At 27.5% G+C, this 64,748-nt stretch overlaps 1 protein-coding gene across 1 annotated transcript; it reads right to left on the bottom strand.

The window, feature by feature from the left end:
* Positions 1-6,102: 6,102 nt before the first annotated feature.
* LOC113370588 (rhombotin-1-like) lies at positions 6,103-63,084 on the bottom strand. The gene is made up of 5 exons (XM_026611277.1): positions 63,020-63,084; positions 30,297-30,385; positions 25,110-25,247; positions 24,755-24,880; positions 6,103-6,209 (listed from the first exon to the last, which is right to left on the bottom strand). Exons 2-5 carry the CDS (start codon positions 30,383-30,385, stop codon positions 6,137-6,139), a joined length of 426 nt encoding a protein of 141 aa, XP_026467062.1. The 5' UTR covers positions 63,020-63,084; the 3' UTR covers positions 6,103-6,136.
* Between the last annotated feature and the right edge of the window lie 1,664 nt (positions 63,085-64,748).

The following is a 64,748-nucleotide window of genomic DNA, read 5'->3' as shown; positions in this document are numbered from 1 at the left end:
TCCGATTTTTTGCGATTACTATAACTTAGCATACTAGAAGTTAAAAATGTACAAGAGAAATGATGAAGAAAGTAAATCAAATCATAAAATCAGTGTTACAATAAGATGTTGACGCATTCGATGTTTTTTGTTTGTTTTATTATTCAAATAAATTAAATATCAGCTAAATACAAATTTACAGCAATAGCCAGTTATACATTCCGCGCCAATAAATTTGTGTAAATATTGTTAGCTTCGATATTCGAAAAAAAATATTTGTGGAAATTAAAACAGGAATAACAATAATTTGAAATAAAAACAAATATTTGTTAAACATTAAAAACAAAACTAATCATCACTTGTCCCCATCATTTCGAATTGTATGTTTTTTTCGGATCATTTAAATCGGATGCTGCGTTCTCTCGAAAACCTTATTTCTATTTTCTGCACTCTTTGCGCCGTGTCTCCGAAGCGGCTTGACCTGACTTTGTCAAAAACTAATAAGCCCATCTCCCATTCAAATCGGTTGATCAGTGCGTACAAAAACGTGTACAGAAAAATGTATACATATACACTTACACACATCCATTTTTTCTAAGGTATGCCAAAATGTTCACAAACCTTCAAGCCCTGAAGATATGCAAAAAACTTTAATTTTGATTTTTGGATGATTACAATAACTTACCCTACGGAAAGTTAAAAAAACAGCATTTACATTTTTATTTTCAGATTTTATTTAACTGTTTTTTAATCTTTGTAGGTCCACCTTAACCCCATGAAAAATAGTATTTCTAGTCAAATTTGAGAAAAGTTGTGTTTAAATCCATGAAAAATAGAATTACTTGGCAAATTTATGAAGTTTTGTGTCGGCTTTCAAACTTTGTACAAGTTTATAATCTTACACATGCTGCATTGCGCTTGATCTGGTTAACAAACGTTCCTACAAGATGTACATTGTTGGTTTCGTTAAGTTTATCTTGATAAATTACATATGGGATTTTGGGAATAAAAGAATTGATTTAGGCATTTCCTTAAGAAATTGCCTGCATAATATTCAATCCAGAAAAGTGCGTGCAGAAGTCAACTTTTTAATGTCGAGATGGAAAAAATAAAAAGGAAAATTGCTGGAACTTTCTGCACCAGTATTAAATATTCGAGGGAAAAAATTCAGTAATAAAGAAATTTTGATCAATGATTAATAAAAATTGTTTTAAACATTTTCAAATAGATAATTATAATCACTATATATATTATCGTTCATAAAATATGCAGTGACTATCTTATCGCTTAAAACACTTAAGAATGTTTACATTAACAAGAGATGTCGAATATGAATCCATCTGAAGATAGATTTCTTACGATGAGTATAACGCATTTGTAATATATACATTTTTTAACTGAATTGTAAATTTTAAATTCATATTTGAAGTATAAAACTTTGTATATTTTTGAAAATTTTGAAAAAGAAATTTCTGTAAATGTTGAAATTTGCTTAAACCGTATAAGTAAACTTTAAAAATTAACAATATTGGTACGGAACTCAACAGAATTTCAATAAAAATAGTACTTTTAGTAAAATTAGTACTCATTTTTAAATACTATCAAATAATTGATAATTTAATGGGCATGTCTAATGATCATTTTTGACGGCCAAATTTCTATTTTTTTACTTTTTCCTCTGCATCTCAGAAATCGCCAGAACTGTCTTAGCAAAAATTTTATCAATACCTCATCTAGTCATTCGTTTCGTCAAAATAATTAAATTGTTTTTTGAATCATTCAAATCGGGTACTCCGCTCTCATAAAAACTGAATTACCGTTTTTGGCACTTTTTGGCACTTCACCAAAAACTAATAAGCACATCTTCAATAGGAATCTTTTTTGAATTACTCAAATCGGTTGATTCATGCGCCTAAAAACGTGGACGAAACATTGTATCCAAACATACATATATACACACACACACACAAACATCCATTTTTTATCTAAATTTTCATTTTTGATTTTTTTGCGATTACTGTACTTACCCTACGGGAGGTTGAAAAAATGTGATTTGAGTAAAAAATATTTATTATTTAATTTGTATTAAAAATTTGTATTAATTTGAAGTATTAATTTAATTAAATTTTAAATAAAATTTTCTTCAAACGTTGCTTAATTGAATTAAAATTAATTTTCATTGTTACAAATATTTCTGAAAATCTCTAAATTTTGTTGACTTCAAAATTTTCTATTACCTAATATAAAATTTTATTATTATTTATAATTAAGTTTAAATATGTATGTTATTAAAGCTGCTTGTTAACCGATACTGTATCAATCTCTGAAAATGTAAAAAAATCCTGAAAATAGAATTAAATAAATAAAATAGCAATTTAAATTTTTATTTATAATTTATTTTCGCATCTTTTTTTGGTCTATAATGATTTGGTATTAGTTTTACAGTTTTTCCTAAGTATTTCTCGATATATATTGTGGTATTACTGGATTTACTGAAATTTTGATTAAATTTGAATTATACATCAGCTATAACAGATACAATAAAAAAATCACAGCGTATTACAAGTGAACTATTGAAATGGAAAATATAGAATTTAGAATAATCATAGGTTCTAGACATAATTTTGATTATATGATTTTATTATAGAATTTTGAGTATTACTTGATTCAATTTGTATAATTAATATTTATTACATTAGGGAAAATCACAAACTGTTAGTTATGTACTATATAGCAGTCCGACAAGCTAAACACTAATTTAACAAAAGAGAGAAATATGTACAGGTTCATTTATAATCGAATCAACATCTAAATAACTATACAGATAAAATTTGTCGCATATGGTCGAAAAAATGTTGCATCGTTTTGATAATACAAATTGTCGTTAATTTTTTATGAACATATAATTAATTTCTGATAAGTATCTGATTAAATGTATGAACTTTTATATCATAAAATTATTATTATAATTTGGAACGATGCACTATTTTTTTCGACGCATTTGCTTATATTTTACATACAACAATAAAGTTTGAGATCTTACTCGCACAGTCACTGAAATATTCAGTAGATTTCTATATAATTTAAATATATCTACATAAATAATATATAGTTCAACAAACTATCATGTTTTGTCACTAACTGTTTCGTTTTATTGCACTTGTATAAAACTTTTAATTTGTCACCACTATTTGAGTGTCACTAAAGCACCACATCAATGAGGTATAATTTTATAGTCACTCGAGTGTGTATTCAAGTCCAGTATTTTTTGGTGAAATAAAACTTTTTATTGAATCTTTCAATTAGATTTTCACGTCACCTGAGCAGTTCATTGATAAATTCAGAATGACAAACTTAACAAACTAGCAATTTCTGAATAATTTTTGTGTCGTCGTTCACCTCCATTTTCATCATAACGTTATCACAAAAAAATTTCACACCACATTAACTTTTACTCCAACTTTTCCCTTAAGAACTCCTACTTCTTTTCCACTAAGAACATTATTTCAAGGAGATGGTTTCTTTAACTCGTTGCGCCCAAAGACATGACTTGTCCATTGGTTTTGGCAGCATAATTTCCTTGACTGGTCGCCAAACCATTATTGTTAGGGTCACCTCCAGGATTGCTTGACCCTCTTGGTGGGCAAGTCGTCATTTGTTGAGACTGTTGGTGATTTTGGGACTGAGGTTGTTGATTCATCATTTGATGAGGATGGGGATGAAGACCGTTTGTCATCTGGAATTAAAAAATATTTTTTTCATTAATTTAAGCGTAATTGGTAATGGAAAACGAACATTATGCATAGATGACACTAATGGAAAGATAATACAACGATTGCTTAAAGCTGCAGATTCCATCTGTGGGGCGTTCCCATTAAGAGCAGTACAGCTGTTTCCAAAATACTATTTTCGAAAATAAACCAAAACTTTTGAAATGGTATGAGAAATAAACGAAAAAATAATTATTTTTATGCATATTTTCATATAATATTGCATATAATTTTACATAATATTGCAGTGGAGTAATTATGAAATAAAATTGTCGAAATTAAGGGAGCGCGAGAATTTTTTATATTAGAGAGGAGGCGCGCGGCGAGGAAAAGGTTGGAAGCCACTGGCTTAAAGATTTTTGTGGTGCAGACATTTTCTCTGTTAGAAATCAATCTCTTTCCTAAATTAGTGTCTTCAAAAAACTGTTCATAATCTAAAAATCATTTTTTAAAATAGGGTAACTTTGCATATGACCTAAATTAATTATTCTATTGGGAAATATTTGTTAATATTTTAATACTTCAAAAAAATTTGTAAAGATATTGGAAAATTCTTAGTTAAATCAAACAATTTCATTTTATTTACCGATAACAACTACCGATAAAAAATTCAAGCACGTTAATGCTTTAAAAATAATTTATAATGATATTAGCGAATTATTAGTTAAATCAAACAATTTAATTTTCTTTGCTGCTAACAAAATATTGAATATTCAAGCACGTTAAAGTTTTAAAAATAATTTATAAGGATATTGTCGAATTCTTAGTTAAATCAAACAATTTAATTTTATTTACCGATAACAAAATATTCAAAATTCAAGCACATTAATATTTTAAAAATAATTTATAATGATAATAAATTTTCCAAAATTCTTACAATTAGTTAAATCAAACAATTTAATTTTATTTACCGATAACAAAATATTTGTTGAAATTTAAGCACTACAATCAAAAATTTTTCTATTTTAGATATCGATGAAGATCAATTTGAAAATATGTAATTGAAAAACGTAGAATATGCAATTAAAATTACTAATGAGGTCTGTAATATTATCTATATTATTAAAATATGTTTAAACGTTCTGATAATTCAAAAAGAAGGTTAATCATTAATTATTTTTCTTTTGCTTTGTATTGCTAATACTAATAATAATAATATTCACTTGTAACTTTATGACAGTGGTTTCCAAACTTGTCGTTCCTCCCTCAATTTTTTTAATAATTTTTTTTTTGAATACTCAACTGATATTAAGAGACTACAAATGAATATGCAATATTATGTAAAAATTTGCTTAATAAAAACTAATTATTTTTTTGTTTATTTTTTATTATTATTTCAAAACCTTTGAGTTATTTTCGAAAATAGTATTCTGGGAACAGATGTACGCGCCTCCTTTAAAATACCCTAGATCCCCTAGCGCCCCACAGGTTGGAAACCATGGCTTTCTGATGTAATTTAGCATCACTTATGATAACACAAATATGAAGTCGAACTAAAGTTATATTCTGACATTTGTGCCATTTGGGAGTAACATTTCAGAAAGTGGTAGTGTAACCCCTCGCTTGTACGGTTACGATTGTTCTAAAGTTTTTAGATAATTCGAGACTACCAAATCATGCGACTTCTCAACATAATATTCCGGTAATATAACATAGCTATTTTTTTATTCAAGAACTGGACCGTTAGTATGGCCAAACTTTTACTAAAAACGATAACCCATTTTCGATAATTAAGGGGAAAAATATAGTGCCTGGTATGGTAAAAATGAGTAAAACCAAAAACCAAAACAAAACCGAAATTTTAATAAAATCGATAGCCATCAATCACGAAAATTCGTTTTATATCTCAAGAATTGTTCTGGTATAACAAATATAACAAATATCTAAAGCCACTTCTATGAATTAACATTGTAATATGATTTTTGTAATTTTTTTCATAATTTATTTAATTTGTATTATCAATAATGTTTCAAATGATTATTTAATAATGAAGAGTTGTATTATTATCATAAGATAAATTTACAAAATCCTAGTTACTCACATTTCCTTTGTGTAATGTGTTATTGAATAAATAAATCCTTCCAAACAAAAAACCGACTAAAATCTATATCCTTCTCTAGTGAATACAGTCAATGACTCATTTTTAATATTTAGTGGAAAAAATATAGTGCCTGGTATGGTGAAAATTAGTAAATACAGAACATATATATTATCCAATATATTATATCTTCAAACTATTCTATACACTTTAAATCCCCCTGATAATCTAACTAAAGCACATACATCTTAGTATGCGGTCTCAGGAGCTCACCTGCGCAGGTAGACCTCCGGCGGCACCCGACGCCGCCTGTCTCTTCAATATCGGTGATGCGCCATCGACGCGAACACTAAGCGTTCCTCGTAGTCGTACTCGCACAGGATTTTGTTTTCGCACAGGTAGAATCTATCGCCACACAAAACCTGAAACAAAAGAATAGTTATGTAATTATAATGTTTTTAATAACAAAAAAACGAAAGTACTTAAGGATAAACTTATACTATAACCAAATATTTAGAGGCCAATTCTCCGATAAAATAGAAATATTACAGTAAAGCTATGTTGCGCCCCTTTGGGGGCGTCCATTAACGAGACTATTTCCCGTAACTTGAGGTTTTTAGGAGGAGAGGAGGTTTGACAAGAAAACACGAAATATCACTGGGGAGAGGAAGGGGTATAGAAAGATATCACGTGTATTATTTTTTACCAGATTTTTTTTAAAATCCAAACAATTTAAAAAAAACTCAAATTTATAATTTTTTTTTCGTAACTAAAAATACACGTAATATTTGGCGAAGGAGGGGAGAGTGGTCAAAAAATCCTTAAAAAATCGATCACGTGACGAATGGACGCTTCCTTTCTGTATATAAATTGGTAGCAAGAATTGTCAACATGCTATGTATTTGCTGTGCGATCAAGCGTTTTACACATAAAAGCTGACTTTACGTATATGTTATCAATGACAAATCAAAAAGATGTAGTTATGATAACATTCTTTTTTTACTTTTGTGTTTTCTAGGTAAGGTTTTATATCTAACGCCTAACTACACAGTAAATACATAGCATTTTGACTATTTTACTACCAATTTATATGAAGTAAAGACCGTAACATTTGGTTGCCATAACAACAACACTATGTTAAGTTACCATTTTTTCTGAGTATTCGCCTCTTATATATTATATTCTATAACTTATTATCCCATTGGTTGGATTATAAAGAAGCTTAAAATATCATTTTTAATTATTGGTTTTATGAACTGACATTTTAAAATATTTGTTTATGTATTTTACGTAATCAAAAGATACATGTTGTATAAATTCTCATTCTCAAATTAACTTCTGTACATTTAGGTGTTACTCATGTACTTCAAAAGCAAAGTTATTTGCTTAATTCGTCAATGAGAAGCATAAACTAATGGGGGCGCATGGCATCGTGTCTTAAGGCAAATTGCTGGAACTTCTCGTACTAAAAATTATTATTTTTCTAAAAGATTAACATTTTTGAAAGAATTTACTCTGAAAAATTAGATTTTTGAGAAACTATAAATTTTTGACAAAAATTTACTTTTTTTGAAAAAAAGACTTTTTGAAGAAAAGTGTATTTTGAAATATTTTGGAAATTCTGAACTTCTTTTCAAAGCAATCGTACTGCATTAACTTATTAGAGACGAAATATCGAAGCGCGTAAGCGCCGCGCCGCCGTCTAACGGATAAACATTGGTACGTAACCCATAGGAATGTAAACAAAATTTATTACGGAACGGCTAGACCTGCCTTCGCCAAAAACTAATCAGCACGTCTTCTTATCAATGCGAATCGAATGTTTTTTGAATTATTCAAATCGCTTAATCCGTGTTCCCGAAATCGACGACAAAAATTTGTATCCGCACACACACACACACACACATACACACATACATCCATTTTTTTAAGGTATGCCAAAATTTTCAGAAACCTTTGAAACGTAAAGATATATAAAAATTTTCATTTTCGATTTTTTTGCGATTACTATAACTTACCCTACGGGAAGTTAATAAGCAAAAAACTATCTTTCTTTTAAACCGATAAAATATTGGCTGATGCATTTATTCATCTGTTATATTGTTAAATATTAAAGAAAGTCCAAAGAGTAAAACAATGACTAATGACAAAATATTAATGACTAATACATCAATTATAAGATCAGAAAGTCTCCTTTTAGCTCATATGATATTACACGATTTTTAATTTAAAGATGCCCAAAAATGTTCTAAATTAAGAATGTCAAAAACTATCCTGCCATATCATCATAAATAGAGTCAGTATATCACTGAATAAATAAATGTTACGGAGCACTAAATAGAAAAATTTTGGAGTATGTGAAATTTGTAAAAAAAGTACAGCATTCAAATTTCTATTAACCAAACGAATTCAGTATTACGATCAAAGTTGAAAACGGCAAAAAGTTCACAGCGAGATTTTTCTCTGGTCTATGTCAACTAACCCATTGTCAAATGTTACCAATACGATTTTAAAACTTTTCTTCTATTTTCATAAAGATTTTTTCATATTTGTATTTCTTTTTATTGCCAGTAGATATAAAGGTGCGATAGACACATTTCAAATATTTTATATTCGTACTATAGGGCTTTAGTGCTGCTGCGATTGACAAGCAATTTTCTAAAGTCCGTTCTGTCAAATATATGGATATATCCATACAATATATCAAATCCTTTATGAATTACATCAGTCGCAAAATTAACAAAAATAGACCGGTGATATATGTTCAAAATCAGGCATTGTCAATCGTAGCAACTATGTTTGAAATAAGCAATATCTTTCTACATTTTAATAACATTCATAGTAAAAATGAAATTTATAGACTACATAATAAGTAGACAAGAATTTTGTTTCTTCAATTTTTTGCTAAAGATAGAACACAATATGAAAAGAGCATAAGCAAAATGTAAATAAGCAAATGTAAGTGTTATACGAGTATATGAATTTAATATTATTTTGCTAAAAAAATTAATATATGCAGTTTAATAAATGACAACTATAAGAGAATATATTTTCAAAATTAAACTATAAAATTTTATTTTATTTCACATTTAAGACATTTAAAATTTCAATCAAATTGAAATATTCAAAAAAATATTTTAATACACTATAGACGGGGTTAAATGGGACAGTCAGGGAACAAACAGGTCCAATGTCTTACTTTTAATTTTAAAGAAATTTTACGAAATAATAATCACATTTATTTACCAATAAAATAATACGGACACATTTGTTACATAGATAATGCTGTATATAACCTTGATCTGTAATCAAGGTCAGAAATATTCATCAGAGAGAGTTAGATTAACTATTAATTTAATTCATGTCTTGTAAAATAGTTTTATTAACTTAAGTGACTTTTTTATTAATTATTTTTTATTGTTTACACTTTTTCCAGGATAAAAGTCCTTTTTAACCCACCAACTTGTAAGCTTTTATTCAGGTTATATAAACATCTTTAGAATATATTTCAAAAATAACATTCATATTATAAAGCATTAAATAACGAACACTTAAAAATGATATTCAGGTGTCTTAAATTAAACAACAGTGCTCACAACCAAAAAACCTAAAAACGAAAGAAAATACTCTTGTTATGGGTGTTTAAGCATTACTGTTTATCTCTTGAAAGGGACGTAGCTTGATTCAAAGTGGTTACACATCTTTGCCCTCTACTTTCAAATATTGTTGTTAAAAATTTCATATCTTCACTAGTATTTGAAATGTGGACCTTTTTACTCGCGGGTCTTTAAGCCGTGCTCTGCCCTATATGGAATGTTAGAAAATCGCTAGCAATAAGTTTCTGAAAATAATCGGCATGTGATATAATTGAATAGAAGATTAAATAAAAGATAAACTATTTAAGGAGCTTTGAGTTAAAACGTATTATGTAATTGCAAATAATAGGCAAAATTACTAAATGTAAGCTTAATATTAGTCAAGATACGTATTGCAAAAATGTGACTTGCTGACGCTACGTTTTACAGAATTTTCAAAATTATTATTTAAAAATATCAAAATTCATTTTTTTAGTAAAACACAGCGATTAAGTGCACTTATACCAGTGTATAGATATTTCGGCATTAAATCCTCTGAATGTAATTAACCGTTTTAGTGTCGCAATACATATATGCAAAAAAATGCTAAACGTAATTAATTACCCTCTGAAATTGGAGTAAGGAAAATAATATGTAACTTTTGTAAAAATGTTTCAATTTTTGAATTTTTTCAACATCATTTTCTAGTTGGTTTATGCTATGAAAATATAGGCCAATTATCAAAATTTGTGTAAAAAATCAACCAATTTATTACAGAATCAAACTCACTGACGCGTAAGTCGCTACAGCGCTTCTGGCTACAGCACTTTTAGATATAACGGTTAAAATTCGTTTTCAATCCGACTTCCGATCTTTTCATATTTGCAGAACCTTTTGAGAATCTCAATCCTCCCCGTAGCCCATGACAGATGTAAACGTTTCGTTTGTTTCGCGACAAACAAACAATTTTCCATTAATTATTTAATAACGCGCGGGTCCGCGTGTGTCCATTGAAATCATTGCATTGTATCGCACGACGCGCGACATATATTCCCGTTCGGATCTCCCATGCGAACCTACATACTACTATGCCAAACCAAACCAAAGCGATTGTATGCGCCAGATGGATTACCAGCAGCCGGATTAATTAATCCGCTGGAATTATGCGGTAAAGAATATAATTGCCGGCGGACAATGAAATGACATAGGTGTAACGGGAGCATATGCGATTGTAAATTTAACCATCCACGATTTTGATTTAATATGAGTTCAATTCAAAGTGGCATATATCATATTAAGGAAATTTGAGCAACTTAACATTTTATTAAAAAAAAAATAGTAGTGCATGGCATCGTGCCTTGAGACAAATTGATAGAACTTCCCGTACCATAGTATAAAATTAAAAAAAAAAATAGATTTGTTTGAAATTTTAAAACTTGTTGAAAATTTTGTATATTTTTTTTTAAACTTCCAATATTTTTTGAAAGTTTTGAAATTTATTCGAAATTTTGAAATTTATTCGAAATTTTGAAATTCTTCGAAATTTTTGTATTTTTTTGAAAATTTTGAATATTTTTTGAAAAACTTGGAACCCATTGAAGTCGATTAGTCCATACTGTCAAAAATATCAAAGACATTTCTTCGAACTATATAAACATTTGAAAGTTATAAATTTTAATACGGAACCCAAAGAAATTCAAACAAAATTTGTACTTATTATTGAAATATCTGATAATTTGATGCGCATTATGTGTGATGATCATTTTTGAAGGGCAAATAGCGTTTTTTTTACTTTATCTCTTGACCTCCGAAACCGCTGGGGCTGCCTTCCACAAAACACAAGTAAAATGTTTTTTGATTCGTTGAAATCGATCGCTTCGTTCTCTAAAAAAAACTGAATTGCTCATTTTTGCTCCGTATCTCCAAAACTGTCACTTATTGTTTCAATTCCACTTTATTGTTTTTCTAGTATTATTTTATTATTCAGAAATTGTATTTATTTTAATTATTAATTTTATTATTTGCTTTTATTTTATATTAAATCATCATACTACGGATATCATTTTAATGTAAACTCTATCCTTTGTACTCTTTTTTTTATTTCAATTTATGTTATTGTTTATAATTATTACTAGATGTTAAATTATTTAACAGTTGTAATAAATATTGAAATTAAAAAAAAACTCCTATACGGCTGGACCTAGATTTGCCAAAAACTAATCTGAATGTCTCCCCATTAATAGGAATCGAATGCATTTTGAATCACTCAAATTTGCATCCAAGCATACTACACATAATACATATACACACATACATCCATTTGTGCTCAAGTATGCTAAAATGTTCAGAAGACCTTGAAACTTGAAGATATCCAAATCTTTCATTTTCGATTTTTTGCAATTACTATAACTTACCCTATTGCATATATATTTTATATTTTGTTATATATATATTATTATTTTTTATATTTAGTCAGTTTTAGTTTATTTATTAGTTAGTATTTTTTATGTAAACGTTTGCTTTAGTAATAATTTCATGGGTCTAGTTAAATCAATAATTTATTATTCAGATTTTTAATTAAAAACCACTTTTTGAACTGCTATTTTTTTCTTATTTAAACACAAATATTTTGTTTCGTTTATTTTAAAAAATAGCTTATAGGATCAAACTGTATCTTCAATATTATTGAAGGAAATAAAAAAATATTTTACGTGTGAACTTTTTAAAGTCCTTGAGAAAATTCGAAAGTTCAATTTAGTTCAAATATCTTTTGAACATATTTCAACGGTCTATTTAAAATGACGATTTAATGTCTATATTAATGTTTTTTAATCGTCATTGACTACTTGTTTTAATTTTAGTGTATAAATTGAAATATTAATTTAATATATGAAAATATGTTGTTTTGTTTGTTGCGAAAATATAATACAATCAAACATTCGGTATACATTTTTATGAAAGAAATTGTACCGAAATATATTTTATATTCTCAAGCGGTCTTTCAAATAACCCATTTAGACGATGATCTTAACACATTCAATTAATACGTCTTAACTTTCAACAGCAATGCATTTTTCCTGACAAACTGAAAAAAATCATATAAAATTACAACATGTAACCAAATATTACCTACTAACATGTGAATCTGTGACCATATTCAGCAAATTTATGAAATACACAGCCGCCAAACACTATAAACGCGACGGATACAAAACGCTCTCCGAACACAATGCGAAAACGTTTTAATTGGCGCGCTAAATCATCATTCATTCACGCAGGTTTAAAACAAATACTCACTCACACAGACGAGGAAAACGCACACGATGATATAATTATAAGTAATACATAGAAATATCGTGTATGGGTGCACTAATACGTGGGCAAAGGCGCATTAAAACATACCCCGTACTCTCTATAAATACCGAACCGCATATTGTACTCAAACTGGCGAATATTAATACGAGGCGAACAGGGGCAGAATAGAAATGATACATGGAAATGATATGTTTAGAATTTTCAGATTATTTTATGAGGATTATTGTTCTTTAATCCAAGTATATTTTTACTTGTTTTCTTCTAAACTATATAGTTGCCAATTCAAAGGCGAATCATTGGGTTCTAAAAGACATTGTAAAATTGACTTTTAATGAATAGAATTCTATATCCTCCCCCCATGGAGTATTAGTTTAACTGAACGGCGGTTTCCATGGAGAAAAGAAGCTAGAGAAAAACGCACTATTTAGTTGGTATTATTTATAATGATAAGCATCATAGTCAGACAAAAAGATCTAATAATAAGTCTAATTAATACAATGTGTATAATTATTCTATCTTGTATCTATCATTAAAGTAGATATATTAATTATATGGAGTATATTCAAATATATTTAATTATTAATTAATTATCTCTTATTTATTGAGATAAATACGGTAATAAATTATCTGTACAAAATGTTTATAGTAAAATAAACCAACAAAATCTTTTTTAAGTCTGTTGTTACAATATTACCTCTATAGCTCACACTTTATAAATAAAACAAAAATTATAAAGACAAAATGTTATTTGTTTTCCAATATTTAAAACCGCAAAGTATGTTTTTATTAACAGAATTACAAAGATTTTGTATTAGATCCATTCTCAGCTTTAAAGTTTCTATAAAAAGATAAAAGTAAAATAAGCTTAAAGAAATCGTTCACATATACGCTATTATAGTATTATATTCATAGTCATAATATCAAACTAGTAGTACATGGCATCGTGCCATAAGGCAAGTTATTGAAACATTCTGTATTTGGTATTAAATTTTTAAATTTTATTGAAAACAGAAAAAATAGATTCATGCGAATTTTGAAATATTCGTAGAAAATTTACTATTTTTACAAAATTTGACTTTTTTACTTTTTCTATTAGATCTCCGAAACTGCTGGACCAGACTCCCTAAAAATTTAATCAGTTCTTCATTTCGTCAATACAAATGAAATGCTTTTTGTATCATTCAAATCGACACTCCGTAATCTCAAAATCTAAATTACCATTTTTGGCACATTTTGCCCCATATCACCTAAGCGTTCAGACCTGCCTTTGCGAAAAACTAATCAGCACGTCTCCCCATCAATACGAATCTAATATTTTTAGAATGATTCAAATCGGTTGATCCTTGTTCACGAAATCGTCGACGAAAATTTATATCCACACACACATCTATATTTTTCTAAGGTATGCCAAAATGTTCAGAAACCTTTGAAACGTGAAGATAGGCAAAAAGATTCCTTTTCGATTATTTTGCAATTACTATAACTAACCCTACAGGAATTGACAATACCAAAAATATAAAAACAAACCGTAAATTCGTGTTTCAGTATTATATAAAGTAAATTACTATTAAGAATTACAGAGTTGTATTACGTTAGATCCCATTCGGAGCTGTCGAGTGCCGTTGTCAGATTTATTATAATCATTTCGAGCCCAGAAATTGTATGATATTAATAAAAGCCGGCTGTATCTATTGCAGATATGTGTTTCGGAATGGAACGTATGCGTGTATAATTTTGGTGTTTTAAGCCGCTCCGCGTTGTGTATGAACGTTCTCTATGTAAAATATGTGACATATTAATCACGCAGTCATTTCGCCCAACAAACAATACCGCGATATAATAACCCTGAACGGCGCGGGGATCGCGGGTCGATAAATGAGCCGCTACGCCGCTACGCCGCTACTTTGTCGAGCGCCTGGCCGACGATGATCGAGAACGACGCGGCAGTCGGTGCATGGCAGGATGCATAGGAATCGGACGCATATAACAGACTATTTATGTAATAAATTTTTAATTAAATTAAATATTCTTGGCTTCTCAGTCAACTATGTGTATTTAATTCTTAACTTCTATATTATTGAAATTTTTCAGTTATACAAAGTTAAGGAAACAATTCTCTTATAAAATACATAAGGTTGACAACCTTACATAAGGTTGTTATGGCAACGCTATGTTATGGTCCTTTCTTCATATAAATTGGTAGTAATAACTGTCAAAATGCTATGAGTTTGCTGTGTGAACAAGGGTTTTACACATAGAATCTAATTTACGTATGTGTGATACGGAATACGTATTAGACTATCTTTAAAATTCAATTAAATATTGTACATGTAAACGTAAGAAAATAGGAATAGATTTTTGCAAAAAGCAACTTTTCTTTTTAAAATAAACAGTAGAAAATGTTAAATAGCTATGTCTTGATTCTAATAAATTAAGTATATTATTTATACATTTTGGTAAGTTTATGCAACTTTCATTGGGGTAAAATGCCGCCAATTTTATACAATCCTTAAAATATTCTAAACAGCATAATGTTTCAGAATATATTTAATTTTCCAAAAAAAAATACATTTAACTAGCAACACAGTTTTAGACGCATGACGAATATATTCATTCATACACAAAATTCTTCCACTTGTCCATGATGAGTATATTCGTCAATCACAGTTAACTGGTTACAAATTTTAATTTATTCAATTAATTGAATTATGCCGTGGACTTAATTCTTGCAAATAAACTTTAATTTTTCCATTATTATCCATGGTTATTTTATTTTATTTGATCGGCTCGATCTGTGTGTACGAGTCGTCATTTGCTTTAAAACTTATCATTCTGAGAGCTTGAAGTTTTAGACTAACTAGAAATTCTTGAAAATCCTAATTTTTAAATATGTTTTAGAATCATAATTTTTGAATACATTTTTATATGATAATGATCGCAACAATTAAAAATATATGTATGACAAACACTTGGGCGGCTTATTGGCTCATAGAGCATTATCATTCCTGCGGAAAACTCTTTTCTAGCGTTAGGTAGTCCAGTATATTTTTTTTTTAAATTCTATTAAATAAATAAATTGAAATAGATAATAATTCGCAAATCTAGTATTTTAAAGAACGCCAAAAATGTTTATAAAGCAAAGATATAAAAACGTCAAAATTACTCATTTTAACATGCTGTTATTATATATAACATTTTGAACTTCTTTCAGTCATTAATGTGTATGAATTTAGTGATGTGCCGACTCGAAAAATTCCCGATTCGAATGATTCGAATCAGAAAAAAACCTGATTCGAATCATGATTCGAATCAACTCGAATCAAGTATATATATGGACAAAAAAATCATGGATGTATTAATTTAGTAAAAGTGATCCAAATTTATAATCAAAATTGTCAGTTTAACCAATATAACCGACAAAGTAGAAATTGTAATCATAAATTACTATCAAAAAGTATATTTTGAAAATTATTAAAAATGATATAATTTTGAAGACGGCTGAAACATATCTTCAAATTAATTTACCATAATAGATTACCAAACAATTGTGCATCACTAAAGTATATAAAATAATATTTGGAATCATGGGTCGATTGTTTATTTTACTATGTAATCAGTAAAGGATCGCATCTAAACTGAGAGCTGAAAGTTAATTTAATTAATGTGAATTTGCTATTACTTACATAATTAGAAGTTAACATATTATTTACTGACTTTCTGGTGTTTAGTAATTGTTTCAAAAGAGAATTATATTGAAAGGTTCCCGAAACTCGTTTCATAATTTCGAGTGGTTTATTCTGATAACATAAGATCTAAAACACTTAATTATTATCAAAATTGGGTATTGATATTTCACGAACAATATCGCTCTCAGCTCTCCGTAAAATAAATAAACACGCAAGAACGACGACGCATTGTATCGCCCATACGGTTAACTCATATCGCTTGAACTCATATCGCTCGAACGGCTTGAAGTCGGGATGATTCGAATCAGAATTCGGAATAACTCATAACGCCGCTTGATTCGGTTTGGCTCATAAGTCGGAACAACTCATATCGCTGCTTGATTCGGTTTGTGTCATGAAGTCGAAACAACTCATATCGCCGCTTGATTCGAGTTGGCTCATATGAAGTCGGAACAACTCATATCGCCGCTTGATTCGGTTTGAGCCGTATGAAGTCGAATGATATAGTTAGTCTATGAATGCGGTTAAAGTCATATAAAGACGATTGGAGTCGGCCGATACATTCAAGTATATTAAAGTCGGGTGGCTCGCATGATTTAATTCATTATTTATTTTTTATATTTATGATATTTATTTTTATATTATTATAATATTGAATTAAATTAAAACATTTTTTTTATATTTATATTTATGAAAAATTTTATATTTATGAAAAATTTGTGTTAATACATATTTTATCACAGTAAATATTTCGCGGCTTGATACGAGTTGATTCGAATCAAGTAAAATCTGATTCGAATCAAGTCGTTAAAGGCTTGATTCGAATGATTCGAATCACTTGATTCGACTTGGCACATCACTATTCATACTATGAATATTATAAAGTAACTGATAATGTGTGTTAGAAATTGGCCAATTATCAAATAATTTTATTATATACATAAAATATTAACAAATATAGATTTAGTAACTTCTCTTTCAATTACCTGATAAAGATTTTGAATCTTGTTGATATATTTAAATTAAGGTGGCTATTCATTTCTTTGATATTGAATTTAATAAATATATACATCATTGAAAACAGCCAATATATCAATGCAAAAATGTCAGTGGGCTAGCATAATAATATAAATATCTCTTATTGTCAGTATAATTTTTACTAATAGTTAGAATATTAATGAATTTCATACTACTAAATACGAATCTCCTCGTATAGAATTCACCCCATGATTTTTTTCATTTACAATAAATATTACATCTCACATCAAAAGACAACAAGTAAAATTTTAACAACAACAATAGGCTTCAAAATTATAAAATTATCTGACCATTGATAGTGAATTTGATAATGAAACACTTTTTGGTGTAATAAACTAATTTATAATTTCGGACATTATTATCGCAAAGCGTTACCTTGAATTGACCGTATAAAAAATTAAAATGCCCAATTTAACTTTTGACCCTTTCCACTCGGATGCCGTCGCTCCAGCGACATAATACGTATTACTTTTGAAATGTACGAGTGGAAAGGGTTAAATTTGTTTAAAGAATAAATTGGATAAAAATTTCAAACATAATAACTAAAAATATATCGAACATAAGTTACAAACATCTAATATTCATATTCATGTTGGGTCCCAAAATAGTCAACGACGTCAAGTACTTTTTAAACCTAATGATACATCATAAAAGTAAGTTTTTTGATCCATAAATATATATAACATCGTATTCGTCATAAATTTAGTGGGTGTACAACCATTCATGCATATAAAACGATCGGTCGATGCATTCGGGTCACGAAGATATTACTAATACCGAAATATTCATACAAATTCGAATTTCAGATGCTCTTTATTTCGGAACAAGTATCAATAATAAAACACTAGTTTTCCTTTGCTCCTTCTATTCCTTAGGACCGTAACACGTTTTCTAATATTATAAATACTTGATGCAAGTTCGCTATGTGAGGACGTGTTTTTTCGCTACCTCACGAACTGGCTATTACTTACACGCCGGCCAAAGGGCGCCCGGGTCAGGGGTCGATTGAAATTAAGTAGTAAAATTAAGGAAATATAGAAAATAAGAATGCGTAATGCTGTTTCTAATCAAGTTTCTGTGTAAGCAACATTTATGTAATAAATGATAGATAAGATCGGCATTTTTGTTCAACGCAAAATGAGATTTTTATTCATAAAGTGTAGGAATAGAGATATTTCTATATATGACAATGATAACAAATTATTAGTCATATTCTATAAAAATTCTGCTCTACATATATTAGAGCACATAGAATATATACACACATATAAAAAAGATGTTAAGTAAATATTTGTAGAGTCAGTTTACATATCACTCAAAAAATAAGTACTCTAATTGTATTGCATACTACTTTAACGATAAAAAAAATAATTCAATTTTATCTCTCTTATTTACAAACATTTTTTCTAATCAAACATTCTCATTTGTCCTGCGTCGGATTATGACTGTCAAGAGAGTTCTGATGAGGCCTACACGTGCCGCCGGCTCTAATTTTTTTCTATTATCACAAATCAATTATTATCGCTATCAACTAATCAATTAAATTTAATTCGGTGGAATAAAAAAAAGTTATGAAAATGTTTTCAAAAATGTGATTTACAAATTATAAGCTTGTGTTTGCGTCACGAGATTTGTCTAAAAATTTTCCGCGATTCTCCAAGGTTAGTAGTTACGAAAAGTATATAGATTAAAAAATAAAAGATCCAATTTTATGATATCAAATTTTAATGCAATTGTAAATTGTACCATTTTGTATTAATATGTCACGAACAAGGAAAGAGATAACTTTGATCTTGTTGTCATTTTTGGGCCCATTTAGATATAATTTTATTAGCGATTAAAACTAATTAATTATTCCTGATAAAAGCAATAAAATGTCGTAGCAGCATGGGTTTCAATTTATCAACATTAATTAAGGAATATTCTGCTATTGACAAAAACACATAAAACTGTTTTTAATTTTTGTATATCTAAAGAAACCAAAATTATCGAGTGTCATTAGCTTATTTCAGATAATTTCCAGTACAACGAATTATTAATAATTTCTATAATTATAATTATATTATTTAATTGCGTGTATATATATTTACTACTTAAAAGTATAATGATAGGCAACAAAAAATAAATAAATTGCTGTATTATTGTCAACCAAAAACAATTAAAATCATCAACTGGCATTTTGTTATTATAGATTACATTACTTCCAATGCAACAAATTAATGACAATTTTAATAATTATATTTATATTATTTAATTCCATTGAATTGAGTTTACTTCTTATAAATATAATGAATTACTGCAAAAAATTAACTAAAACACTGTATTAATTTGTTTTTCAATGAACGAATAACTTTGTGAATCAATCAATTAGTTTTTATTGCAGAGATTTAATCACAAATAATTAGAGTTAATTATATATTATTACTTCACATTTGATTAATATTGTGATAAGCTTTCTAATTGGTATCCAAGATATGATTTTCAATAAGAGCAAAATGTAATTAATAACGATAAACTAATTAATAAGTTAATAATTAATAATATTGTAGCTGAATGTACTTTGTATAGCTTGCTATGAAAAATAAATACAAAAAAAAAAAAAAAAAAAAAAATTAATAATATCGCCAATTTAACTTTCATCAATTAAGAATTATTTTTTTGTTTAGACTTGTATGGAATATTTCTACTTTTCACATTTCTACTTACTAGTTTCCTCTTACTTTGTTAAAAAATTAACAACCTTCAATATGTTATATTGAATTTTCCATCTAATAAGCCTTTCTCTTAATATGATTTTAAAAATAATTTATTTTAAAATCTCAATAAATATATAAGTGAATTTATAAGTTTTTTTTATCTAGTAGCATAATATAGTAGAACTTTTTTTATTTGAAAATATTAAAAATTCAAAATCAATTGGTAACATGTCGATTGAAGATCATACTTACAAGTTATTTTTAAATACTCAAATATATTAAAAACCAATTATATCAAATTAATATGGGTATAAATTATCCTTTTTTTCAAATTAACTGTTCCTATAATAATAAATTTAAAACTTAAACCCGATAGTTGTCAAAATACCATTTTCATTTTCAAAAATAAATCAAAAGATTTGGCACTTAATAAAAAATTAACGACCTACATTTTTACTTAATATTGCATATTTAATTGTGAAATTAAATTGTTAAAAAAAATAAGGAAAGCGCAACATTTCTTTCTAGGAGAGCTGGGGGGCGCGGTAAACAAAAGGTTGGAATCCACTGCCTGATATAATTATCATACTTCCAATATTCTATTAAAAATTATTTTCTAATATATTAAAAACATAAAATAGATGGTCTCATTTACTATTTTTTTCATTCAAATAGTATAATATTATCAGAACTAGAATTGTCCACAACCCAAACTCTTTCCTCCTGCGAAGATCGTAAGATTTATGCATGTTTATAAAAGTTTTTCAGGGTGGCAAAGCAAGATTTATTTGTATATCTTTGTTGCCTGCAATCACAGCTATTTTGCAAAGTGTTCTTCATTGATAAAACTTTTTACCAACTTTTGTTTAGTTTCTTTTCGGCCACGAAGGATTCAAACTATTTGATAGCATATGTAAACCTTTATTCCCGAAAGAATATTTGTCTGATTTTGAGATACGAATTTGTTTTAGAAATGTCAAATATAAATCAAGTAATAAAAAGCATACGAAATCAGTGAAGTTGTAATATATTTGTATTTATAATTTTTTTTTTATTAATTTTACTCTTTACTTTTTATTATTATTTTTTTTTATAGACCTCGCTTACTTAGAGCTGACTTGGAGCATAGATTTTAAATAATGGTTCAAATAAGAATTCCTTTCACATATATACTCTCTGGTGTCTCACATGTGCAATGCTAATATATTAAAAATTTAAGAAAAGTATTATATAGTTAGATTACAAAATTTTAATATACATGCACCATCCAATTAGTTTGTTAAATATATCAATATTCTGTGACAGTAAATGGATTTTTTCCAGAGAATATATCGAAACGAACGTACATTATTATATACAATTTTTGACTACACAACAAAACAGTAAAAAATTAAATTTATTACTATTTAAATCAATCAATGGCAATTTGTTCAAAAATACAACAATAAAATGATTAATAATTCCATTCCTCTTTTACAATTGCGTAGGAATTACTTAAATTACTGCCCATAGAAATCCAAAGGGGTGCCCGACCTAGGTGCATATGTATACACAAATCTGGAAAAGACATAATAGGAATAGTGATTTCCCAAAAGGCACATAATAAACTCGACGTGTGCGACAAAATTGGTTGTATTGTAATATTTAAAAGCCAATAGCAAACTCGCAGAATGGAGCTTTTTAACATATAAAACATTTACAAATGAATATTTGAATATATAGTTTTGAAATTCAATAGAAGATTTTCTCTCAAATAAATTTATTCAGTGGGTATATATTTATGATCATACATTTTTAGGAAAATTAATGGCGTTAGATTTTGAATCGGTTTGAATGATTGAAAAAGCATTCGATTCTTATGGATAAGGGAGACCTGCTGATTTATTTATAGGAGAGGCAGGTCCAACTGTTTCGAAGATCAAGGGCACAGAGTGCAAAAAACTTCAATTTAGTTGAGTGAGAACGGAACCTCCGATTTGAATAATTAAAAAAAAATTACTTGAAAATTCAGTTATTTCAAATATATTCCAGATTCCAGATAATCGAAAAAATCAATTTTAAAAAAATATTAAATGTTAAGAAATTTTCCAAAGGTTAATTTTTAATTTATGATTTAATTGTTGTTTTTTTTTAAGTACTTTGTGATAATAAGGATTGATATCATTCGGAAATCTTGCATATATAGCTAATAACAAATTTCAATAATGTTGATTTTAAAAGTATCGTTTTGTTGAATTTGAAAGCAAAATCTTAAAAAAAAATCTTCAAAAAGGTCTATTTTTTGTGATTATTTATTTATATTTATTTTAATCAAGCGTTTTTAGCTAAATAAATTGAATTAATTTAGGTTGGTTATAACAATTTATGCAGAGATTTATGATAAATTTAGTTATATAGCTTAAATCTTACAATACATGAGTAATAACATTTTTTCAATAATGTTGATATTAACAGTATCGTTTTGTTGAGTTTAAGAAAAATCTAAATTTAAAAAATAAACGAATTTTTTAAAACTGTCTATTTTTTCAAAAATTTTTAGGGAATTGTTTCTAAAAATTCGGTGAATATTTGCATTTATTTTAATCATGCGTTGTTAGGAAAATAAATTAAATTAAATTCAGTCGCTTTTTTACAATTTATGCAGAGCTTTATGATATATTTAGTTCATTTATTTTTTATTTGAGAATATTTTAAAATAAAGATGCAACGCAATTGATTCCACTAGTGACCAAACCAATTATGTTTTAAATTTTTCTAATTGTAAGTATTATATTGAATTTTAATTATTATTATTAAGGCCAACGAAAAAGTAATAGCGTATGTTCGATTTTTAACCTAAACAGATTAGGTTCAATAAAGAAGCAAACGTTTTTATAACACATATTGGTGCTTTTTCCAAATTTACTTCACTCAGAAAATTGAGATGTATTTCGCAAAAACATTCTTTTATTCATTAATATTGGGATCTGTTAGTTATTTAGACTAGTTATTTTATTTATTTAGACTGTTACAGAGAACTTTTTTAATTTCAATCAATTACGTCAATTAAGTATGACAAGGCAATGTTTTATTACAGGACTATTACTAACATGTGTCAAAATCAATTTCAATTCTTTAGTATAAATAATTATGTATTATTATTTATGTCAGAATTCTCTAACTTTTACAATTTTATATTTACTACATTGACATTTATCACTTACTTTCTGTTACCCAACTCTGAATAATAAATAAGCCGCCATAAATTAATAGTAGAACTTTTCAAACTTTCGATTTATTGTATTGATAACATATCAAGTAGTTACAAAAAAGCTTGAATATTTTATTTCAACATAACCAACTAACTAACTTATCAACGAACTATCGACAGCTCGAGGAAAAGTTGAGCCAAAAGTTTTCTTCCGCTAAAGTTTTACTAATTATATAAATTGACTGAAAGCTCCTGATAAATTTTTAATCGACTTTTATTGTTTTGTTCAAAGATAGAAATACGTATACATTTGACACAGGTCTATAAAACTGGGACCATCGGTGCAAACTCACTTATAAAAGTTTCCTGTCTGAAAACAGTCGCCAACTGACTATAAATAATTCAATGAGGCAAACACTTCTGGATGAATGATTTAGTAACTGACACTATCGAAATTAAGTACTTATGATAAATTTATATTGAATATAAGAATTTACATTCAGTAATAAAAATTTATAAAAATTGAATCCTGGATAGATTTACATATTACTAGATTTGAGATTTGGGGAATATATTAATCATAATATGCCCTATGCCCTATTATATATTTTTTTACAGAAAAGTTTAATTTTTGATTTTTAATTGTAATTATTGTTCTATATTGAATACAATATGATAATTATTTTTAATATGATTAGGATATATTACAGTATATAAGAATCGATTTTCAAAGCTTTAAAAAAATGGTTCACGTACAAAAATTATTCTACCACAATTTTTCATTAATGTTGAAGTTAAAAGTATCTGGATTCTGAATTTTTTTTGTTCAAAATACATCATTGTATAAAACACAGAAAGGCACAGGGAAAGTACTGTATATATTGAGATAGACCATTTTGGCATTGGATTCGTTAGCTTTAATCATTATTAGTTTGTCTACCTCTTATTTAATTAAACATTAGGGTGGTCTTTAATATGGACATTTTCGAATTTCCTTGCTCCCAAGGGCTCAAATGGTTCTAAATTGATAAAAAACAATTCTCTCAAAGTTTTAGCTCTTAATATTGTTTTTTTAGATAGTGCACAATTCAATGAATGTTTTGTATGAAAATAGCATGAAAAATGTTTTAAAAATTTTAAAAATGTTTTTAGATATAATTTAGCAAATAAATGAATGAGTTTTATTCAAAATTTATCGCTAAGTTATACCTAAAAAAAATTTTTTTTTAAATTTTCAATATTTTTTCCATGCTATTTCCATACAAAGTTTGATTGAATTGCACACTATCTAAAAATTAATATTGAGCTAAAACTTTCAGAGAATTGTTTTTTATCAATATAGAACCATTTGAGCCCTTGGGAGCAAGGAAATTCGAAAATGTCCACATTAAGGACCACCCAATTAAACATATATTATTTTAGTAATAAAACTTCATAAATTTGTTTTAATCAATAAATTGGACATACCTATGATTGCATTGTTGGCAGGCAAAACATTCTAGATGGTAAACATTCGTCCTGGCTCTCATAACCATTTCAAAGGCAGGAATAACTTTATTACAAGCAGCACAGTAGCCTGTATTTCCAAATAATCTGAAAAAATTGAAAACAATACCATAAATAAAAACAAAATCTTTGTGCATATTGAAGTTCTTTATTTTATAAGAAAAATATTTCTATAGTTCATCACAAGGATCAGAATTGCTATTTTATCCTATATATTACTATAGAGATTTGATTTTAAGTGCATACATTTTTTTAATAATTATTGCAATATCTTGCAAGTTTATTATCAATTTTGAATTAGTTGAATTTTATTTACCTTAAATAATCCCTTTTACAAAGTATGAGATTTGCTTTGGTATATAAAGTTGATCCTACTTCTCCAAGTCTGCAATCACAGCAACCACATTTTAAACAATCTTCATGCCATAACAAATCCAAGGCCCTCAAAAGATACCTGAAAATGTAAAAAAAAAATTCAATTAATTAAAAATTAAAATGTATTAATAATAATAATTTTATAAAATATCTTGAAATGTTTGATGATATTCATATCGTAAATTTCTGGGTATGTGGTACTCCCAACTAGTACAAAAAAATGTTCCAAATTGTATCAAGTTTCCGAAATTAAAAACAAAACACTTCTGTCTAATATCTTATGATATCAATAAGCATACATAATCAAACAATCGTATTTCTAGAGTCTAAAAGCGTATTTAAAAGTGTTTACCATTGCTCAATAGAATTTAATATTGGCAGCCTAATCATGGGCCTTTAAAATCGGTACCTAATTTTAAGACATATTTAAAGTACACTATTTTCTTATCTATGACGTACACCATGTTATTTTATAGTTTTCATTTTTAATTACGCAAATTCTTCCAAATTTGGAGAAATTTTCGACAATTTGCCATATTTTGGTAATAAATAAAACATGACTTTTTAAAGACTATCAGACGGTTAATTTAGAAAAAGCATTTCAATTTAAATGCATCCATGATTTTGGTGTATCAATCAGCATATAAAAATTCAAAATTTTTAAATATAAAAATATATGAATATCAAGCCATTAAGTTGTAATAAGGACACGAGCTGGACATTGATAATAAATAACATAAATATAGAAGATTATATATTTATTTCTACTTAACTATTTCTTTCGATTTAATTTGATTTGATATCCTGATGATAACAAACTATTTAATGTTAAATTATAAATTAAAATTTTATAAATCAATACCATAAAATTAATTTTCCAACCAATTACTCTAAACTTTTCACAGCAAATATTTCTTATGGTTACGAAAAATGCAAGACAGGATATCCAATATAAATTTCAAAACTTCTACGTCGTATTTAATTAAAACACGTCCTTCCATTGTATCGTGATTTTTTCAGTCAATTTTTCTAATGATTCGATTATAACATTACCGAACAAAAGTTTCTGGCTAATTATCTCCCGGGGGAGAATTAAGTATCGGTTTACAAAAGCCTCCTCGGAGCGGGTACGGGTTTCTCGTTATATAGAAAAAGGTTAATAACTTCGAGGATTTGTCGAAATGATCGGTAAAGAAGAGAAAAAGATCGTTAAAAGTTTTTTCAGAAAAATATTTACTTAAGTTTTAATTTGGTGTGGGAACTGTTTAACACGATTTTGAAGTTGACATTAGGATTCTCAAAAATTATTGAGGACAAATGACACAAGGTTGTTACTTTTTGTATCTAGAAGTTAATAAAGGATCCTACTTTAGTGATTAAATATCATTTGATAGGTAAAGTATTTGGTAAAATTTCTCCAATTCAAAAAAATCTATTCGCAAAATTATTTCAAATATTTTTATTACTTATATATATTCATTACTTATAGATATTTGTAGTTGTCTCAGTTTTAATTGTAAGGGGTTTTCGAACTAAAAGCTACTTTATTTACCTAATACCAAATACAAATTTCATGAGCACGTTTATTTTTCAAAGATCATACCAAATATTCATCAGCAGAGTTGGAATACCTATTAATTTAATTTATCTCCTATATAGGGGCTATATAAAAAAATTGTCGAATCTAAGACTAGACTAATAATTCATATCAAAAAACACTTAAATAACGAAAATAAAGTGAACGTTTAATAAAGATATTTCTTACATGAGATAAAACAATAAAACTCGTATTAAAAATATAACAAAAAAAATCTAAAAAAAAATCAAAATGTGAAGAATGTGAAAAATAAAAATGAAGTCGGTATAAAATTTAATCAAAAAGCCCCATCTATTTTTTTTTAGCGAATATTAACTCTTGTTTTACCTTACTTAGTACCTATATATTAAAATGAAAAAAAAAACAATTGGTGATAAATATTTTTCAAATGTTGAAATAAATACTGGACAAATAATTTTGGAGTCTAATTAAATATTTTAAATTTTTAATCAGACTCCAAAATTATTATTAAATATTTAATAGAATGTTACTTGATCCACAACAATAATAATTCGCAGAATTTAATATCTCAACATTATTTAAATATAAATTGTAAGTAAATTAACGTTTTTGTAATTGCCATTTGGCATAACTAATATATTATAATTTTATATTATCAAATTAATTAAATTTTGACAAATTTTTAGGCATAATAATTTTGGCATTTAATAACAATTAATAACAATCTGGCACTTTACTTACGCTAAATTTAATTATTCTCAGTTTACATAAATATTAAATATCATAAAAAAATTAATTATTCTGCAACTGTCATATATATATAAATCATTCAATATTTCAATCTCTTCTCTGTTATATCTTGATTTTTATGTAATACTAAGGTCGGTTTTACATTTTTCTTACAGCGACTGTCGGGTCATCTAGTATAGATATATAAAATGAGAGTGTGTAATATATGTATTTCAGATAAGCATTAGTAAAAGGTATTAATTAAAATAGTACTTATGTGGTACATTATACGGGCATCAAGTACCAGTCCCTTAATCACGTCTAGACTCTATCCGTTAATTAAACATAAATCAACTATCATTAGCTTTTTTTCAATAAACAATTTTTTCGCTTCATTAGATGGTGTATTATTCATTAATTTATTATACAAGCTCTGAATCACTAAATTGTACTATTACAACACAGTTTCAAGAGGCTTAACTTGCAAAGAAATCTACGAACAATACTAAATGTATACGGTTTCAGAATGGCTCATTAAAAACTAACATCGTTAACAGAATGAACGCGTGGGGGTTGCATTTTATCTCGTACTCGTTTCGACGGTGTTAGTGGGGGTCGGTTGTGTGCGTTGTATCGCTTAATTACTATCCCATAATGCGATAATAGGGCTGTGGAAACGACAACATTTTGGAAAAAATTCGATCATTATTTTATTGGAATCTTGTATGATATTTGCGAGCGGAGAACAGTGTTGTTTATTTTTATTACCAGTTATATCCGAGCATTGATTCTATAACTACTCTATAAATAATGAAATTTACCAAAGTGTAATGAATACGAAATGGTTTCTGATAAATCTATTTTAATATATTGACTATCCTAAAAAAGTATTATATAAACACTTCTTAAATAATTCCACACACAGGTTTACATGTTGAGTACGGAGTCAAGCTCTATGTCAGAAAGTTTTTAGTTTTAATTTGTTACTCTCCATAATTGAACGTATTTTACAATAAATAATTAAATTAATGTGTTAAAATGCTGCATTGATGAGATAAAGTAAAGCCTCGAGACGTTTGTAATGTAAATTTTTATAAAAAGTTAGTACAAACATAGTTTTGTGTGTCCATATGCACATAATTAACTTCCCGTAGGGTAAGTTATAGTAATCACAAAAAAAATCGAAAATTAAAATTTTTGCACATCTATTTAAAGGCTTCTGAACATTTTGGCACTCCTTAAAAAAAATGTGTGTGTGTATGTATGTATGTGTGGATACAATATTTCATCGACGTTTTCGAGAACACGGATCAACATATTTAAATGATTCGAAAAATATTCGGTTCCTATTGATAAGGACACGTGCAGATTAGTTATTTTTTGTTATTTTGTTTATTAGTTATTTTGATTAAACAAAGCGTCCAATTTGAATGATTCAAAAAACATTCTACTTGTATTGTCGATGTGAACAACTGACGAAGTTTTTGAGAAGGCAGATTTAGTTATCCGGAGATCCAATAAAAAATGTAAAAAACAAAGCCATTTGACGGTCAAAAATGATCATTAAACAAATGCAAAACATATTATCAGATATTTTATAGAGATTTTAATAAGTATAAATTTTGTGTACATTTACATGGGATCCGTACCAATGCTTACACGTTATACTACGACGCGGCGCTTACGCGTTTCGATATTTTGACCCTAAAAAATCTATGCAGCGCGATTGCTTTAAAAAAAGAGTTCAAAATTTTCAAAAAAAAACAAAATATAAAGAAAATTCAATTTTTTCAAGAAAATCTTTTTTTTTTTATTTCAACTTTGTAATTTAGATCTTTATGAAGTAAAGTTAGTGCAAAAATGGAGTATACGTTTTAACGTCGAACAGAAGGCTTCTTAGTAATTTTTTTAATGACAATGATAAATTAATAAACAATCGTAACCTTTAGTTAAAAAATTGAGAATTAATAGTTTAATTTATAAAATTAAATTATTAGCTAATAATAATAAACAATCGTAACCTTTAGTTAAAAAATTGAGAATTAATAGTTTAATTTATAAAATTAAATTATTAGCTAATAATACGTAGCAATTAACTATACCGTTTTTTTTTTGACTGTGCTTCATAAATGTAATTCTATTAGATTATCTTATATTATTAATATATCTCAGCTATGTAATATACTGCAAATTTAAAATTATTACAAAAATTATATTTATTAATACAGCTATATAAAAATTAATCTAAAGAATTTGAGTTATTAAATGAATCGATACTTTTCAGTATATTCACCCTATGTTAAAATAAATGGAATTCAAATCTATCAATGCAGAATAAACTTTAGCTTAATATTATAGTTTTGTAATATTATAACGATTTTTGGAACAAAGTCCAAATACACCAAAACTTATGAGAAACAAAATATACAAATTAACAAAAAATTCTTATAAATGCCTCTTATTAATCTTAACTACTATTGATTATAGCAAACTGTTAGTAGTTAGTATAAATACTAAAATGAACTATAACAGCTGTGAAATTTTCGATTTTGCTTGCACTATTCACATTTTTCTTACAAGAGTCCCCTACGGTCGAAAGCAGAGGCAATTAGTTAATGAGCTGTTTCTAGGAGGAATGAAATATATATATATATATATATATATATATATATATACTGTTAGTTACATATGTGTACGTATATTCCAGATATTAACTGGCCTGGATAAGTTTTCTATATATAGTAAAAAACATTATCCAGTATTGTATCCAGAAATAAATTAATTAGAACATTGCTTTTGCGAATCTAAGTTAATGTGCAGATAGAAAATGATCTATCTCACCTGTCCTGGATTTGCTTCCCGCACCCTGCACATTGTTGAGGAGCTCCGGGTGGCCCGGTCTCAGCTTTTGACACATCCATGGTCATCATCTGAAATTGAAAGAAATCGATAATAAAATAATATATAAAATAGTACTAAATTTCACACAAATAGTTAAATTTAAATAAATATTTTGCGGCGGGAATAGCTCACTCAGTAGCGTTTTCGACTCACACGCTGGAGGAATTCGGTTCGAATCTCCAGCAATACCAGAATTAAAATATAAAATAATAAAACTAGATTAAGAATTGTTAATTTGTAGGATACAAGAAAAAATGTATTAGAAGTAAGAAGGAAAAAAAAGAAGTTTAGTTTAGAAGATGAGAAGAACATATTGAGAAACAAGAAGAAGAATGAAAAATATTTAAAAAGAAAATTGAATGGAAGATTAGGATACCATAATTAGAAATTCACTGGGAATTTTACTGATTTTGAACTTGATTTTAAATTTTACTGGATTTTACATAGGAGTATGGTTGTTTTGTTCTTTTGGTTGTTTGATACGTGTTAGGTATTGAGATGTTTTATTTGGTTTAGTTTTGGTCCACTGCTGCTTGATTTCTAGCTGTCCGCAAAGGAATAGAAAGCTCTTATCACTGAGCCTCTTACGTAGCTCGCGAAATTAAATATTTCCATAAATATTAATCATGTTGGATTGATTAATTCAGTTTTATTGATTATTATTTATGATCTGGAAAATTGGAATTCTCGTAACTATGAAACAGTTGTGTTTTGAAAGAAATTCTAATTATGTGGTAAATTTGCGAATTGTCTTAATTAACTATTAACAACTTACTTACTACTAAGTTGTCCACAAACTTACTCTAATTGAAACCATTTCTATAAATATTTACAGTAAAATGATCGATTGCATAAAAAACGTGACACGAAAGCCAATGTTTATAAAAATCCCATTTAAATCGGAAACATTAGCAACTATGTTACATTGAACACTTTACCTCGTTTTAATGGTGTTGATTAAGACAACTCTCAGGAGAATTATTACAACGAGTTTTTCTCGATACGCAAATGGGTGATTAAAATTTATAGGCAATCCCAGATAGTGCCCCGAGTTAAATACAAACATATCATTCAAATGATATGTGTTCGACGTGTATATGTGCAAATATGTTCTATTCGAATAATGCTTAAATTGACTGCCCGTATGCTCTCGGATTGAACTATAATCGCTAAGAACAAACATTTGCAAATTTGCATATAAATGAATCTTGAATTGCATATTACTAGAGGTGATGGTGATTCACACGGATCATAAATAGATATACCCACATACACAAGCATTTTGATTGATGATACTTGTATTTGTCAAGAATTTTTGTTGCGATCCGAACAAGAATTTAGTTGTACATGATTCACTTTTTTCATTGATTGGTATTACATTTTAACTGCTAAAATATTCTTGTTGCTTTGTAATCACCATCGTATAGTGCACAAATAACTTGTGGAATGTGGATGGTAGCAAATCAGTACTTTTAGTAGTAATTTTTTAGTAGTAATGTTAAGAACATTATGCTATACGATAGCACAAGGAAATAGTATTAATCCCAACAGTCCTGAAAAAATGGCCGTAATATTTTAGTATGATCTATAAGACTATGGTATCTACCGTAAGAAAAAAATCGTAAAAATCGTCGAAACTTTTTTTTAACACTTTATTACAAGAAAACGGCTCGGCCGACTTTACCAAAAACTAAACAAGTCGATTCCCAACCAATATCTTTCGAATGGTTTTTGAATTTTCAAAATCTATTTAGAATTGCGGGCTAAAACGTGGGCGAAAAAATTTTCACTTTTCTGCTATTTACAAAGAAATTCAGAAATCAGAATTTTTGGCTGATCGTCGCGCAAAATTGATAAACGCTAGTCCTCATCGAGATACATCGAACTGCTTTTAAATTTTTGAAATCGGTCCAGCCATTTTTGAGAAAACGTCGATTTACGACAAAAAATCTGTTCACACACACGCGCACACAAACATACTTTTTACAAATTTGGTCCCATTTGATTCAGAATGGCTTGAAACGTCAAGAAAACAAAAAATTAACGAATCGGATTTTTTTATACTAACATAAACTTCTCCTTCAGGAAGTTATTAATAACGCCGTTGCACCAATTGTTCAGGAATTAAGACTTTTTATAGAACTATATAAATTTTAAAGATTGTTCTACTTTGAGAAGCTTTTCTTTGAAAAAAAAAATGCTGAAGTGTGTTGGCAAGTTTCATATAAAGTTGGCGCATTTAGTCAGGATTGTAAAGTGGTAAAATACTTTATAATTTCATTAACTCACCGTATAGTAAGTTATAGTAATAATTTAAATATCAAAAATGAAAATTTTTGCATCCTTTCACAGAAACTTCGGAGAGGCTTTCTTCGAACATTTTGGCACATTTTAGTAAAAATCGTCTGTTCGATTCAAAAGTTCTGGTGACTTGGTTGGAAAAATTCAATTCGTAATAATTGGAAGGCGTGATGATTAGTTTTTGATAAAGATAAGTCCAACCGTTTCAGAAAAAATGATAAAGAAAAAAATCTAATTTTTTAATTTAATTTTTCTTCACTAGATTCGTTTTATTTATTCTCTATTCAAGATTCTGATCTTGATTATTACTTTAGATAGATGTCCTGAAAATGGAACGTACTTATTTGAGAAACGTTGACATTAAATAAAATAAAATTGAAAAACTCTATGATTTTTTATTGCAATTGGATTGCTTATTCAAAGCTCTAGTATAAATATCAAATATAATAAATAACATCACTTAAATAAGCTATAATTAAAATTTTCCCATTGCATACTCTTTCTGTTCGATATTAACTTGAATTCATTAAACACATAAACTCTCAGAAAATAATAAAAAATCTAATATATGATGAAAATACGTGCTTAAACGTTGATATAGTGAATGGCTTCGACAGTAAAATACAAATCAACCCAAAAATAAAATCATTTTAATTTAGCCGCGGAACATCGCCAAACATAAACGGCAGTATATATATATATATATATATATATGTATATATATACATACTAATTTAATCGAATTGCTGACGAAGCATCGATTTTTCAGCAAGTCCCTTTCGTTTCGTTCGAAACGATACTTGATGATCGTCGACCCCCGTTCATATTTTTTGTTGTCAGAACTCCATCACCGATTTTAATTAGATATATTCACGTTTTCTTTATGAAATGAAAAAATACGTTAAACAAAATTGGATATGCGTATTTATCAACTCACAGAATTTAATTAAAAATAAACGCGAGCTCCGTCTCTTCATGAATACAATGCATTAAAAGTTTTTTTGTGGAGTGGCCGATTGGCGAGTATGGGGATAAAGGAGTCTCAGCGAAGGTTATAATAAAGCATTTGTTATTTAAGAAGAGGGTTGTTATGTTAATGCAACATTATAATAACAATAATGATATGATTTTGCTTCGATGTGATGATGTTTCTTTTAATACAATTTGATCGACAAAACTCGTTTCAATATATTCAGGACGCAAGAGGGTAAGGTTGTTTTCTTTCGATTCAATGAGGTATTGTGAGGTATGAGTGGTATTGATACCAAAACATGTTTATGTGTCGTTTAATTATATTTAATAAATATTATAAAGAATTCAAACTTTGAAATACAATTAGTGTCTCACGAAGGTATAAAAATATTATTACAAAATAATATATATTATAGAAAAAGTTTATATCACTTACCAACGCGCTTACTAACTAACTTACTTACTAACTATTACTGGTAAATTAATTAAACAAAATTAACTAAATGCGAAATATTCTTCTAATTTAGATAATTATTATTTTATCTGATCAAGTATTAAGCGTTTTAAATTAAACTAATTATGTTTACCACAATATTGTAAACAAGTCCACATAATATCTTTAGTGTTCTCCTTGCAAGTGAAATAAAAACATTCTAATTAAACGATCGTAAAATAATTATTATCTATACTAAAATAGATATTTAATTAAGGTTATGCAATGCGCTACAAATTAATCTAATACATGAATCATTGGTATCCAATTAAGCTAAAACCACTAATGAATCTGCTACTTCAGTGGCTATTAAGATTTTTTCAGAGCAATATTTAAGTCAAGTGGTTATAATGTATGTAAAATATAATTTTAATTAGACTAATAAAAGAATTAAATATAAAAATAATAAAATTACGTTAGTTAAACGATTTCGAAACAACCTTTTAGTTCTCAATATCAAAGAAGTAAAACCAGAAAGTTTTAATCAATTTGATCAATTGATGCAAATTTACTATCAATAGTGATAACAATTACATATATTAGCCGTGAGAATTTTTTAAACTGTCAAGATATACAGAAATATACTATTTTTCCAAGACATCAATAAATTTATTTTTGAATACTTATTTTCTGAATCATTAAGCACCTAAAACTATTTTACCAATATATTACCAATTTTCATATTTAACAGAACTGTATCGGATTGAATTAGATCAAATGCAGTTTTGTACAAATAATGTTATTTTATTAATATAAAAATATATTATTAAACCTTTGTTATGTCATAGTTACATATTTATACTTAATTCAGGCACCATAAATTGTAAATCACTTTTTCATCCAATTTTTACACTACTTATTTGTGTATTTCCCACCAATGCATATTATTTGTGTGAATTATTTATTATTATAATTGTGATCTATATTTTATGAATGAAAACGATAAGTATTATTAGCATAGATTAACATTTGAACTTTACACATTAAAATTTTATTTCGCTTCAGATCAAAAACTTAGATCAGGTTGAAAAATATTTGTATCAATTGAATCATGTAGTATTCAAGTATCTTATGAGATAATATTAATCATTTATAAATACTTGTTTTGAAAATTCGCAAGTATTGCGTTTAAAATGATATATCTATACATATTTGTATATATATATATATATATATATATATATATATATATATATATATATATATATAAATTCAAACTCAAAAGTTGTGATTAAAGATACGCATGAGCAAAAGTAAATACATTAATTAATAACGCTGATAGCGTCATTTATGAGCATAATAAAATTAATCAATAAAGGAATATACACAAATATGGAATAAGATCCAGAATTGGAATATTTATATTTCATGTAGACAATTATTTCTTAAACAATTACCATACGTTTTTTCATAATCAAAATAAAGCACCCTGCAGCTGCTTTATTAATAAGAATATATTTTTGTTCTATTTATTCGTGCCAAAATTTATAATTTATTGATACTTAATTATAACTTGGATCAGAATGGTTCAATACTTTATGAACTCATAAAATTTAAATATCTGATAATTTATTTGAAGTTGATCTATCAGCATTTATTTGAAGCTGATTTTGAAGTAACACTTCTTTAGGCGTGACTAGGGAGTAAATCGGTGAAAATGCAACGGAAGTTGCGTTACGCTCGAACTGTTCGTCACTCGCTATCGATGAAATCATTTCTATACGGGACGATTGTGATTAATCGTCGTGTCGAGTGAATAGAGATCTTTCGTTGTATGCGTACCGGCGTACGTTGTATGCGTCACCGAGGAGCATTATGTAAGAATGTCATTAGACTTTAAAGTTACATCGTAGTACAAATCTTGATATACTGAATGAGAAGAATATTTTACCCTGTCCCCCATGAATAATATAACGAAAATAATAAAACAAATGAAACATTTATGATGTGTAAGAAATGTAAGTTTATTGAAATTATTTCTATATTATTCGTAGTTTCTATAAATCATTGAAGTTATTAAAATGAAAAATATTTTTATAAACAAGACAGATATTACAGCTGCTCAATGAATGAGATTGTATCGCCAGCGAAAAACTAAAAAAAATACAAGCAGTCAATGAGTGTATGTTAATTTTAATTACATGAAGTTCTTCAATCACAATTACATGATGAGTTAAATTGTGAAAACAATATTTCTTTAGTCGTTGTTTAACATAATCCACTGTGTGAACGAATATTATAGAATTAATTAATCCGCAATTAGTTTATTTCTTTAATGAGAGTTCAAGTCCTAAATGCTAATTACAATGACAAACCGATCATGTCATATTTAAAGTATGACTTTAATTTTATGATTATTATCAAATATTATAAATATTTTAATGCTATTATAAATATATAATTTATAATTTATTATTATATAAATATGTATACTAAATAAATGTGTTCATCACGGGTGTTGTCATATTACTAATAAACATTATTCAAAATTGATTGTTCAAAATTGATTGTTCAAAATTATTAACACTAAATTTATATCGTTTATTACGATATGGGCATCAGCCCCTACTCTATTAAAATAATAAAATGCAACTCGATTAATCAAATTAAAATTCATTAATCTAATTAACTGCCAACAATTGTAATTATTTTGAATTACAGTATTGTTAATCAGCATATGTAAATCTGTTTTTTTGTTTATCGTGCTATACTCTATTCTCGACTCTTAAACGAACCCGTACGTGTTATTTTAATTAAAACAACTCGAAAGATTTAATTAAGATCTCGTTGTGGAATTGTACACAATTCTAATTAGAAATCATGTAATATAGACAGTTCATAAATAGACGAAACTTTAAATATCGTTAATAAAAACAAATAAATTATCGACTTGTTGACAATTAATAACAATATTGACATCAGTTAAATACGTACTTAGTTGTATCAGGCTTTATCTTTATTTAAATTAAACATTCAAGATAAACTTATCAAGGAGCATTTGAAATCAAGTAATGGCTTCAACAACGTAAATTACTTTATTTATTCAAATTTATTCTCAGCAAATTGCATTAATGTCGTGTTATCTTGGTTATTTATTTGAATTTCGATTTGCATTTATATTTAAAAAATATTATTCGAGGAAGGAAATTTAAACTTGTATGCGAAGATACCATATAAAAATAGCTTATAAAATAGAAGATGTTTAACTGATGAGGTTAATTAAGAGTCTGTGCCACCTGATTCTTCAAAATCAATGAATAAGTTACAATTTAATCAAGGTTAAATTATCACTGAAGATGACATACAGTAATAGGAAATTAAATAAATTTTAGGAAAAATAAAGGTTTTGGTTTATGAAATAAAATTATATAATAATAATTATATATGTATGTATATAATAATAATGGATAATACTGCCCTAGGGCAGGTCTGTGAGCTGAGTTAAACTCCAACTCAATTCAGGAAAGAACAGTGTAAGAGATTTCCCATTGCTATTTCACACCGCATTGCCTGAACATATTTTTGATATATTTTCAAGTGAAAATGGACATCGCTGCTGCACGGTGTCAGGTTACCCCGAGCGGAGTTCAAACTCACAACCTCGTCCCCACGAGTCCGTGAGCTTAACCATTACACCATATTAATTTCAAATTTAAGAGGTATATAATAGCCTCTTCATAAATATAATGAACGTTACTCAAATCTTCTGTTTATTATCATAATCATAATTTGGTTAGTTTTCTATTTTTTTTTCATTATTATTTGTTTTTTATGTTACCCAGTATTTTTGTAGATATTTTTGTTAATTAGTTTATACATTTTAGATATTTATTATATTACATTTCATAATTTTATTCACTAAATAGGAGTCAAATTGGGTATCAAAATGTGTGTTTTGATACTTTATAAAATATTTTAAACATAACATAGTTTTTCTGTTTATGTTTAATACTAAATTTAATTTAATTTCTCTTTAGTGAATTTTAATTCAAAATTGTAATAATAATTTCTGCTGGATGAATGCCTGTATAGAAACTTTATATAGTTGTAAAGTATATCACCATTCGAAATTTTATATTCATTCAACTTAAGGCTTCAAAACGCCAAAATCACTAACCATTAAAATAAGGACAATTGATTTAACTTTTTTCAGATGCTTACATCTCTGATAATATCAAACTACTATTTCTATATAATTATATTCAACTTATTTACAAATTATTTATGTAAGTAAGCATAGATAAATTTTTAACTTCCCGTAGAGTAAGTTGTAGTAATCGCAAAAAAATCGAATATGAAATTTTTTATTTTTCTTTCGTTCGTTCCAAAAGTTTCTGAATAATATGGCATACCCTTGAAAAAAGTACAAAATTTAAAAAAAATTTAAAACAAAAAAACATTTTTCAAAAATTTCCAGAATCTCAAAAAATTTTAAGACTTTTTTTAAAATCTCGATTTGCACAATGCATGCATCACTAGTTTGGTATTAAGTTAGATCTGATCTGACTATTATTTTCAAATTGTTGTTCCAATACAATTTTTTTACTCAACTGCGTAGTATGAGTTTTTAAGGGCACTAATTCCCGTCCCAGCATCGGACCTCGTTTTTTTAATTACACAGTGTATTTTCCACTTAATTAACTTTAATATAATTAAGTTCTGTTTTTGATGAACGCGACGCGGCGGCCCGCCCGCCTCACTCAGCGCACCGTTCACAGTTTTTGTGTTTTTCATTTACATTGAAGACAATGTTAATGAATTATTGAATTATCCGCATTTAAATTTATTAATTAGCGACGCATAGAGTAGACACAGCCACATCCTAAAGTAAAAAACAAAATATGACCGCATAATTTTAGCAATTAGTTGCAAGAAGTACATTGACCTTGTTAATAAACTCGTGGCAAACGTGTAATTACAAATATTGTCTTTGGACTGAGCCAAATGTTGTGCGGATGAGTAATAGGAATTTTAAAATAATTAAATAAAGTGCTAATAATAAATCATATTATGAGACAAAGCTGTAAGATTTCAAAGATTAAAAAGTAAAAATACAAAAAAGGAAAGCATTTTCTTTTTTAAAGAAATATTTGATCATAGGACCAGATACGATTCAATCTGCTTGTTTTCTTGTTCAATCAATAAAGACAATAAATATTTTTGAGTAGTCGTACCATGTACTACAGTCATAATCAATATTAAATAGACATAAACATTGATATATATTTCATTTTCAAGTTTTGTAAACTGGGTCTACTATTCTCAAATCCTTTCACTTTCATTTCCGTCTAACTATCTATCAACCATAGTCTTGTCTCCTTGTCTCTTAATTCAATATAAAGAGTGTCCTGATACTTTAATACAAAGTATGGTACTGATTGAAAATTCGATAGAAAAAAAGACAAATTGTATTATAGACATATTTCATTTTTACATGTGCTGTTTTGAGAAGTAGTAAATGAAAATTAATTTCATTTTATCGTTATTTGGCGTTTCCATGGCGGAGTGGTTAGCACTAAGGTTTGCAATCAGTTGCTTCGCGGGGTCAATCCCTGGCACAAACAACCCTGATGTCAAGCAGTAGTGCCATCAGTTTTCACTGGGGAATTAAAATTTTTACGAAATGTTTATTGAATTATGATTTATGTTAGATAACAAAGTTAGAAATCGATCAAACTATCAATCAAACTTTGCTATCAAAAAATATGATTTTAAACAGTGACACCTAGTACCGGACATTTCAAAATCACCTGCATTGATCACATATGTAGCCATCTCCACGCTCTGGAATGTCTGCACATGTGTCTTTTACAAATATTCTTAGATATTGCAAAAAAAAGTCACTATTCATCCACCCTTTTGGCTGTGCCACACCGATGCTCTCAGCTGGTGCATTCATAAGCTTTTCATTCTTTGACTAGGAAAAACAAAAAATGTGGGTATGTAGTGACCGTTAGCACCCATACAGAATAAAATTAAATAATTGGAATAAATTACGTAAATTCTCACAAGAAATATCAATATGTAACTGTCCGGCACCAAGGGACGACTTAGTGTCCGGTGCTAAGGGACAGACATTTTTGTTCATTTGATGGCACCTACTAAAATTGGTTAAAAAATCTAGAGTATCTAATGATACTCTACCATTTTACGGATAACCTTTCACTTGTATTTTGAAATAAAAAGATTTATACTCGCTTAAATAATACTTTTTAAATAGAATGTCCTGTCCTTGGTGCCGTCCGGCGTTACGGGACTTCCCCATAGATAAAATCTAGATATGCTAATAACCTTTATTTTTTTGAAAAAAAAAAAGGATCTTGAAAAAGGCAAAGTATGTACTTTATAATAGTTAATTATAAATTTGAACAATCAACCTTAACGAAACAGGTATAAAGTAAATTTAATATATATATATATATATATATATATATATATTAAATCGCCACGCTAATTCGAAGGTGAATTATAAGTGCAAAACCTAATCAAAAATATCGTTCCCTCGAAATTTGACTTGGTCGTATCAGTCGTAATAATGTCTCGGTCGCTTGTATGTGTTCGAGTATTACATTTACCGAAAATCCTAATTAATTACAGGGGGCTTTGAGTTAATAATTAGTTCCGTGACACCCAACAACAGCGGAGAATGCGAAGCGAAACTTTGCGATACATTGACTTTTTCATTTATACGTATGTTGGCTGTACCCTGGTGAGAAAGTTACTCAAAATCATCTTTTTCAAACCGACATTTGTTGGAAATAGATCAAAATAATCAGATGTTGTAAAACTTGTAAATTTTCAGCCATGATTTTAGTCAAATTACATTGGAACAACAATTGTCAACAACCTTCATTGTGATTGCGCGAATGGTCACTTTTTGATAATTTTTTTGGTGGTTTTGACGACATTATCAAAATATTGATTGTTTTAAAAGAAGTTTTGAAGTCCTGTCTTAGATTTCCACTGCGGTTAGTATGTAGAGCTATGGAATTTGAAGCAAATGTCCCTGGTTCGATGGCCTGATGTGAAGCAGTAGTGACATCGGTTTTCATTTGGAAATATAGTTAGCAATATGTTTCCAAGTAAAAATCGCTTTTTAACAAGCATTGCTGCATCAATAAAAACTCATCACTATTATAGAAATTTTACAATTCTCATTATTACTAATGAAATTCATCACATAGAGATGAGACAACTCTTTGGGTTGTTTTCGATTATTATTATATAAAAATATATATTATTTTGTAACATATAAGATAGTTATAAATGATCATAAAACAAATATATAAAGAGCATTCACAAATTTATGATTCTTAGAAATAGGTCGTGGTTATGGGCAACTTAAACATCATTTATTCAGCAAACAAATTTTATAATTGCACATAATCAAATAAAAAATTAGAAGTGAATTTCTTCACCAATCTGTAAATATCTACGTGATGTAAAACTTACTTTCACAAGTTTTTAACAATATTTGATAAAATATGTAGACTAAAATAAATGTAAATATATTTAGAAGTATGTTAAAGAAGTATCATTAAATTCAAACAATTGTTCATTTTTTCAACCTATCTAATCTTTTGCTATGTTTTCTGTTAAATATCAACTAAAGCATTAAAGTTATAAAATATTAATTTAATAATTTAGTGATTTCTTTCTTATTATTATTATTTAACCTACATTTGAATTTAAAACTACATCGGTTTTATAGATGCATTCAGTTGTAAGAGTGACGAATTTTTATTACAATTTCAGTAATAATAAAAAATATTATTGATGTAGCAATGTCTAGCAAGGACTATTTTTACTTGAAAACATATTGCTATTTATATTTATAAGTCAAAACCGATGCAACTTCTGCTTGACATCAGGCTGAACAAAGTGGGTATCAAACCCGAAGTCACTGATTCAGATCCCGTCGCTCTAACCACTTACCTAGGAGCGACCACTAGCGAATATAAAATCTTTAATAAGTTAATGTTTCAAATATTTGTTCTTATTCATTTATTCACACGATTTTTGTTAAAATTATTAGAAATTAGCAGTACATATATTTTATTTAGGAATTGTATATTTCTGCTAAGGAAATATCTGGGTAAATGTTAACAATTTTTTTTTTTTTTTTTTTATTAACTCTTTTATTTACAACTGTCCAGTAAAGGACATTTAGTAAATTTAATGACTTTACAATAGTCCGCCAAGAAGGGACAAATTTTTAATAAACATTTTTGTTTGCTATATGTTTTTTCACTAAAAAGCAGTTACATATTGAAATCACTATTAGATCTACGAGAGAGCCAAAAAAAATTTTTTTTTTCTATTTTGATTGAAACAGATGTGAAAATATTGATAGAAATTAGTAAATATCTGCTATCTATATAAACTATTAATACTTAATTAATGATTACTCAAAAAGTTCAAAATCTTAGGACAGCGTTCAGTTAGACATTTCCTTTTAGTGATGATAGTACAAAAAGATGAAATGAATTTTTGCTTATTAGCAGACTCACAGTCACAATAGGTCATTAGGTTTTCTGTTTTGTGTTACGGATTTGATCCAACAGTTTTGCTTGACTATTAGAATGTTTAATTTGCATGTTTTTTTAATTGTGACTATGACTCATTTCTGAAATTTGAGTAAAATTGTCATCAACTTCTATCCCATGGCTCTGCATTATCGTGAGTATTTTTATACGTCGGCCGGTCGTTTTGAGCGAGCCTTCCGAAATGAGATTTTCGCAGTGAGAATTTTGTTGTCTGGCGACCGGTCCGTTTCCTCTTTTCTTTTTTAAGTTTTAATTAATTATTTCTTTCCTTAGTAAAAGACGCAATGGCGAACGAAGTTACCATGAACTGACGACCGTTATTGTATTGTATTGTGTATTGTATTTTGTATTGTACGATTGGAGGTTTTGATCTTATGATGGTCAAGTCAGGATCGTTTAATGGTTATGGACGTTATTAATTTTGACCATGTTTGGTGAATTCAATAATATATACTTCAGAACGATTATTAATTTCAGTTTTCATGATTTTCTTCGATGCCTGATTACTATAATAAACAACAACAAACATTTGATCGTAGAAAGTCTTCCATGTGCAGTTTGTTTCGTATCATGTCATCATGATTAAGGATGCAAATATAAATTCGTTTGCTTATTTGCACAAGATTTTATTGTTTTTGAACAGCAATCAGCGCTTACAAGTCCTATAAACTGTTGGGCTAATTTGGCTTAATACCACGTTGGATTTACATATGGCAACCCAAACAGTTGTCTCATCTCTGCGGAATTATTTTCATTATTACAATTTCGGTAATAGTGTAAATATTTTATTGACGCAGCAATGCTGGATGAGATCTATTCTTACTTGGAAACTAATTGCTATCTATATTTCCAAATGAAAATCAATATCACTACTGCTTGACATCAGGCGGCTCGAAGCAGAATCGAACCTGGAATCTCTAATCCAGGTCCAATCCCTCTAGCCGCCTACTTTTTGTAATATATCATCGTAAGCTCTATTAGCCTAATATATAATAATATACAAATATATGTATATATACATATATATATATATATATATATATAAGAAAATTTAATAAGGTTTTTATTTAAAACAACAAATTTTTTATTTGTTGAAAAATATTTCAAAGGTATAAATTGTGCATTTGTCAATGGATATCCTTTTTTAAGAAGTTTGTTTTAGAATCTCTTTAATAAAGTTGAAGTTTTGCAAAACATCTACTTGTGGAATTGTCCAGAATCTAAAAATATTAGATTTAAAGTTTCATTGTCACATGATTATGGAAATATCTGATTCTAGCTTGAAGATCATCCCAATGAACTATTAATTTTTCTGCTAAATTTTCTAATATCGAGACGTCTCAAAAAGAGTCAATGTAATTTGTATTTATTTTTCTTTATTTATAAATCCATCGTTGAATTCGCTATCTTAAATAATAATGTTATTGTTAACCATATATTATTGTATTTATGTATTTTTTTTTGTACGTTTTATGCGTTTCCTATAATCTCCCAAAAATGTTATATAGAACTCCTTAATTTTTGTTTCTATTAATTAAATATCTTAAAAAAATATTCAACCTATTATTATTAACCACATGAATCATATTTTTATGTCCAGTAAATATTTACACTGAACCTGTGGTCATCATAAATATTGTTGATTTTCCATTATGATTAATCTCAAAAATATTTCAACGATATAGAATAAACATTTATTTTACATTAGCAGCGTTTAAATTTATTATTTTGATAAAAGCTTTTGATGATAATATTGTAGTAAAAATACTAATATGTGATTCGTTATCATCGATTGGGAATGAGTAGGCAATAATAAACACATCTTCTAGACAATAAAAATAATCGTTATATGATTAATACAAACACATTTTTGTTAAGCAATAATTTCAAGATCAAATAACATTTTGTGTGGTCTCTTTATATCAGTATCTTCTCAATTGATCTTCCTACTGATTTTCCCAATTTGATTATTTTATTCTCCAATATTATTTCAAACGAAATTTCCATTTCATTATAAAGCAACATCCTCGAGGATTCTTAGTAGAGTAAATACGAGTTATTAAAACAGAATTCTCCAATATTGTGTAAATAACGCCTAAAACAACAAACTATTCAAATGGCCACCTGTTCGTGCATCAATTCCATTAAAACTACTAATGGACGAAAAAGTTGGTCTAAAAAAGGGGTACATTAGAAAACACTTAACTCCGTGGTCTTGATAAAAAAATAAACAGAAAAGATAAAACGACGCAGTTCCAAGATTTTTACATCGTTTTCGGAAAAGATATTGTAATATATCAAATGTAAATAAATGCTAAAACATACTAATTAGCGCTTGCCTAAAAACTTATAAATAGAAAAATTAATTGCTTTTCTTTTGAAGTTTTTAAAGATATAATGATATTTGTGTTGTTTATGATTGCAAGTTAATGGTGATGGTAATATTATATTCTTCATGGAAAAAAATTAATATTTATTTCAAATTCAAATTTTTATTTGAAATATCTTACAAGAAAATTCAACCAATTTTTGAAAAATTAAATCTTGATCCGCTGAGTTTTTGAATATGTGGCGTAATATATAATATTACACCATAATAGAGTTAAGAAAATTGGCCTTTTCTTCGATTGTGTCTTATTTCTGTGTCTCATTTTTTGATACCTTCTTCTTTTTTTTCTTTTTTCTTTTTTTTAATATTCAATTTATTGTATTTTTTCTGTTTTTGCACATATCAATTTTGTAAATAAGACAAGGATTGATTAACAAAAATAAATTATAACAAAAAAAATATATATACATACATTTTTTAATCGAATCAAGTCCAGAATATTTTGGTTTTCTCCAACACTTTTCCTTAATACAAATTCATTATTACTACACTATAATGGTATTTATAAATACGCAAACACGTCTAAAATGAAATATTTTCTTCAATTATCCATTTAAATTTATTCATACTATTTTAGAATTTAAATCAAACATCCTATAAATTTTGAAAACCATAACACGATTAAAAGCTATCTGGCAACGAATTCAGAACTTTTTACAAAGAATTGAAGTGTTGTTCATTCAGATTTTGTTTATTTTAATTTTATTTTGGTACTCTAGAGTTTCAACACTTCAGTTTTTCAGTGGTTAAAAAAATTCCTATTTATCTTAACAGGCATATTTGTGGACTGCTTTTAAGCAAATAAAATGAGAAAGTTGGTCAGCAAGATTGGAAGTGATAGGCTACTGCATTTTATAGAATAAAAATAATTTATACAAATTGTGTAGATAATATGAATATTATAAATATATATTATATATATATATATATATATATATATATATCTTATATATAAAATTCTTCTCTGCATGTGTTTAATTTGATACATCTCCTAAACGGTTATTCGGATTTTAATCATTCTTTTTAGAGTTGGTCAAAGGAAGTTTTTAAGATATAATGCAGGATAAGACTATAGCAATATTGTAGAAATAAATGGCAAAAATTACAAAAAAAAAACACTTATCATTGTTTGGCGTTGAAAACATTTGTCTGTCATCTGCTAGAAATGTCAATTCACTTGAAATTTGAATTTAGCTGAAATTATGAGCCTAGATAATATTAGAATATAATACACAAGAAAAATGTAATGTCTACATAGCAGATGAGATGTGCCAAAAATTAAAATAATATAAGATACAGTCAACAGTATATGTGTTTGGCAGATAAAACTATTCCGTTTTACATATTAAAATTATGTGTCAAAAATTCATTTGTTTGGCTTTGGATATGAAATATCTAGCAAGTTGATCTAAGATTGAAGAGTTCTCATATGAACTGGATCTCACAAATTATTTCACATAAGATTTGAACATAAATAATAATATAAAATATCTAGCAAACCGGGCGAACTCCGTTTCACCACCAGAAGGTTTCATTTTATGTAACATTTCGTTTGGTGATTAAATTAAAAAAATTACCTGAGGTTGAAATTGAATAAAAATTTGCACAATACATGTGATTGATTTGATGGTTTCCAATTGAAATGTTAGGAAACGAATAACTTTTTTTTACTTTTTTTGCACAATTTCACAGTGAACAAAATGCCGGTTTGTCACATGAAATTTATTGATCAGAGAACAATGAGTAGCTGTGAAACAAATGAGTAGCAGTCAAATAAAAAATATTAGTTTGTAGTACATGCTAAGTATCTGAGATGACGCTGTATGTGAAAAAAGAAAAAGTGTTTTCAGCTTTTCTGTTGAAATCCGAGACCTTTCCAACGAATGCAAAATTGTCGAAATCGGTTCGTGCGTTCTGCAGTTATATCGTCAGGAAGGAAAACCCGGCTTATTTTTATATTATAGATAATAATAATACACTAATAAACAATAATGTTTGTTAAATTATTAGTAAGAAAAATGTACTTTGAAAATTATAATTGCAAAAAGCAGCTAGTATATCGTACAAGATTATGAAAATTATAGACTAAATTATTGAAGCAATTATGTTGTGTGGTAAAATCAAGTGTGATATTGTTCTTTTACCGCAGATACTATATTTGTTTTCGGAATTTCTTATACTGCTTATGCTAAGACATCAATGAATCACAAAGGTAGGATATCAAATAGCATATTAAAAAGTAAAGGATATTAAAAAATTTCGAACTTCTGAATCCTTTTTCTAAAATTGCAATATAAATCGAATCAATGCAAGAAACTAATATTTAATACGTTCATCCACTAATTGAAATTTCAGTAAAATCTAAATTGTAGGCAGTTACGGATTAAATATAAAGCAACATAATTATACATTTAAATCAATATCTTTTTATTTTCTTAAGCATCTCTCCACTTAATATCGTATCCAAGATATCATTTAAATGAAATGACGTTATAATCTCGTATTAACTTGCATCTTTCCTCTCGAGGCGTATATTTTTAAGCGAATAAAAATCGCCTTAATTATTGCTCGAGAACAGATGCGTCCTTTTATGTGGTTCTTCTTTCGTACTCGCTTTTTTATTCCCATTTTTTTGTTTGGCTTGTAGCTTCATTTGCATAAGTGAGAAATAATTGCACTGAGAGGAGGCTGAACATTTCACTGCAAATAAGGTAATGACTATATTTTTGAAAATGTTTATAAAACCTAACTAGTGTTGAATTTGATATTAATGTTGAGTCTAATCATCATAGATTTATATGTATTCTGAGATTTTGTTAAAAACAAATAGGGGAAAATGGGTACGGTTGTGCCACTTTTTTGATCAGCAATTTTTGTGTTAATTTATCAGTTAGCTGAGAGGAAAGTAAAATAAATGATAATTTATTAAATATCGATGAATTAGTCACAAGACACTAGATCTACATGTCACAACCGTACCAACAAAGCTTGTCACAACCGTACCCAACGCACACTTTTGAAAACAAATCATTTTTTATAACCGAGCTTATCTACTCAAAAACTAATTACCTAAAAATTAACTACTAATGTTCAACTTACAGCAAAATAACACACACAATCATCTATCTGTATACAAATAACAGTTAATATTGAAAGAAATTGGACAAAAAAACTTTCTTTTCAAAAAAAATCAAACTCTTTAAAAGCAATGCAGTCTACAGATTGTGTTATAATGTAGGGCGCTGACTAAATGCAAAAATGGAAACTTGTTCGAAGAAACGTACTTCTACTTTCTCTCTTTGGATCCTATCTCAAAATCAGTTAGTTTAGTTGTTATGACGACTGTCACCATCGTACCCGGTCTCTCCTAACTATATTTTGAAATATTCTTTCTTTTTAATTTCAAATATTGATCAGCTAACTAGATTTGGTATTATGATTTCCATATTTTATGAACTCTATTATTGAAGTCGCTCCAATGATTGACTTTTATAATTGTGATATATTTATTTTTAATTGTGATCATATAATAATTTTTGGATTTATTGCATTCACTATTAGTCAAGCATTGCAATTATTTACCTTCATTTGATAAAATTAATTTCAGTATTTACAAAGAATAACTATTCTTAGATCTTAATAATATATGCATCTATGATAAAAAATATTGATTTGAATTTTTGTTTTTACATTAAATTTTAAAATACCTTTCTTTCAAACGTAAGCAGATATTCAATAGAGGTATATTTAACTGAATTTTTTTTTAAATTTAAGAATAAAATATTAAGGTAAATTATGACAAATATTTCAATCAACTTGTCCATAATTAACTTTTAAATTGATTAAATTTTTCTCATAATATTTATAACATTTTATTTTATTTAAATCGATAACTCCGAGTAAATAATATAATTGAAAATGTGGGTTTATCAAACAGGTTTCTCAACTCGATTGTTGAACAAATTAATTCTTTGAGAACTCTAATAAAAGGTCAGTAGTGTATTTAATTATCTGTAATGCCAATTACTTTATAACTAAAGTATATAGATACAATTATAACGGTGTATAAAAAATCCATTAACAAGAAGTCGTGAACGAGAACAAATATTATCCTAAATCATTTTTTATCATCATATCAATTTCGCCGACTCGTTTCAATTAAAGAATCATCATCATCGTTGACAAGCATGTAATCAAATTAAATTACAATTTATCTCGAACGAATTACTCAGAGTAAAGAAGACAAAGTAAAATGCTTAAAGAAGTTGCAAACGTTTTATAAGAATGAGAAAACTTTTCAATTCAGATGTATATATATACACAGGAGCGTCTTGTTTTTCTGCCTATGAAATACAGATTATTTAGCCGAAAGCACCACATGTTGCATTTCGTCCATTAGCTTGATTGCTTTACACGCAGTGCAACTTGAAAGTTTTATTAAGATAACTCACACAGGCACACTTACATACACACACAGATATATATATATATATATATATATATATATATATATTAGGGTGGTCCTTAAAGTGGTCATTTTCGAATTTCCTTGCTCCCAGGGGCTCAAGTGGTTCCAAATTGATAAAAAACAATTTTCTGAAAATTTTAGCTCTTAATATTAACATTTAGATAGAGCGCAATTCAATCAAACTTCGTATGGAAAGAGCATGGAAAAAATAATGAAAATTAAAAGAAAAATGTTTTAGGTATAACTTAGCGACAAATTTTTGTTTTAGGTATAACTTAGCGACGAAGTTTTATTATTTTAATAACGATTTCACCTTATAATATATATTATATTCCCTACTATATAATATAATTTATTATAAAATTAACTATCTATTATATCCCTTACAATTAATTATTTTAATAACGATTTCACCTTATAATATATATTATATTCCTACTATATAATATAATATATTATAAAATTAACTATCTATTATATCCCTTACAATTAATTATTTTAATAACGATTTCACCTTATAATATATATTATAAGGTTTTGATTGATTGATATTGATTCGCTAAATTACATCTAAAAAACATTTTCAAAATTTTTGAAAATTTTTCCATGCTATTTCCATACAAAACTTCGATTGAATTGCGCTCTACCTAAACGTTTATATTAAGAGCTAAAACATCCAGAGAATAGTTTTTTATCTATTTGGAACCATTTGAGCCTCTGGGAGCCAGGAAATTCGAAAATGACCATTTTAAGGACCACCCTAATATATATATATACATTATTTATTTTCAAGTAAATGAATAAATGATTTCATTAACTTATTTAATTCTAGTGAATTAGATTATGTACAAATGGTTCTATGTACTTCAATATGAGCATACTAAGTATATTTATAATTATTTGGTTTAATTCAAGTTTAAAGTCCCAAATTTGGGTCGTTTGGTAGGTTAAGGACGTGGGTTAACAACACTAATCTCAAGCTTGAAATCAAGTAGTTTGATATCAGATTTTTACTTAAGATTACAGATCTCAAATATGAAGTAAGAATGACTTTTAGTGGGCATTATTTTTAGTAGGCTACTATCTATACGTCAACTTTATTAGAAGTACAAATCTTATACATTTATACATTTTCATAAAAAGGATGGTTGACCGTTGGGTTTTTCTTTAATTTAAGATGGTTCTTAAAAAATACAGTCCAAAAGTATTAAAAAAAAATCTTTTTGTTCTGCATTATTAATTTGTGTTAAATAGAATAATAAATTACTAGAAATGTTACTAACCAAGGAATCTCTCATTTTATATGAGTGTTTTATTTATTATCTTTATATATAAATAATTATTAAAAATACATAATATAAATATCAACCATATAAAATTTGTTAAGTAACAAGCGTTAATTAATTTTACAATATAGAATTAGCAAAATAATTATTTATGACAGGATGATTTAAGAAAAATAAGTACTTCAATTATACAATAATCAATCACACGTCAAATGCAAAGAAATTCAATTATATGATTATAATTTAACATAAAAATTAAAATTTACCATCATTTTTTATTTTTATTAAGATTTTACGTAATTTAGAAATCACGGAAATGTTTATACATTTTGTAATCATCGAGTGTATTTTTAGGCCATTAGCTCGAAATATTTTTTTTAGACAATAGTTTTTACAATGATCCGCAAAGGACAAGTAAACCATTAGGAATAAATTTAAGATGTTTGCCTATAATTAAAGAAATAAAATATATAATTGGAAAGGTAGATATTTTGTTTAAATATGCTGTTTATTTAAACTATTCAAACAATATTTATAAGTTTGTATTAATATTTGATATGCTGATATTATATTTGATTTGATTTTTTACTATTTCTTTATTTAAGTATGTTGAATAGAAGAAGTTCAAAGAATTATATTGGCTAATTGTCAGGAATTCAAATATGTGTTATGAAAACAAACTCCTTTTATATAAAACAATAATTATCCCAATCTGGACATACGGTATTGAGCTATGGGCATGCGCAAGCAATTGAAATATAAAATTAATACAAAGAGCGCAATCAAAAATTTTAAGATGCATTGTGAACGCACCCTGGTATATTACAAACGATACTCTGCAAAAAGATTTATAAATTAAAACTATTAATGAAATGATAAAAGAAAGGAGCAAAAAATACCATGAAAAATTACCAGGTCACCCAAACTAATATCTAAAAGAATTAAGCAAAGAATCCTCCTACTCGAAGATTGAAAAAAAAATACGATCTTAAATAAAATGTCAAAAAATAAAGAAAAGGGAGATATCTCATAGAAGATAATCTCTTCTCTATCTAGAATCTAATCTCACCCAGCATATTGTCTTGAAAAATGTATATTATTTTAATAATAAAGGCAATAAATCTATGCAAATAAGAAAAAGGATGTTGAATATACTAAGTAGATTTATCACGTTAATGGATATTCTCTATTTTCCTATTTCATATGTATTTTTTCATTTTACGTAATATTCTTGTACTAATAGTAGCAAAATTTAAAATAAAAAATACAACGCATCGATAATTTTTTGTTTCTGCCATGTGTTTCCGCAATCCATTCCATTTTTTACAGCACACCAATGGTGCTAATTAAATATTTTCGGTTGATTCGGACTAACTTACGATTCCGAAGATTATCATACACACAAGCTAATTAATTACGTACGCAAACACGATATTAATTACAGCTCTATCAAGCGGCGCGGTTTATGAATATGAGTAATTAAATATTTTTTAATTAAAAATCTTTTTCCGTTCCGGAGAATCTGTAATTTTATACAGCCTGGGAATAGCACGCCGAGTTAAAATTTTGACTTTAATCGTTCTGACGTTTCCGAATAATGATTTAATAATACTATTTTTGTGTACAATGGACATATTGAATTACGCATATATCATATTACCAGATACATCTGAAAGCTGCTTGTTAATAATGCAATGAATCCATTAAGATATTTATGTTGAATATGAGTGCTTGAATGACTCTTTTAAACACTGAAATGGATACATCGAATGTTTTTTAGATCACAATGAATGGGAATCTATTATACATGATGTATCTGTTATTGAAAGAATCATATTTAAATGAATCGACTTTATTTAGTCAGTAAATTAATTTAAAAGTGCAGGCTAGTTTAGTGGAAAATAATTCACTAACAAAACCCTACTGAATTTATTAATCTAAAACTAACTAGTGGCATCGTGCCATAAGGAAAATTGCTGAAACTTCCCGTACCGGAATTAAACATCCGAGCAATAAAAATAATCATCAATGAATATATAAGTTATATATTTTCATTATTCGTGCTTTATAGAAAAAATGCAAGCTTATAAATTAGACACTTTGTTTATGTATGTTTGGATATGGTAGTCTTGGATTTGCAAATATTTTGTAGAGCTTCAAACAAAGAATCCAAACAGTTATAAAAAACAAAAAAGTTTTTTTTTCTTGTCAGACAAAAAAATAAATTTTGTAATTCAAATATTTTTAAGTTATGTCTTTTAAAAAAAAATTAAAAATATTTGAAATTCAAATTTATTTCTTCGTCTGAAAATAAATTTATAAAACCACTTTTCTTTATGAAATCATTTTTAATGAAAAAGTGTTAATGTATAATCAATCAAACATGTAATTAATTCTGTTTTTCTTAACCCTTTTTCTTTTTATAAACTTTCTAATTTTCTAACATTTTTAATATTTTGTTATATAATCGACTCATTTATTTTTATTGCTTTCATTTCTATTATATTGTCATACATCTGTAATGTTATTTCTTTTACAATTTTATTCGTTTTATATAAAAAATCCACCATTTTCTACTTTTCTTAAACATATTGTTTGGAAATCTAATCAAGATCATGTTTCAAATTAAATCGTTAAAACGATAAAGTTGTCAATTTTTTACTTACTTAAAGAATTATAATAAAAATATTAGCGATTTTTCAAGTCGTTGATTGGGAGCTGAAATGAAATTTAATTGAATAAACATTCTGTAAACTTAATATCAATATATATATATATATATATATATATATATATATATATACTATACATATATAAATTTATTTATATGTGTGTGTGTGTATAATGTATTACATGATTGGGTGCGTATTAGTGTGTAGGCGCGCGTATGGAATAAATTAAAACGAATTTAATTAGATGAGAAATGTCAGCGACCTGCGCAAGGAGTAGTCAATGATAATAAAGCCTTATCATAATCTATGATTTTAGATAACATCGTAATTAATCATAATGAGGACAGAAATATTTACATTTCCATTCACGACGTTTATTTTGCGTCAACACGATTCAAGTGTAATATCAATACGTTGTTTTTCCCTTTGAATCTTCTGTTTTTCTATTTTTTTTCTAAGGATCTGGTATTATCGACATTTAGATTGGATACAACGTTTAAGTGATCCGTTATCTCTGACACATATATCTAGATTCTAATTAAAATTAATGACATTTCAGAAAAATAGAAATAAAGCAATTTTGTTTCATTTTGAGTAAATATCTGATAACTTAAATGAGTAGTTAGAGTAAACAAATAGTAAAGATTCATTTAATTGCATTATTATATTTACACTTATGTTTCACTGTGATGTTTCACAATATAGACTTATTGTGTCAAGGATAAACTTCACCGTGATCTTAGAATCGAATTATTAATCAAATTGATCAACGGTCATAAATATATCAATCAATTCAAGCAAATAGGTTTTCTTAGAATTCGTAAACAAAAGATCTCGAAATAGACTTCAATATGACCTTAGATAGATATACCATAAAATTGATCGGATGAAAAATTTCTATTGATAATAACCGCATAAATAAATTGCTCGATTGCATTAATTATAATAATATCACTAAGTAATATCAATTTACTGAGTTACTATTTTTCGCACTTTTTGCCCCGTGTCTTTGGAACGGCTAGACCTGCCTTCGCCAAAAACTAATCAGCACGTCTCTTTATCAATGCGAATCGAATGTTTTTTGAATTATCAAATCGGTTGATCGGTGTTCCCGAAATCGTCGACGAAAATTTGTATCCGCACACACACATACACGCACACACACATACATCCATTTTTTCTAAGGTATGCCAAAATATTCAGAAACCTTTGAAACGTAAAAATTTTCATTTTCGATTTTTTGCGATTACTATAACTGCCCGTAGGGCAAGAACTTATAATTTTATATCTATATATATATATATATATATATATATACTCGTATATATATATATATATATATATCTATATATATATATATATATATATATATATCTCATATTTTATATATTATATATTATATATTATATATTTTATATAAGCCTCGTGTCGCGATGTTGGTTCGCGATGGACGCCCAAACTACTGAACCGATTTTAAATTTTATTGGCTCATCGTGTGCATATATATCCAACTTAGGTTATAGGAAATTTTGAGAAATAAATTTAAAATATAAATATATAATTTTTATAAATTTCAAACATTTTACAGAAACTGAAATTTTCCATTTTACTGAAATTTTGACATTTTACTGAAAAAAGTCAAAATTTATAGAAAATTCGAGCAGCAATGGGTAAATTGGGTTGATTTTCTTATTTTTGATCATGATAAGTGAATCTTGTTTTTATAAAGTCGTTGATATATAGCACATTCAGATCATCATGCCTGAGTTTTATTGAACATCTGTACCAACTTTCAGCTCTATGCGAATAACTGTAAAATTACGACTTTTTTGGGTTTATTTTGACTGGGCTACCAAAGTTTTAAAAATCCCATCAAAAAGCAAAGGACAACCACTGGTTCGCCTTTTCACAAAGATAGGGAGTAAATAATTTATCACATAAAATCTTATAGAATAATGAGAATGTTTCTGATAAACGTCTGTATTGAACCATATAACCATTATAATCACCGAAAAAGAGTCGGATCTACTCCCATCAGCTGAGCCCATAAAACTAATATAATTTATTCCTAATTACCCGCAATATGTGTTAGATAATTACGTAACGAAATAATACTTGTTCCACGATGGATTCATATATTGTATTTATGATACAATAATAATGAAACGTTGATATCGTGCGCACGCAGAGTCGGGCACGAATTATGACGCTAATTAAATTAAAATATAAATACCTGGCCGAACCAGAACACGTTCGGCCGCGGGGGATAGCTAATTATTTATTTCGTTAGAGTTAATTAGCATTTAATTTCTGTGAAATCATTTGCCCGACATACAAAACGCGCGTAATTATATCAAAAGCGACACAGTATCGTTTCGCGTAGAAGGAGGACGGAAATTAAAAAATCACCATTAATAGATACATTTACTACAGTTAAATTGGTTAAAAAAAACAATTTTCAAGAGCATAGTCAATCTTTTTATATTTTTTTTTAAATATTTTTCACTAAATTTTGAATAGGTATACCACGCCTTACTTGTGCAGTAAAAATTAATAAAGGGTAGTACTGGTAGTACTTCCCTAGGGCAAGTCCGTGAGCTGAAATAAACTCTAACTCGATTCAGGGAAGAACAGTGTGAAAATTGCATATTGGCTGTTTTCAATTGGAAACTATTTTTGATCTGAGCCAAAATGAAAATCGCTACTACACAATATCAGATTGTCCAGAGCGAGGGCTTGAACAACCGGCCGAGTCCATACAAGACAGGATATAGAATATATTTAATTTAATTGTGCTTAAATATATAAGACAAGATATAGGATATAGTAAAATGAAGCAAAATGTACAAAAAATAACAAAAAAAACACTAGGCACTAGCGGTTTCAAGAAAGGAGTAACATGGAGTAAAAATTTCAGTTGTACAAAAACATTAAATAGAATTCATATTTAACTATCTTTAGAGAATTTAAAATCAAAAGAAGTTCAGTAGGTGGCTAAATGCTCTATGGAGCTTATAAATATATCTTACCTAACAAACCTAAATCTAGTAAAGACTATTTAAATTTTATTTACCATGGACGTATTAAAAAAACTTGTTTTTATTGATAATGTCCCACTTTAAAGATTAATTAATTTTCAAGTTACATCGATACGAGCTAACTAATTTATTGTTTAGTCTTACATGATTTTTCATAGTTTAACAGAAAATTGATCAAAGTCTCCTTTCATAATTTTTTTTTTTCCTAGCGACATCTATTTTTCAACTGGGCCCTATTCCTTCTCTTTCCTATTTGATATTGCATGACTTACCACTTGACCTTGAATAGAGAATTCAGACTCCGACGATCGTTGGGCAGTAGGCAGTATATTGAACGACTTGTAACGGATAACACATAATGCTAATTTAGTTTTCCATATTTTAGATTTTAAATTATAACACAATGACACAGTTGCAAAAACAAAATCTGTCTCACCGTTAGGGGAAAAAAACAAACAATTAAATTAAAAAAAGTCATTTTAATTAAAAAATATACATTTTTAGGTTATGAAAGCATCTGCTTTGAGAAAGAATAATTGAACTACTTCTTATATGCCTATAATATTTTTAGGTGTTTGATTTGATTATCAACTCTATTCTCATGCAAAATTTCAATCAAAATCCGAGAAGAATAAATCTGTTTGTGAGGTTCTCTTTGCTAATACATTCTCGATATATGAATTCATTATCTACTCGTATATATAACGTGAATAATAAAAATATTCTTAAAATGTTAGTTAGCCAAGTCAAAAATAAAAATACAATAAATAATGAATGATATTTATCCTGTACGTTTCGATACTAGATTTGTGTCATCATTCAACAGTTCATGCTGCGAAACGAGTTGATTTTTTTTATTAATTTTAGTTCGACGGTGAACACAAAACCATAACAATTAAAAACAAAAATCAAAATACTAAAAGCCATTTTAAAAAAATTATGTTAAGTATAAAAACCAATGTTCTTCTTGGTAAGACCTGCTGAATAATTGGCAACACTATTGGGTTGAAACGTGCAGATTTTTTTTTTATTTATTTATTACTGTTATTTATATAATAGTATGTTTTTTGTTTGGTTTTGTTTTCAACATTATAATTGCACAAAGTCAAATTGGACCTTTATGCCCCGCCGTAAATTATACATCATTTACGGATAAAATTTACGGATATTAATATTTTTTTTTTTTTTAAATAACGTTTCAGACTATTAATGCAATTGTATATATGTAATTAAATTCTAGTACCATGCGCGGTAAATTAATATATGTTAACATGAAACACATACTTCCTTTAATAATTATATTTTGAGAATTTCGCTTAGATTTTTAATCATTGCACGTTACTGACACACACAAATAATTTATTCGTACTTGTGTAGAAATATACATTCTTGAAAGTATTACATTTATTATATATACATATATAACGCAATTAAAAGTTAATTAATTTTAACGAATAAAAAATTATAATTTATATTCCGCTGTAATGAGATCTTGTAGAAACCTGATTCTGAGCAATCAAGTTATATTTTTATAAAAGTATGCTCTAAACGAGAATAATTATTTTAATAATTTGTTTTAATTTTATTGATGATGATTCGAATTATATTTTAGCAATTCAATATATAATACATACATAGACATATATGTATATAACACACACACATACATACATCAATTTTGTCTGGGGTATGCTAAAATGTTCAGAAACCTCTGAAAAGTAAAAAAAAAAATTTTAAATTTTGGACAATTACAATAATTTACCCTACAGGAAGTTAAAAAATATGTATGTTTTGTAATTAGAGAGCAACTTACTTTTTAGGAATCAAAATCACATCTGCATTTTATATATTGCATAGGTGAATAATTATGGCAATATATAGGTAGGGTAAAAAAATATCAATGCAATGGATTATCATTTAGACTTTTAGAATAGAACCTATAAATTGGCCATTTTCGACCTACTTTGTCATACTGCACAAAAAATCCTAACAAATCTTTATACAAGACAAAGTTAGTACATACTACAATGAACTGCACCTTGAATGCAATTCAAAATGTGATTGTTTCACCATATCAAATTGTGTTTTAAAAAAAATTACAAGATTCCCACAATCTTGTGATCGTACTTCACTATTTTACAAAGTCGTTTACATGTATTCACCTGAAATCTCTATTGTTCACATGTGTGCAACGAGTAATTTAATAAAAATAAAATTTATGGGCGTGCAATAAATCTATAAGCCCATTAGCTCTTGCACACTCATTAGGCGAATTTAATTGATACGATGATCATGGTATTATTTTTTAATTGAAAGACAACAAATGGCAGACGAGTGCAATAAAACTTATTCGTGCGATGTGGGAATTTCAAAAGAAATCTTCTTCAGTGGAAAAGTAATAAATTAAAAATGTCACAGGCTTCAATAATTTTTATACTTGGCTATTTGATAATTATAAAGCACGGGAAAAGATAATTAAATAAAAATAGAGATTTTAAAGAATTATCGGATAATTAGAAATTTTAGATCAAACGTTATACGTCTTAATTTTTTGAAAGCTTTGATTTTTTGATAATTTGAAAGTAAGAGTATAAAAACATTAAGAATATTGGTTTGAAAAAAAACACCTTTAATTAATTAATTAATAAATAAATATTATTTAAATTATAAATAAAGATTAATTATAATTATTAACGTAATTTAATCAATTTTTAACCAGAAGACCAATAAAACTTTTTATTTAAAAAGTCTCTGATCGTCCAAGCCGTTTCTTCAGAATTATCAGAAATGTGCAAAAAAAACTTTAGCATTTTCGTAAAAAATCCTGAACTGAATTTAAAAAGAAGTCAGTCGTATGATGATAACGTTTATGGTCTTAAGGAACATCCTAAAATAATATAGACGTACGAAAAGTAGTTTAATTATACCTGTAACTCAATAAAGTTAACAATAATGAACAAATTTTAAAATTTTGTCACGAAAAGTTGTTAGATTAGAGCTCTATTAGATAAATTAAAAATGGATCAACAGTTGGGTTATCATTTAAAAATACGACTTAAGAAGAAGTTTCAGCCCAAAAGCTCATATATAGGATATAAGATTCTGATTGCTGGTAAAATATGATAAAAAAGTATATTGTTCACACATGATGAGAAGCTGATGCAGTGTGTCGTAAGGTAGTACCTGGTTAATCATTGTTTACAGAGCTAACTATTTTTGGGCAGATATTTGTCATATTTAAAGATTTTTCTTCGATATAGTCGTAAATTTAGGAACACAACAATTTGTATTTGCTTTCTTATTTTAATTTAATAATTAAAGATTTGGAATAAAAAGTTGCGTTCATTGGGGTCCATTAATTACGTGATCGATTGAGATTTTTGGACCCACCCCTTGGTGATACGTCGTGATATTCAAAATTAGCCCCCGCCTTTACCCACCAAACATCACGTGAATTAATTTCAAACGATTTTATAGAACTTACCAAAAAATCGTATTTTCTTTATTTTATTTTGTTAAATTATAGTAAAAAAATAAATACACGAAATATCTACTAGACCCCTGCCTCCCACACATGATTGTCATCGTTATCGACAACTCGGCCCTGAACGAAACAAACACGTGGTACCTAAATGTGTCAAAATTTCATAAAAAATGACGAGATCCCATCGCTTTTTGAATTTGCCGTATAATTTGAACACATTTTAAAAACTGCTTCAAGAAAAAATTTCTATCTTAAACACCGAACAGTAAATACATATAGTTTCGACAACTTGTTAAGTTATCATGTTTATTCGTATGTTTTACTATCTGTGATGTTAAAAAATATATATTTTATTAATGTGCACATACTCATACCATGGATTAATAATGTTTTCATATACTATACCATTTTTTATTTTTTTATCAAACTCTCCCTCCCCCTAAAATTCTCATGTGAGTAATGGATGAAAGTCAAGTGAATTTGAACCCGAGTAGCCCGATCTCATTGGTCTAACTTCCCATTTCGCTGATATTTTTACAGTTTTTCGTTCGTTTTCGTCGATATTAAAATTAACCATATGTTAAATATTTTTCGGAAGTCAAAAACCAAGCCAGAGCCATGATTCCCAAGCGTCCGTCCAAATGAGCGAATGGGCCATGATTAATTTGACGTCTTCCACCTGTATCAAATTAGTTCAGCTGTTCCGCAACATCGTATTGCCGACTCGAAACGAATGTCACTTAATAATTAATGTCAGTGTGAATGCAGACAATAATAATTACACGCATCTGAGATATTTAAATATATATAACAATTAAGATAATTAAACAATCGGACATGCAAATGTAAACAATTAACTCGGAGTGCCTGATAATAGAAAACTTAATTAAATTTTCTATTGTGTGCTCGATACACAGACATGAAACACTATGGATTCGCCTTTATAAATACCCGCCGAGGGGAAAATAAATAAATGTATACTAAAAGCTTGGAATTAATGCGAGAGGACTTGCATCTGCAGATTCTATCTTATTTTACAGTACGGTTTCGAAAATTAAAGATTTTTCTCTTTTATACCTTATTGGCGAATATTATAAGATTTAAAGAATTTTTTAATTCAATACTATTTCAGCTATTTCAGCACTATTATTCATACACTATTTTGTAAACAAAAATAAGAAAATTTGTAAGAAATTTAAATCTAGATTTAAATATATACTTCATAGTAAATAATATATAGGGTAGAGCGGAGCTTAAACGTCCGCGGGTAAATATGTCCATTAACCACGTGATCGATTTTTTAAGGACTTCTAGATTCCCCCTCCTCCTGGTGGTAGAGGTTTTTTACCCCCCTCCCCCACCAAACATCACGTATTTTAGTTACGAGAAAACATTGTAAAATTTTTGATTTTTTGAAGATGCTTGGATCTTTCAAAAAAAAAACTCAGGTAAAAAATACATACACGTAATATCTTACTATACCCCTCCCTCCCCCACGTGATATTTCGTGAGTTTTTGTCAAACCCCCTTATCCTAAAAATCTGGATCTCAAAAACAAATAAAGTCAAAAATTAACAAAAATATTTGAAAGTAGAGGGTAAAAGATGTATAACCAGCCATCACCTTTATTCTTACGACTTGGCTATCAGGAGATAAACGGCAATATTTGAAAATCCTGAAAAAAAGTACTTTCTTCTCGTGTTAGCTTTTTGTTTGTGAGCACTGTTGTTTAGTTCACGAGGGCTTAATATATTTTTTAAGTATTCGTTATTTAATTATTTTATAAGGTGTATTGTTCATTTTAAGTTAGATTTAACATTTTTTTCTTTATAAAACCTCTATGAAAGCTTACACGTGGTTGGAGTAAAAAGGATCAACAGAATCTTTACCCTGGCAAAGATGTAACCAATAAAAAGGTAAATATAAAAGTAAATTAAGTTAAAAGGGCAATTGCATAAAATATAAATTAAATAAATAGTTATTCCAACTCTGCTCATGAATATTTCTGACATAATACTAGATCAAGGTTGTATACAGTGTTATCCATGTTAAAAGTATACCCATGAAATTCATGTTTTGCAACGGTTGAATATTTTAGCTATTATGCCATAAAATCCCTTTAAAATTAAAACTTTGGATCTGTTTGCTCCCTGGCCCTCCTATTTAACCCGCCTATGAGGTAAAAAGGACCATGTGACAAATTTTTGAAAAAACAGAAAAAACAGTAAAAAATATATCTATATAATGTTGAATTAGCTGAGTATTTTACTGAACATAGTCAGATAGCTGTTTATTAGATATGTATTATTGTGGTATAATTTCACAATATAATAGCTCAAATATGTCAAATTGGACCTTGGTGCACCAGCTTACCCAATTTAAAATATTGCAATTAATTAGAATTGAGGCTTATTGTGTATAACTAATTGTGATTAATTCGTAAAAGTTATTACAAAAACCTTTATTCCAGCTATTTAATTAACTTATCACTCTAAAAATATATCACTCAACTTCTAAATTAATTAAAATAGGTAATTTGTGATTCCCATGCAAAAAGGCGACTGATATACGATCTCGCCTGCGCCTAATAAGTTTCATTTGACATATTTAGTTCAACTGCTCAGCAAACATTTTCAAATAGGTTTTGCAAGAGTGTCATTACGTCCGTATGTTCCCAGTCATTAACATGATTGTGATAACCAATAAACTGATTGATTTATACAATATTATCACAAAAGTAAAAGTGTCGCCAGAGTTGAAATCGATAAGTTTATGTTATGCAAATAGTAACCACATTAGACAACTTTAAAGGAGCGTGTTTGCTGTAAGAAAAATTTATATTCAAATCTTACTTACTCAATATTTAATTTGATTTTATATTCTATTTAGATAGATAATCAAATAAATATAATTAAAAAAATCAAATCTTGTATATTTAAATTTAAAATGAGTATGCTAAATTACAATAAAATATGCTAAATCTCCGAAGAAATATGTATTAAATATATACTAACTTGAAGGTTTCCAAAAGCACTAGGTGAAATTTTTGGGCTGTCAATTAGTCAGTTCGCTAATCATCAGCCTTGCCTTGTCATTTCCCTGAAAGTAAATATTTAAATAAGATATTTTGATAATACAAAAATGATAGTACAAAATTATATGAAAAAATGCTACATGAATACGCTGTATACCAATTCAATATGTACATAAATGCATTTTATTCTAATGCATTCACTCTTTTATGGAAAAATCGTGCTAAACGAAAATCACTATGTAAAAGTCCTTTTGTCAGCTTTTAATATGATAAAAACAATATTAATAATTAAATAAGAAATATTAATAGATTTAAAATCAAAAACATTTAAGTTAAAAATAAATATTCTGTTTTTGCTCACTTTGGAAAAATTTACGCTATCAATTATATATAAACACTAATTAAAAACAAATTTTAATAACAATGGTGCTCTTTGTTTTGGTATTTCAAATAAATTAGCTTATACACACAAAAAAATTAGTTTTGATCATAAAGCAGGGAGTTTCCCGACATAGACTACTAAGAATTCGTAACTCAACTTCAAACTCAACTTATAAACTTCGTTAGAAAAAATAATTTGTTATTTATTAATTTTAGTAAATAATTTAATGTTGTAATCTCTTATTATAAACATAGTTAAAACAATTTGTTACTAGTTGTTATTTCAATTGATCATAATTTTTCGACATTTTTTTAACACTTAAAATATTATTCTTAGTCGACTCGGATGTCAGCAAAAGTCAGCTAATAAAATTTACTTAAAATTTAATTTATGATATTAATATATAGCTTTAATTAAGAATCAGTAAAATATTTAATGTTGTAATGAATTATTGTAAATAGGCTTAAAAGATTATCACAATAATATCAGAAAAATGATAAAAATTGCGAGCAAAATGCAAAATTAATAAATTTAGTAAGAAAGAATTCAATTTTCATTATTTAAGATTCAGTAAAATGTTTATTATTATAAACAGAGTTAAACCATTTGTTACTAGTTGTTATTTTAATTGATCATAATTTTATATCCCATGGGTAAATAGAAGGTTTTTTAAAATATATATTATTTTTAATCGACTCCAATGCTTCAAGATGTCAACTAATTCTTACATAAAATTTATTTAATTAATGGCATTAATAAGAAGTTTCTTTAAGAATTAGTAAAGGATTTAATGTTGTAATAAAATATTGTAAATAGATTAAAAGATTAACACGTTAATCGCCGTGGTAATATCGCCATGGAAACTTTATTAGATAATTTAGTTAAAAAAAATTCAAGAAAACTTAATGTATAAAATAAAAAAAATCACAAAATTCCTGAAAACACACGATTTTTTATGTCACACCTATATGACTGACATGGACCTTTTCCTTCTATCATATTGTGTATGTCAGGCATAAATTTCTGATATGGCTCATGTACAACTTCTTAGCTTCAGACTCATATGGCTGACATGGCGGTTAACGTGTTAAAAAACAAATAACTACATTTTTATCTTGAACCAAAAAATATTTCGGTTTTAAGAGAAAATATAATAATCACATATACATACATATGATTTTTTTAATTAGATTAAATTAGGTATAAAGTCCCTAAATTAAGTAAATGTACCACGTGTATTGCCTCGTGCAATGTTTTTGTGTGGAATTAATTTCAAGAGTGTTTTCAACGTACCCCTCCGGAGCGTAATAAAGTTATTACCGCGTGT

The sequence above is a fragment of the Ctenocephalides felis genome, unplaced genomic scaffold, assembly GCF_003426905.1.
Source record: "Ctenocephalides felis isolate EL2017-DRISC unplaced genomic scaffold, ASM342690v1 CF-g0.4_SCAFFOLD_01492, whole genome shotgun sequence".
NCBI classification, from domain to species: domain Eukaryota; kingdom Metazoa; phylum Arthropoda; class Insecta; order Siphonaptera; family Pulicidae; genus Ctenocephalides; species Ctenocephalides felis.
This window is presented reverse-complemented; position numbering and strand designations above follow the sequence as displayed.

Bases quoted from the DNA above. Each gene is read 5' to 3' on its own strand.
- LOC113370588 (XM_026611277.1), bottom strand. From the start codon at position 30,385: ATGATGACCATGGATGTGTCAAAAGCTGAGACCGGGCCACCCGGAGCT. The intron at 25,248-30,296 runs GTGAGATAGATC...TTACATTTTCAG, and splicing joins GGGAAGCAAATCCAGGACAG to GTATCTTTTGAGGGCCTTGG. The intron at 6,210-24,754 runs GTATGTCCAATT...CTTTTGTTTCAG, and splicing joins TGCCAACAATGCAATCATAG to GTTTTGTGTGGCGATAGATT.